General features: G+C 43.1%; 1 protein-coding gene across 4 annotated transcripts; it reads left to right on the top strand.

The window, feature by feature from the left end:
• The first annotated feature begins 15,268 nt into the window (after positions 1 to 15,268).
• On the top strand, positions 15,269 to 65,953 carry LOC116957998 (E3 ubiquitin/ISG15 ligase TRIM25-like). 4 transcript variants are annotated; one of them, XM_076058179.1, is made up of 15 exons: positions 15,269 to 15,554; positions 25,639 to 25,732; positions 26,722 to 26,853; positions 29,564 to 29,659; positions 32,133 to 32,225; positions 44,674 to 44,697; positions 47,085 to 47,105; positions 51,289 to 51,309; positions 53,319 to 53,339; positions 55,333 to 55,359; positions 55,951 to 55,977; positions 56,286 to 56,312; positions 58,638 to 58,664; positions 62,638 to 62,802; positions 64,480 to 65,953. In XM_076058179.1, the coding sequence occupies exons 1-15, from the start codon at positions 15,507 to 15,509 to the stop codon at positions 64,581 to 64,583; spliced, it is 927 nt and encodes a 308-aa protein (XP_075914294.1). In that variant the 5' UTR covers positions 15,269 to 15,506; the 3' UTR covers positions 64,584 to 65,953. The 4 variants fall into 4 exon arrangements, with proteins under 4 accessions (XP_075914294.1, XP_032836352.2, XP_075914293.1 ...); XM_076058180.1 differs by having other exon boundaries at positions 15,270 to 15,554; positions 62,638 to 62,733; XM_032980461.2 differs by lacking the exon at positions 64,480 to 65,953 and having other exon boundaries at positions 62,638 to 64,325.
• Positions 65,954 to 72,089: the final 6,136 nt, after the last annotated feature.

The raw sequence follows: 72,089 nt of genomic DNA, 5'->3' as shown, positions 1-72,089 counted from the left end.
ACTGAGATGTGTTTAGGGGTGATGTGCGAAAATTCAACCCTCTATGACCGATTTTAGGCCGTCGAAAATTGGACTCTTACTCAGAGTAATAACAACCTTGTCAATCTAAATCATAACCTTGCCATACATAGCAGGGGTCACCAAAAATACTTCCAAAATCATGAGCAAACACAAGATCCATGTTCGATTTAACACAGTGCATAAAATTCGTGATCTGATCTAATCTGTGAAATATAATATCCCTGATATGCAATACCCTGACGTCTACAAGCTAAGCTGTGTCTGTGGCAGTAGTTACATTGGGGAAACTAAACGACATGTCTCGGACCGTGTTCGTGAGGATGAGACAGATTTTAAACATGGGAGAACCAACACTTCAGCCCTGGCTGATCATTGTCTTAATGAAATTTGCTCACCCGAAATTGATTTTTCTAAGACGAAGGTACTTTTCAAGCCCACTGGCTATCAACAAAGGTTCGTTCATGAAGCCATCCATATATACAAACACACAGACACAATTTCAACCGAGAAGATGGGTACAAACCCAGCAACCATTGAAAGGATGTCATCAATCAGTTTAAGTCATAACTGTCTTTGATGTTTCCATCTTTTCACCTTCCGATGTTAGTTTTATTTTACCAAAGATGGGACGAGTAATTCCAGTTCCTGCTGTGTCGCCCCTGCATTGAGCGTACCACAAGTTGTTAATTTCTCCACGTCTCATGCGGATCCCCCACTTCTAATTCCGATTTCATATCAACATAATCATCTCCACTTGCATAGGCTCCAAGGCACTTGTGCCCCGTCAACTTCATTTTGATACCAGGACGCCTGGGCTAGGCCCATTTTAAACATTTAAAACAGCTATCCTTTGGTGGCTTTACCCCCTTTTATTAGATTTTTTTAACCTTTCTACGTGACTTTACTGAAAGACCCAAATAATTTGAATTCCTGCAGTCACTAAAGCTATAAATCAAGATTCTAGTTTTTATATTAATATTTTAATAACACATCGAATGTGTTCACCAATCAAATGGTGGAGAGGAGATGCATGTCTGTGTGCATGTTGAACTTCTTTGGCACAGTACGTGACCAACCATGCTAATTGAAGTTGTGGGGGAGGACAACAAACTAAACAAAAAAGCAGTTCAAGAAATGAGTTTTCAATCGAGATTATTTAAAGTAAATAGCTTTATTTGCTTTCTAATTTTCGGAAGTAAGAGCGTTCCAGACGGCCGCAGAAGCACATCTTAGAGCGCGCGATGCGGTGACCATCTGCTGCTGATCACACTGATGATGTATTACTGAGGATGTGTGTTGGTCTACCCCACGCAGGAGGAGCTCAGACTCGAGAAGACGAGGAGGAGAACAAGAAAACGGCAGCGTCACAGACTCCGTCACTCAGGGACATCTACCGGCGCGTGCAGGTACAGAGAGAGACGACAGCTTCACGACTCCCCCTAGTATTTCGCCTGTGAATTGTATTCAATTGAATCCCGTTATTATATTTGATGTGTTTCATTCCCCTCATGCTGCTATAATGTAAGTATGCTGCCTCCTTGTACCGAGTATGGAGATATAGTGGTGTTGAGAAGATGTATGATGTCACATTGAACTGCGTGAAACGATGAACGATCATTATATCTCTGTTTAGGAGTCTCTGCGTGGGACCAAGGAGCAGAACGGCTGAGAGTTTGAGCGCCGGAGGGAGCAGCTGATGGAGGAGGAGAGAGGGGCGCTGGAGCACGTGGACGAGGAGGGTCTTTTTGTGCTGTCCCACATCTAGGTGGACATCGCTCGCTACGAGAGCAGAGCACGCGGCCTGGAACGGGAGATCAATCAGCTGCTCGCCGCCCTCACTGTGCATGACCCACTTTCCTTCCTGCAGGTGGCCCCACCTCCATTCACTCACAGCCTTGGTTTATGAGAGGGTTTATCTGCAACCAGGAAAGGGTCGCCACTCTATTAAACGTTGACATGGTAGGCAATTTTATTTCAGTGTTTTTCGATCTGAGAGAAAAGTGTGTTGTCCAAATAATTGTGGGTTTGACCCCGAACCTAATGTCTGATGTCTACATTTATCTCTTTCCCCATGGTGGTAGCAAATATTTTTCTCTGGGTCCTATAGTTGTTCATCTGACATTTATTATCAACATCACACATTTAGAGTATTTGTCTGCTACTCTAAATGTCCACATGATAAGCTTCGTCGTTAAGCTATAATTTGTGGCCAGTTTGCTTCGGAAAAGAGCAACATAGCTCAGTGGACCTTACCTGGTGAAATACAAAGTTGAGTTTATTCAGAGCTATAAAATATGAGCTGTTGAACGTTATTTAGCCATTTGTTTAGGTGTTGGACTAGACCTGTAAAACAGTGGTTTTGTAATTTGTAGAGTTCTGTTCGTGTCCACCGAAAATAACCCTCTTTTGATGAAAAAAAATAAGAGTAGGCTTAACACTTTCTGGCAATAAAACAGGTGTTAAGATGTTCAAATACCTAATTGCTACCTATTGCAAGGAATCAAGTCTGCACCAACCATACATACTTGTGGCAAAAAATATGAACAAACATGCTCTGATAATATATGCATTACATCTTGACTTAAAGCTTTCGTGACTGCAGGAATTCATATTCTTTAGGTCTTTCGGTAAAGTAACGTAAATAGGTTCAAATTAATAAAAATTAAATAAACAAAAACCACGACATCATGAGACCTCCTTTGCAGTAGCAAAATATGAGAATAGGTTTTCACCCTTTATCTGGCAACAAAACTGACACCTTTTTCTAGGGATCATGTTTGCATTAACCACAATTCTTGCGATTAAAATGCAAACAAATAAAACAGCACTCTGATAATGTATGCATTGTCCTTGAAGTTGATTGGTCCACACGAGAGGCAGCTTTTGTTAGAGCCCAGTCTCATAGTGTTGGACCAGATGACGCCAAAAGGTCGCAGATGAGGAGGAGTGGGGTGCAGAGAAGGGTGACGGTGCTGGTTGCTAAGTTGGACTCAGGATTAGTGAGAGCCAAACCCGTCGCAAAAGCAGGTGTTCAGAACAAGTAAAAGTTATTATTGTCGGGGCACAACTCTCACCGCGAAGGCTGTGTGTGGTGTTAGAGCAGGCTGCGATTAAACTACTGAAATATAAATAAGAGTGGGGTGGAGACTGAATGTGATAGAAGCATCATCATCACTAAGGCAGCCGTCAGAACGAGCACTCATTATCATCTTGCCGACATCAAGACACGCATTAATTATCTGTTACAACTTTAATTGGGCTATTTGTTTCGATTTAAAGCTTTCGTGACTGCAATTATTCATCTTCTTTGGTTCTTTCGGTAAAGTCACGTAGAATGAGAATAAAATAATAAATTGATAAAATAAAATGACACAATAATATTCTCACGACGTTTCGGCCACAACACAAGCGGCCTTCATCAGGTGAAGGGACGAGACTGTCTGGTAGGACAGCGCTGGAGTGAAAGAGCTACGTTCAGATCACGGCCTTTTAAGCTGTGTGAGAGGAACAAAGCGCCTTGACAAAGGAATTAGCATATAATTTAACATTGAAATGGCTGAATGATTAGCTTGTGACTGGTCACAGAAATAGTTATGTTAAAAGTTAAAGCATACACATCCGCAGAGGCACCCCTTGACAATGGAATTAGCATAGAAAGTGTATGCGTTAACTTAGCTATTTCAATGCTAAATTCTATGCTAATTCCATTGTCAAGGGGTGCCTCTGCGGATGTGTATGCTTTAACTTTTAACATAACTATTTCTGTGACCAGTCACAAGCTAATCATTCAGCCATTTCAATGTTAAATTATATGCTAATTCCTTTGTCAAGGCGCTTTGTTCCTCTCACACAGCTTAAAAGGCCGTGATCTGAACGTGGCTCTTTCACTCCAGCGCTGTCCTACCAGACAGTCTCGTCCCTTCACCTGATGAAGGCCGCTTGTGTTGTGGCCGAAACGTCGTGAGAATATTATTGTGTTATTTTATTTTATCAATTTATTATTTTATTCTCATTCTACGTGACTTTACCGAAAGAACCAAATAAGATGGGCTATTTGTTGGCTGGATGCTGGACTTTAATTGGGGGCACCACGGTGGCTATCTGCCTCGCCTGGTATAAAGGAGATCGTGGTTTTAATCTCAACCGCGACGCCTGCTGTACATTTGTAGGCTACGTGTCTCTCTCTCTCTCCTGGTCCTAAGGGGTTTTCCCTTTAGATTTAGAATTGACATCACTTGTGTAGAGTATTTGGCTGCTATAAATGTCCACATTAAATATACACATGATAAGCCACTTCGTCGAGCTATAATTTGTGGGCAGGTCGGTTCTGAAAAGAGATACATTCCTCAGTGAGCCTTATGTCGTAAGAAAAAAAGTTATTTTTATTTAATTAAACAAAAAATATATATTCTTGTTTCTTATTGTTTCCCTTCTACGTGACTTTACCGAAAGAACCAAGAATATGAATCCTTGCAGTCACGAAAGCTTAAAATAAAAAAATAAAAAATGTCTAAATCTCAGAGAGCTGCACTGAAGGAGTTAAGAGCTGTGTGACTATGCATGCAATTATATTTATGTACTCATACACCCAGATGGTAATATACACGCTCCAGTGAACTAACTTTTGTTTACTCACTGATGGAGCGGTGACACAGTGGTTGATGCACTGCACATTGTGGGGTTGATTCCTGGCTATGCCGCGTTGAGCCTGGCGAGTACAGGGATAGGTGACCACCATGCATAGTAGGTGCTATAGGCTGCGGGGCTACAGGGTGGGCAGCAGAGGACAGTACACCGTAAACCATTGTTGTACTGTACCTCTATGCTTCTACGTTTGTGATCCCAACCTTCACCAACGTGCACTCACAAGCATGGTGAAGTATGGTCAAATAACCCTTATTACCCGCAAGGCCTGGGGAGACCCTCATCCAGCAGTGGATTGTCAAAATATATGTGCGTGGATGTGACTGTGCGAGGCTGTGGTGACTATTGTACACGCGTCGTGTTGAAAGAGAGATGCTACAAGTGGCATTAACATCGTGGTGGCATCACCAATGTTCATTACCACTGCACACACATTCGTGGTGCTGTTATTATTATTATTCATTAGTACACACACTAGTATTCGTTAGCTTTTGTGTACACATACTAGTATGCATTAGTATTTGAGTACACAGACTCCGAGTATGCATTTGTCATACATGTAATAATCATTGTGCATGTGTTACGTATTAATGCATTATTTATTGCAGTGTTACAATAACATCAAATAAAATCAAATAATAATAGAATACGACGTTTCGATTGCAACACAAGCAACCATCAACAGGTAAGACTGAATGAAAAAACACAGACACGGAAATAACATAGGCAGACACACATTCAGAGAGAAACACACACAAAGACACACCGAGCGAGACACACACCAAGACAAACAGAAGGACAACGACTCTGTGGTGAGGCCTTAAATAGAGAGGGGGGAGGGGCCGGGGAAGAGAGATTACTGCGGAGTCGGACCAACGAGGGGACCAGCAGACAAACGAAGGGAGCATTGTGGAATTCCGGACCACAGTGGCCGGAGGAGCGAAACGCACGAAAATCGAAAGTTTGAGAAAGCAAATTTAGCAAAATTAAGAAGTGTAATGCAATGCAACACATAGGGTATGTTAACACACAGCTAACTCATAACCTGGTCAATTAATGTTTTTCCAAAGATTGCTAAATTAGAATTTAAGTGTAGAACAGACAAGCAAGGAGAAATTTAGAGAGAAAAAGTACGAATACATACTCTTTGTTTCTTTCGGTAAAGTCACGTAGGTAGAAAAATAATAGATCACGACGTTTTGATCGCAACTTTACTGAAAGAACCAAAACGTATGGATTCCTGCAGTACCGAAAGCTTCATATCAATATAGAAATAGGAAGTTCGACAACAAATTTAGTAAAATTAGAGAGGGTAATGTAATGCAACGCAGAGAGTCAGATAACACACATTTAACGCATTGCCTGGTTGATTAACGTTCTCCCAAAGATTGCTAAATTAGAAGTAAAGTGTGAGTTGTGAGTAAAAAGTGAGTTGTGAGTAAAAGTGAGTTGTGAGTAAACCCTCCCCGTAGAGGTGGTTCAAACTAGATTTGAAGCTATTGTGACTGCAGGAATTTGTCCAGGACGTAGCCCTGGACAAAGGCCTCAGTGATGGCTGCTGCCGACTGGTAGGGGAGTGGCCAGGCCATGTGCCAGCTTGTAAAATACTCCACCCCAACCAGCAGGTACTTGTTACCCCTCGGTGTGGTAGGGAAGGGCCCCAAAATGTCCAGAGCCACCAGCTCGTTTACACGGTACACCGTGATAGATTGCAATGGTAGGCACGATAGCTTAGCTGGCAGTTTCCGCCAAGCGCACTGGGTGCAGCCCTTCAGGAGATCGGTTACATCTTGCAGCATGCCCGGCAAGAAGAAATAGAGTTGGATCAAGCCGAGGGTTTTGTGTGCCCCCAAATGCAAAAGGCGCCCATGCGCCCGCCAAGAGGCTTTACCCCGCAGGGCAGAGGGCACCACAATTTTGTGCCGACAGGAGTCACCATCCCAATTCATGAGGAGATTGTCGCGCAAGACAAGGGATGTAAAACGACCCCGAATATTAGCTGATTTCCTGTGCGATGGTGTAAGGTAAGCAGGGACGCATCCTCCATCTGTTGACGAACTCATTCAGCCAGGGTCAGGCTCAGCAATTCGTCCCAACCTGCTGGGTCGATGGGATTCTCCGAGGGACCCTGCTCAGAGGGGAGCACGTCGGCCACTGCTGCGAGGGGTGGAACCGGACCAACCCCTAGTGGCTTGCAACGACCCAAACCAAGAAAACACGCGCACCCTTTGGGAAGATGGGAGACGTGACAGTGCATCGGCGTTGGTATGTCGGTTGCCCTTGCTGTAGCTAACGGTGAAATCATAGTCCTGGAGGATCTGAAGCCACCTAGAATGCTGACCAGATGGTTGGTCAACAAGCAAGTTGTATTGCAACGCAGAGTGGTCTGATCTAACGGTAAAGTGCCTGCCGTACAAGTATGGCCGATACTGTTGAATGAAGAACATGATGGCCAATAACTCGTTGCGAGTCACGCAGCAGCGTTGTTCCGCTGGGGACAACACTCTGCTGGCATAAGCAATAACCCGCTCGACACCGACGATAACCTGAGAGAGCACCCCACCATTACCAGTATTGTTGGCTTCTGTATCAAGTACCGAAAAGTTGGTGTAACTCAAGGGCGGCGCTTTCACCAGGGCATCGCGTAGGGAATTGAATGCGGTCTGTTACACTTCCCCCCAGTGGAATTTCACTCCCTTGGCCGTCAGGGCATGGAGTGGTTTTGCAATCGACGCAAAGTAAGCGACAAAGCAGCGATAGAAAAAGCAAAATGAATGAATCTGTGGACATCCCCCACCGAGGTAGGAGTCGGCCACAAGCTCACACACTTGTTTTTTTCCGGGGTCGGTGGAAATACCTCAACGGCTGAGAATATACCCCAGATAATGCTCAGACTCGCGCAAAAGGTGGCACTTTTGCGGCTTGAATTTTAGGTTTGCAGTGCGCGTCTTCAATAAGAAAACCCGCAACTGTTCGAGGTGTTCTTCGAACGTGTGACTGAAGACAATGATGTCATATAAGTAAATCAAACACGAGTCCCACTGGAACCCAGCGAGGACAAGCTCCATGAGCCGCTAGAATGTCGCAGGGGCCGAGTGGAGGCCCATGGGCAACCTATTCAACTCGAAAAGGCCCTGTGGCATTCGAAAGCAGTTTTGGGTTTGGACGCGTCATCAAGGGGAAGTTTTCAGAACCCCGATAAAAGGTCCAGCGTTGAGAAGTAACAAATCCCGGCCATGACGTCCAACGATTCATCCATGCGTGGGAGCGGGTAAGCGTCGGCCACCAAAATTTTGCTCAGACGACAAAAATCAACGCAGAATCTCAAACTGCCATCGTGTTTTTTTTTTTCACGAGCACTATAGGAGCTCCCCAATGGCTGGTCAAAGGAGAGATTACGTCTGCGGCCAGCATGTCATTGACAGCCAATTTAAGATGCTTTTTATCAGCTGGGCTAAGCCGAAATGGATTTTGTCAGATGGGAGCAGCATCACCAGTGTCAATATTTTGACGTTATAATTTAGTGCAGCCAATATCAAATTTACTTTTAGTGAAAAGGTCGGTAAATTCACGTAAAAGCGTGCGCAATTTGGCCTGCTGCGACCCTGACAGGTCACCAGCCCCCGCGCATAGCGATTCCAACCATCCGTCATCCAGGTCTGAGCGCGGCCGTGACCGAGGACCGGCACCGACATGACCAATGACCGTGCTTCCCAGGGGCGCCAGCGTCGCATAAGTGAGCACGGTCCCCTGGGGAACAACGGTTGGTCGCAACCCAGCATTCAGGACCTAGATGAATGGGTCCCTGTCACCTGCCACGAGAGTCTGTGCAGCTACGAGTTCCAGGCCCCTAATCATGGTATTCGACAGTCCCAACAAAACGCCTTTCACCGACGCTCCAGAGTCGAGCGGTTTCCTTAAGCGAAGGGGCACCAACATCTGCGCACCTGGCGGAATGCGCAATCTGTGGGCAAGCAGTGCCTGCACGTTGGTACAGGCAGTGTGCATCTGTGTGGGGGAGGGCAGGAATGCCACGCGTCGGCCGGAGGGAAGTCCCTGATCAACGAGGATCCCCCAAATAGGGACAGCCGATTTGATGTCGCCAATCGAAATTTGCAAGCGAATTTGTCCGAATATGCCTAGCGAGTCCCCCATGTGTAGTGAGTCCAACTGAGTCGCAGATGTTATCTTGGGAGCAACACTACGTAACATAACACAATCTACACTCGGGTCTCGAATGCCCATCTAACCACGCTACAGCAGAACTAGACGTGGTTCGCTATCCCGGTCCGGACCACCAGCTGGGTCCCGGATCGCGTGGCTAGAGGCATCTTCTCCCCGCAGTGGATCTTCGTAACACCAGCACATGAAGAACCTCCAGCTCCTCACGGGGCCCCTGTAATATTCCCCTGAGCAGGGGCTGGCTCCGCCTTTCACCCCGCCAACCTTCCAGGTCTCTCGAGCTCCTTCTCAAAGGTTCCCGAGAGCCTTTTGGACCACGTGACCACCCCCGTCCACCGGTGGCCCTACTCCAATATCATCCAGTCACGTGTCAGCAGGTCAACCAGTGTATCATGTCCCAAAGTAACCCTGGCTGGCTGATGCTCCCTCTTGCTCCCGTCACTGGGAGCCTGCACCACACACTGCTCGTGGAGCCTCCGCGCTAACCAGCGCTCACCCAAGCTCCGCGAGGGCTGCTCCTAATGACAACACATTACCTGCCATGGCTTTGTAAGCCCCGGCACTATACAGTAACAAGCACAGTCACGACACATGCGTGGGAAGGCAGCCCTTGCTATGGCCAGCAAAGCGCTGTGAAAGGCGAGGGGGGATTCCATCTGACCCCTTCGGCGTGCAGCGAATCGGTGACGAATGTCCGAGGGTGACCCATAGATCTCTGACATGCCGCGGAGCGCCAGGTGCAGAGTCGCCCAGTCTGCTTTCGGGATAGTGATGAGAGCGTCGAGGGCGTCATCATCCAAGGAGGCCGGGAGCACATGCAGAGCCTCTGCCTCGGACCAGCCCACCATCTCCTGGTGGGCGAGGAAGCGGCGTTCGAACGCAGCCCAGTCACCCCCAGCCATCACGAATTCCTTCAGGATGGGCAGGCGTTGCAGGAAAGATGGCATGCGCACCGTGATCAGTCGCTCGGCGTCCAATTTTGCGATGTCGATAGCCGGCAGGATTGCGGCCCCAGTAGCGGGTCACGTCGCTGATAACGTAGTGCCCTCTGGTTCGTCTGACCCGCATACATCCACCGCTGATGATGCGGCGCTCGCTGGTTGGTCCAGGCCGCTCCCGTGATACACCTGACTTCCTCTTCCCGCGGAAGTTCCTTCACCATTGGCGGGATTTTCAAAATGTTCGGACGGCCCAGTGGCGGGAGCAGCCGTTGGTGGCGGGCCTGCTCCGTCCACTACCTTTCCCATCGGCACTCCGCAATTTATTTCCTCCAGGATGGAGGCCGCAGCATGGAGCAGCTCGGCAAGACAGGAGTGCGCATATTGGAGCGCACCGACTGCTGTCGGCAATCCTCCCGATGGCTGTGGCGGCTGTTGAGCAGCCGGCAGCACCTCGCCGTCCTCCGCAGGGCTCGCCGTCCCTGCAGGTGAATCCTCGTTGTCTTCACCCGTGCACCTGGTACAGTGTCTCCTTATAGTTTCCATTCTTGGCCACTGCTGACGCCAGTTGAAATGGGGCAATAACTAGAGGAGAGTCTCTCTGAGGCAACACGTATTTTATTAACAATACATCCCTAACACAAAGGGGTAACGGCGATACATTGAGGTAGTCTCTCCATACTAATACGCCTATCACTGTCTTTTCTAAGCCTTCTTGAGTGAAGCTTGTTCTTCACTGGTATATAAGCTGGAGCCGACTCTTGCCAGGGGTATGGCTCAGCCCATTGGGCTCTTCTCTTCAGTCTTCACTGGTATAGCTTAGAGCCGACCCTTGCCAGGGTTCGGCTCAGACCATTGGGCTCTTCTCTTCAGTACGCTCTTGACCTTCGGGTGGACGAGTGCCGGGACCGTTCAGAGGTCCAGCTATTATACAGGTCCGTGGCTCGCTCCGCCCCGGCCACACCTTTCTTCCAGAACCTTCCACCAGGTCCTGGGAGGGTGATGTCATACCCAGCCCCCTCCAGTGGTCTGGGGTTACCATTGGTCCCTTAGGCCATAGTCCTTGGATACTGGACTCAGTTACTCTTCCATCCCCTATTGACACGTGTGGGATACTACCAGCTGAGAGCATCATGGGGAGTGCAATTAAATTACGACCAATTCTTACTTGTGTTGTGTCTGTAACTAACCACACAAAGGCGTCAGTTGGAGGCAACGCATTTATTGAAACAACTCTTAACAACTCTATTAAACACTACTGTAACACGAAAGGGTACGGCCCCTTCCACCCGATAGCCTAAGGGAGAGACAGCCTAACTTCTAGCGTGTCCTACGCACTTTGGTCTACACTACACGCTGGTCCCTTGCGACGGAGGATAGGCGAAGACTGGACCGACCGACCCACCCAGGGTCCAGGACTTGCTCTGGTCCATTGCAACCCTGGCTCTAGCAAGAGCTTTGGGGAGGGTTCAGGGTGTCCGAGCTACCTTGGGTCCGCTTACAATGGGCTCTAACGAGAGCCTCGGTTGAGGGTTCCCGAGTGCTGGTACAGTCTTCAAGTCTTCAGATGTCTTCCAGCTTGAGATGGCGAACACTGCCCAGCCCATTCAGAGGGCCGGCCTTTTATATCCAGGTCAGGGTCACACCTCCCCTCATGACCCCCCCCTCCCCCTCCATAACCTTCTGGAAGGTCTTAGATAATCTTAATTCTTAAGGGGTCTTAGGAAGTGGTTGGTGGCCCCATCCCCCTCAGCCCCTAGCCCCTGGGAGGGTCTGGGGTGTCAACCTCCGGTCACGGAGGGGCGGGGGTTTGACCTTCGGTCAACCCCTACCCACCTCGCTCTCTCTCGGCTGCCCCCTGTTGGCCCTTGAGCGTGGTGGCAGGTCAGCTGCCTACAGCGCCTTATTATAGCGCAATATTTGCACCAACTACCAAGAAAATATTATATCAATGTTAATGAACAATTAAAGAAAATGCACCACCGATGATAATCTAACAATGTCCGAGTTTTTCAAATTATCTGCTACTGGGCTATCCGTCCCTGGCATGGTGACGTCACCATGCATGCTCCCCAGCACGGTGACGTCACCCCTCAACTGCTCAGTCGAGGCATTCTCAAACGCTTCTCCCAGACCCCACCCCTCTCCCTCCCCCCTCCTTTGCCACCCGCTCCCAGCCTGCCCCACACTCCTGGACATCTGTAAATAAGAGCTTTATAACTCATAGTATTTCTCCTGCAGTATATATACATATTCTGAAAAAAATAGTCTGATATTCTGGCTTCCCACCACTGGGGAATTTATTAATTGTAAACAAGCCCTCGAGTAGAGGCCATTCATGAACAAGACATCGCTGATGAGCCGTTCTGCGCTCTCTGGCATCATCAAGAACGAGATTGGGCGGAGTGAATGTAGGGAATTTTGTTCTGCGTCTCCACAACACGTGGTACAACCCACGCACACATTGGAGAGATGTTATTTGATCATACTTCACCACGTCTAGAAGTAGATATTGGGGAAGGAGAGATGCAGAGACAATGCAGCCCCATGAGAGTCGACCGCATTCTGTGTGCATGGTAGCCCATCCAAGCACTATTCAGACTCGCGCTCATTAGCTAATATCAGATGAGATCGGCGAATTCTGGGCTGCTGCTGTTGCTGTGTGGGTGGGGCAGCTCTGAGGAAGTGGAGAGGGGGTCAGGAGTGGGTGGGTGGCTATGGGGGCAGGCGGGCACTGATCACACGGCGGGGATTCCCCTCAGCATGTACGTGCACCTGTGTACGACTTCGTGTGGGGAGCAGTGGCACAGTGGATAGCGCACTACGTTACGAAGCTCAGCGATCCGAGTTCACTGCCTGCTCATGGCCAAATAGAGATCATTAAAGTCGGGTGTTTCTGCTATGGACGGAGCTATTCATCTGCGAGCCACACATTTGGACGTGTGCAGTTGTTCAGCAATATATATTTATTAATACATTAATAACTATAGTAATACGTTTTTACCTTTTTATCTGGCACAAAAACTGACACCTTTATACAAGGGATCATGTTGCAATAACCACAACACAAGTAGTCAAAATGCAAACAAAAAAGACAACTCTGATAATATGCACTGTCCTTGAATTTGATTGGTCCACACCCGAGACGGCTTTTCTTAGAGTCCAGTCTCCATTGGTGTTGGACCAGAAGACGCCAAAAAGCGTACAACTCAAAAACAGCGCACCACCAGAGTTTTGAGAGCTCGGGTAAGCACTTACATTATGAGACCTCCTTTGCCAGTAACAAGATATAGTAATAGGTTTTTACCCTTTTATCTGGCCCAAAAACTGAGACCTTTATACAAGGGATCATGTTTGCAATAACCACAACACAAGTAGTCAAAATGCAAACAACATCCACAGGCCGTGCGTCTCGTGGTGTTGTTTGGCCTTCACGACGCTGGCCAACACGGGTTGGTGGTAAAGGGGGGATCTCTAGACAGAGATGCATATTGCAGTTACATGTTTTTTCTGCTCTACCTTGTTCTACCCATCACAATGTCCAGCGTAGCAACTGGAAAAGAACTGACAGATGTATAATATCTGGCTACTTTGCAGCTTCAGATATTATTGAGTTTCACAAATATTCGTGATCCACCACCCCCCCACCGCTCCCAAAAGGCTTCCACACAGGTGGGTTCCGCTGAGTGATGCTAATTAGGATGGTGGTGAAGTTTTTGCAGTTTCATATTCTTGGTTCTTTCGGTAAAGTCACGTAGAAGGGAAATAATACATTAATCAAAATAAAACAATACAAATTATGCTTTCGTGACTGCAGGGATTCATATTATTGGTTCTTTCGGTAAAGTCACGTAGAAGGGAAAAAAATAATGAAAATAAAACATAATCTTTGCAGTTTGTGCACGTGTTCCCCTGCCAATGCTATGTTTTACGAATTGTAATCATCTTCATCATCATGTTTCAAACAACTCAACATATTCATAAATCACACTGTCATAAAAGAAAATGCATCTATACATATGTTACGGTACAAATTATGGCACGGAGGCAGATCTTCAGAAGGGCTGACACCAAGGTTTATTTGGAGGCTTACGTCTAACTGTTCCTGCTCACTCCTACACTCCTGGGCTATTCTATTCTCCCCTCAGGGAAGGGTACTGGGAATCCCTAACACCCCCCCCCCCCCCCGACTATCTGGGCTCTTCCCACTGCACTGGCCGAGGGATGATCCAACTTCTGTCAGTCGGGAACGGAGCCACGCTTGATCCCGTGTTATATTTCCCCTACCCTGGGTCCCAACTCCCAACCTTCACCTTCCCCGGACTCCCACGACGAACCCCTTTACGTCACGGGTCCCCCCTTAAATACCCCAGGTGGACATCCCGTCACCGTACCGGAGGCGAGCGTGACATGACGTCACTCACTACTCCTCAACACATACAACGCATGACGTTTATATCAATTGACATTCTTAAACCATTTTGTGTATGCTCTGAAGAAGAACCATGGCCTGAAATTTTCACCAGTTATGATTTTTCTATTTCTGACTGTTATTGAGGAATGTGTTTAGAGTTTGCTATATTTGATTGTGCATGACTGCCAACGCTTTATCATCACATAATAATTCTATATCTAAAAGTAATGTTAGTGCTTTGTTTATGTTGAGGACTTACAGCCAGCTAAAAGGTTAAGAAACATGCGACCAACTAGAAGTGGTATGATTCAGCAGACACTGGCACAAGGGTCACTTCCAAATTTGAGCGTCTTATCTCTTGAACAGCTACAGTGCAAATAGGTGTAGCACGAGTTAGCATTCCATTGTACACTCTGAACGAAAGCAAATGAATCACATTACATGTTTCAGGCTCTTTGGGGCCAAATTTAGGGTACAGTATATCATCTCCAAAGTAATCGAGACTGCCTAGACCTCAAATAGTTAAACAAAATAAGTTCAACATACATACATATGTATTGTTAGTACGCCGACTGGCAGCCATGAGGGCTAATCGCGGGTGGGAAAACAGCATATTCATAAGAGGTTTTTTGGGTTAGATCACGTAAATATATAAATGTGTTGTTAAAACCAGCCACCACCTGACACAGCCAACTCGTAAGGGTTGGTACGTAAACGGAACATGCCAAGTCGTCACGAGTACAGCACACCAGTGTGTTGGAGAGCCAAGCCACAACATTTACAATCTGAGTGTGAAGTTTCGCCAGTAATTACAACTAGCTTCATCAGGCGACAGCCAGATCTTAAACATAGGTAATTGCCTATTACACGTGACAGTTCACCAGCATTGATTCAAGCAATATTTATTCTGATGATGAGACTGTTACATCAAAACCTATCTGGAATTTGCTTGCACTGTATCAATGCTTCTGAAATGATGCACTCCCAAGAGTCTGTCGGACATTTGGGTGTTACAGAAAAATAATGAAGGACACATTGGTCTGCTTGTCTCTTTTCTTTCAGGCAATGTTTTTTGGTCATGCGCTGCTAAATGAAAACCCCTCCGACCGGTTTGGCTTCAAATTCTTTAACTTATACTGTATGTGCAGCTCACGTGATGGGCTGGCAGTCTTGAAGAACACGCGATAATATTTTCTCTCTAAACTGCTGAGGAGTAGCGCTGCTCAGGGGTAGTGATCGGACTCCCGAGTCTCCACGGGAATAAAGTCCCGGCGTCTCAGATCAACTCAAGCTGTCTCAGAGACCGGATGGGACCTCAGCTGCTCTTTATCGTCGTTATCGGTTGCGTTATGCTGGTGAGTGCTTTAATCATGCATACATACACTTTATGAAACAAGTAACAAGTTTGATTTGAAGCTTTCGTGACTGCAAGAATCCACACTCTTTGGTTCTTTCATTGAAATCACGTAGGTAGAAAAAATAATAGATCACGACGTTTCGATCGATTGTGTTGCCATCGGTTGCTTGTGTTGCGATCGGTTGCTTGTGTTGCGATCGAAACGTTGTGATATATTATTTGTCATTTTATTTGTATTTTTTCTACCTATGCGACTTTACTGAAAGAACCAAAGAGGAAGTAACAAGTTATTGTTTCAATAAAGAAGAAATATGCAGGACTCCATTCTACGTTTCCACATAGTAACACATTTACTCTGGCTTTCTAAGCAAATATCAAAAGTCACCAGGCAATTTTTTTTTATAAAACTCTGGATTATTTATTTGCGCTGTTTTAAATGTGTGCAGTGCATGTGTCATGCGAGATGTATTCATGGCCGTTGGAAGGTTCTTTTTAGGTCCTGTAGGGAAAAATAACCTGAGGCTGCTGGAGCTCATGAACACTGTCTTACCCACAGTATGTACACTTACAAGCACTATGAGGACCGCTCCACGCCAAGCATGCCGTAGGGGTTATCTGACCATACTTCAATGTGATCAGTGCAAGTTGGTGACTGCGATATATTGGAGCAGAGCACAGTTCAATAATTGACTTTGGTGAACTGCCCTCAGCTGGCAATGTAGCCCGCAGAAGCCTACGGGTCATTGTTGATGCAGATCCAAGCACTATCCAGGCTCAATCCTGGTTGCCTCAAAGACCTTGGCGCATTCCGGGTGATTTTCTATACATGTGTATCGTTATCTTTGTACGTATAGTCATATGTAGCTATGTATATTATAGCTGTATTTATGGGGTGAGAGGTGTATAGTGGAGTGAATTGTAGGGTAGCGGAGAGGAAGTCAGAATGGGAGTATAAACACACACTTACTGGTATTTATCAAATATCTCAATACCCCCCAAAATACCTGCAAATTACTCGATTGTTATTCCTAAGAGCAACATCAGCACGACTGTAAAACCACTGCAATGTCTGTGAAACATTGCGCCTTTGTGATAACCTTGAGCAATCAGAATGGTACCAACATCAAGTGTTCTGAATTAATGTATTGTTGTGATGGGGGGAGTGGCAAGCTAAGCACATTCCCGTCCGCCTCTACTCAATGTATGCAGCATGCCTGTGTTTGCATGGGTCACTTTAGAGCAGAGGGAAGGTATAGTGGTTGGCGCAGTGCACTCGTAACTGGTCACCTGAGTACAGTACCTACCTGCATCCAACATCAGCGATTAATGTCTAAAGCGATTCTGCACCTTCCCCAGGTCAACTTAGCCGTTAATGAGTACATTGACGTCGGCATAACGAATAGCTATGCTTGCATACAGAGCACATCCCTTTGGTCAATTCACTGCTGAATGACAGCCTCCCCCAGGTTCGGTGGGTCATGTGACCATACTTCACGCTGGCCATTACTGGTTGGTAAAGGCACCATACTTCTGTAATGACAGAAATTAGGAAGCAATCACCACAAGCAAATGCGCAGCCAAACAGACTTACAGGAAGTAGACCAAGGCCTACTATTGGTGCAGAGAGGTCACTATGATGGTTGGTCAGAAGGCAAGGTTTGAAGGGATTGGAGGAGAGGTTCAAACTGACAAGCAGAGGTTTAGAGTTGAGGCGACGGTTGAGATCGTTAAGGGAGAAGGATGGGGATAGGATGGAAAATCGACAGTGAGGGAAATTTCGAGAGGAGGGGCATGATAGGGATGAAAGGGGAGAGCACAAGGGGAGGGGAGGTTTCGGCAGAGCGTATGAGCTTAAAGCTACAGGAAGAAGCCAGGGCTAGAGTTGGTGCTGTGTCACGAATTAAAGAGGCTCCAAGCACATGTGTGTTGGCGTCATTACAACTGGTGTCATAAGTGGTCTACCTCAAGAATGTCACACTCAAGCCGATGAAGAAACCCACCGACGACGTACGATAATGAGGGGGTCAGCCTTCAGAACGTCCCAGGAGACGAGCACCCAGAGACCAACCTCGAGACCACAGGAGAGGCGATGAACGCGCTGGTCGAGCGAGAGATGCAGCAGCAGCGGCCAGAGAGTCTGCTCGCTCTGATGCCGCTGGTGACCAGCAGCTGGGAGAGGCTGGAGGGGTGGATCAATTGACTTGCAGGTACGTTCTCCCAGCTGGTGACAAAGCTCGCCGGGATGGAGAGGCCGGGAGTGGTGGAAATGGTGGCAGAAACTATGGAATTGGTGGTTGAAACCACGGAACCGGCGGTTATAACTGTCTCGCCATCGGTGGTCGAAACTGAGGAACTGGCAACACTCAGTGCAGCCGTGGTTCAAGAAACAGCCGTGGCAGCATGGGAGAGAGTGGCCAACTGACCTCGCCGGCTGGGGCCGGTGAAAAAGTTTGTGGTGGCGGGCGTCGAATGGGGGCCTTCGTCCGCCAATTTTAAGCCACGTATCAGACCTTGAACTGGTCGGAGGCCAAAGCACTGAAGGCCTTGCCAACGAGGCCCTCACGATCTTCAAGGCGATACTGATGGAATGGAGAATCACGCATAAATCAGCCGGTCTTGAGGTGGCAGAGGTCTTTAACTCACCATCAAGTGGAAATTTCATCGGCGCAGGCAGGAGGAAGCCGAGTCACTCCTCATGTACCAGATTGCTCGAGCAATCAGCTTACCCTCAGCTGGACGTAGCGGCACTGGACTCCCTGGTGATGGAGAAAATGCTGGCATTGGTCCAAGAGATGGCCATGGTGCTCCCTATATTGGACTCGGAGGCACAGACTTTATTGTGGGTGGCCTGGTGACTTAAGGCTTAGGAGGACATCAGCCGGAAGACCCAGGTGATGGCTCGAGTGGACGAGAGCCCGGACATCATCAGAAACCACCTGTACATAGGTCACAGCCACCCTTACAGCCGATTGTTGTCTCTAGAGTCAACGAATTGGTCGCCCTCTATCATCCGGTCAATCTCATGCTCATCAAGGGGGAATATCTCTTCTGATGGGGATGGAATATCTCACAAGGTGGCCAATGGCATGGCCGCTGCCTGACCAAACCACAGCATCAATTGCTGATGAATTCCTTCACAGATATGTGATGGACAACGGTCCTCTTGAGCAGATCCTCAATGACCAGGGACAATTTTTTCGTCAAAACTTCTAAAGGGGGTATGTCGGGCACCATGGAAATAAAAAGGCGCGCACTTCCCCATACCACCCTTAAACAGTATGGTGGAATGGCTGAACAGGACCTTAATGCTAATGCTCTGCCAAGTCATAGATTAGACACACATTGACTGGGATCTCCACATCCCGGGGGTTTTGGCAGCATATAGACTGGTGCCACGTACCTCCACGGGGTTTTCTCTTTTTACATAATGTATGGCAGGGAGCATGAACCTCCCATAGAAACACAGCTGGGAAAGACTCCCAAAAACGTGTCAGGTTAGCCGGTGTCCTTGCAGGTCACACTGGACCAACTACACGAGGCGCGCTGATTGCATTGGGGTTGGTGGCCTACCCGCAGTTGTATCAAGCAGCGCTCGACCCCCTTATAATGGAGAAAATGTTTTAAGTGGCTTCTGAAATGGGAGTCATGCTACCGGTGATCGACGAAGACACTTAGACATCCTTGTGGGCCGCCAGGTGTCTGCAAGTGCAAGAAACCTGCGAAAACGGACTTGGGTGGCTGCATGGACTGGGAAGCCGTGGACTGGAGATGGATCGAACAGCGGACCATCACGGGGCATAGAGGAGCTGACGGAGGATGGCGCCGAATCTACGGGGGAGGTGACGGCAGCGGTTCATTGATGGGAGCGGCGGCAAGGAGAGATGCCGCGACGGAACCGGGAGTGGCGATCCCGGTCGAGGCAGCGCCATTGCTGCGAGCGCCCAGGACTGCATGCTTCCGTTGTGGCCAGCTTGGACACTTTGTGTGGGGATGCCAAATCATCACTCAGACATCGACAGAGTCCCGCACATCCAACGCCTCGTCGACCACCACATCCCAGCCCCCCCCAGGCAAGTCACGATGCACCTAACAACCGGCCGCTGGAAGAATATCACGCATCGGGGCTACGTGGTCTCGCAGGGACCATTTCCATCCCCCATTCTCTGGTCAGGGTGGACTGCCAGCTAGCATGGCCGACAAAGGGGTTGCCAAACTCGAGAACGCAGTGGCGAAAGCTGGCACGCCGAGTAGTAGCAGCGACGGCTGGCTCATTGGTAATAGTAAGGTTTGTACAAGGAGTGAAAGTTCATGTGTTGGTTGACACAGGTGCCTCGGCTACTATCATATCTGAGGTTATTTTTTAAAGGTTACCCTTTAAAAATCGTCGTGTGATGCTGGTGGTGAATGCGTGTTGCAAATGGGGGAAGTATGGGAATTGTAGCACAAATAGAAGCACGCATCAGATTGGAGGAGATTGAGATGTCAGGGCCGGTGTTGCTTTCAAAAACACTGGCTGTGCCCTACCTCTTGTGCACAGTTTTTTTGAGCAGGATGCCCTTACAATTTTTTTTACTAACCAGGGTTGTATTCAGATGCTGTCGAGCAGCTCCTTATGGACCCAGGCAAGAACTTCTCATTGAAGTTGTTACGTGAAGTGTGTGACGTGCTAGGCACAAAGAAGATTCGGACGTCGCCTTACTATCCTCAGATAGACTGCATGGTAGAATGCCTTCACAAAACCCTAACATCAATGCTTTGCCAAGCAGTCGATGCAGGGCAGGCAAATTGGGACCAACACATCCCTGAGGTCCAGGCAGCATATGGGATGGCCCCTCGTACCTCCACGGGATTTCCCCTGTTTTTACTGATGTATGACCGCTATAGTGAACCCACAATTGATGTCCAATTGTGTCTGTCCTCTGGAAGGAAGAGTCATTCTCTGCCAGCAACCTTGCAGGTCACGCTGGATCGGATATCTGAATCACGTGAGGTAGCTAACAAAAACAATGCCAGGGGGCAGGCCACTAAAGAAAATAACGTGAGGGGAAGCACGGGACCCAACGGGCGTAAATGGTAATAAGGGCAGAGATTGACAGGGCCAGGTGTGGTGAGCGAGAGTTTGGGGATAGGGGCGTGGCCAGGTCATGAGAGGAATAAGAGCCGGTGCGAACTTGACCTCGCGGCTGTTGTTGTGGGGAATCGTCGCCGCCGCCGTCACCTTGGAGCAGGTCGTCCGCATCATCCTGGAGTGGGCACCATGTAGTCTTGAAGGGCTGGTGTTACTTTGTCTCAGAATATAGTATTTAAATTACCCAAGTGTATATATTCACTCGCGGTTACTCGTTAAGTTGTAAGCGGACTTTATTCATAATAAATATATATATATCAAACAACAAGATGGTGTCTCTGAGAGCAACATTAAAATTGTACCAGAGGAGTTTCCATCTAGAACAGATTCAATGAGATGCTGATCGGTGACCTTATTGGTTAATAATAAGGGTGTGCTGATTATTTGGTTACTGCTACTGAATCTGGGAAGGAATTGAAGGCTCTCTTGCTCAACCTGGAGCATGCCACTAAGAGGTCGGGCTGACTATGAGACTGACCAAAAAAAAAGCACCTGCCTGGGTATTTTGTGTCATCAAACACTTCACCCCTCAACTCGCCATAAGGTTTGTGGCAGTTCTGGAGAGAGTAGAGAAGTTTGTTACTGTGGAGTGTGCTTACAACCGCTCAGTTTTGGCAGCAGAGATATCACTCCGAATCATTCCAGCAGAATTATATTTCCAACCACTGCGTAATGCTGCGTGGCAGCTACCTGTCTGCCACTCCTTGCAAAGCTTTCAGGTTTTCTTGGTCACAGGTATGCACTTCCTTCTCTAAACTTGTGGAGTGCAGACCCCTCTGAAGGAACATCTGTGCCATTTGAAATGGTCTGGCTGGCCTGCCTACAATTCATCCTGTTTTTAACCAGGCTGGATTTTGTGAGGAGTTCACACATAATTGAAAGGTCTGGACAGACATTATGAGACCTCCTTTGCCAGTTGCAAGATATAGTGATAGGTTTTTACCCTTTTATCTGGCACCAAAACTGACACCTTTAAACAAGGGATCATGTTTGCAATAACCACAACACAAAAGAGACACCTCTTATAAATGATATGCACTGTCCTTGAAATTTATTGGTCCACACCCGAGACGGCTTTTCTTAGAGCCTAGTTTCCACTGGTGTTGGATTAGATGACGCCAAAAGGCGTACAACTCAAAAACAGCACACTATCAGAGTATCGAGAGCAGAGAAGCAACGCTCACAACAACGAGTGGAGCGCCAGGTGGATACAACTCAGCGAGGTGGCCCAGTGGGGAGCACAGGTGGTACATCTGCCGGTTATCTCAGTCAGTTAACTCATGGCACCTGGGTCTGTACCGTGATTTCTCCTTCGCGTTCAGAATGCACAAAAAATACACGAAAACATGCCGGTAAATTCATCCAAGTGTCATGTCCTCTTCTCTCCCCCCTCCACCCCAATGTGTGCACTTACTACTCTAGGGTCGGTACATACTAATATTAGAGCGCTTACATAGTTTCTTGTAGGATTATTGTAGCTCGGGCGGGGGGATGGTGGGGTGGGGGTACTCTATTTTCTACACTGCTAATTTCCCTATTTACCATTATAAGTGTATGCCAGTCTATAATCTGTTGCCTGTCTCTTTACTTCACTCAGTGTACTGCCAGCCTTTCATGTCGAATGTATCCTGCTTTTTAAGCTGCTGCCTGTATTGCCAGCTTTTTGTGTCCACTGTAGCAATGGTTTTGTCATTGAGTCGGCATACTGGGAGTCTATCATCTAGACTGTAGTCTGCTTCTCATTTTACCTGTACGTACTGCTGCTATTTTATGTACACTTATATCAGCTTATTTCTTCTATGCATTTCTATTGTTTCGATTGCTCATGTCCCGCTATTTACTGATACGTAGTACCGCAATGCTGATAGCTGTGCCATCATCGGGGATTGCTGTGCATGTCCATGTGTGTGTGAGTCGATGTGTGTGTGTTTGAGTACATATGTGTGTGCGTGTAGGTCCATGTGTCTGTGTGTAAGTCCATGTGTGTGTCTGTCTTATTCGAACCGAGAACGCCCAATGTGTGTGTACGTCGATGTGTTTGTGTGTGTCAGTCCAAGTGTGTGTGTCAGTCCATGTGTGTGTATCAGTCACTGTGTGTGTTAGTCGATGTGTGTGCATGGCTCCATGTCAGTGTGTAAGTCAATGTGTGTTTGCGTGTCTGTGTGTCTGTCAATCTGTGTGTGTGTGTGTTCTAGTCCACATGTGTGTGTAAGTCTGTACATGTGTGCGTGTCACTCGATGTGTGTGTGTCTAAGTGAATGTGTGTGTGTGAGTGGATATGTGCGTGTAACTCCATGTGTGTGTATCTAAAGTATATGTCTGTGTGTGAGAGTCAATATGTCTATGTGTGTGTACGGCAATGTGTGTCAGTCTATGTATGTGTTTGTGTGAGTCTATGTATGTGTGTGTGTGTCAGTCCATGTGTGTGTGTGTTAGTCGCTGTGTGTACATGGCTCCATGTTAGTCAGTGTTTGTCCATTTCTTTAAGTGACTGTAGGTCCATGTGTGCGTGTTAGTCCATGTGTGTGCTTTATTCACCTGCTCAAGGCCTATGATACCATCAGTAGGCCTGGGCTCAGTGGGTTGCTCTTCGTGCTTTTGGAGTCCCTGGCCCTCTACTCACGATCCTTCAGGACCTTCATGATGTTGAGCGGCCCCACGTCAAACTACGTGGCCATGAGTCAGAGCCATTCCCTCTACACCTTGCGGTGCGACAGGGATGTCCTCTAGCTCCCACAATCTTTTACATATATTTGGACCACGTAGTTCGTTAAGCCTTCAATGCCTATACCGGAAGAATTCCCATCTGGTACAGATACAATGGAAGGCTGATCGATGCCCGGGTGCGGTCAAGGGATGGCTCCCTATTGGTCAACCACATTATGTATGCCGATGATCTGATAATTGCTGCTCACTCTGAGGAGGAGTTCGAGGTGCTGCTGCTGGACCTGGAGCTTGCCACCTAGAGGTGGGGCCTTACCATCAGCCCCAGCAAAACTAAGCACCTGCCTGGGTATTTTGTACCATCTGACACTCCACTCCCACAACTCCCAATTGGTGATGGGGCAGTTGTGGAGAGAGTGCAGAGTTTCCCATACCTGGGTAGGGTGCTCATGACCAGCTCCGGTTTATCAGCAGAGGTCTCACTCCGAATCAGTCGAGCCACATTATCTTTTCATCGGTTGCGTGATACTGTGTGGAAGCTACCTGGTCTCTCGCTCCGCATGTAGCTCCTGGTCTTCTCGGACACGGTCATTGCCTCCCTTCTCTACGCTTGCGAAACTTGAACCCCCCTAATGGAATATCTTCGCCGGTTACAAACATTTAGGCTGGCCTGCCTACGATCCATCCTGGGTTTAACCACGCTGCATTGTGTGAGGAGCTCACAAATCCTTGAAAGATCTGAACAAAGTCCATTCGATGACCTCCTATGGCAGGCAAGGCTGCGTTGGCTGGGCCATGTAGTCCGCATGCCCAGCCAACGCATGCCTAAACAGCTTTTGTTCCGCCGGATCGAGGGGGCTAAACGGGCGCATCACGGGCTAGAGAAGAGATGGAGTGATTTGGTACAGGATGATGTAGAGCTGAGTGGACTTGTCGATGACTGGTACCAGCGGTGTCAAGATCGGCCTCTGTGGCAGAGCCTCATGAAGGACGCTACTGGCCAGTTGGAGGCAGTCGCCTTCCAGCAAAGGAGGGTGGAAAAGCCACGCTCAGAACAACGAGTGGAGCACCAGGTGGCTAAAGCACAGAAAGTTAGCACAGTAGAGGGCACAGATGATGCATCAGTCAGTCATCTCAGTCAGTCGACCTGTGGCACCTGGGTCTGCCCCGTGACCTCATGCCAGCGGGCGTTCGACACTTCACGTGGCCTCAAGGTGCACATAGCCTGCCACAAGCATCGTGGTGACGTCAATGCCACTTAATGGCAAATAACGGTGGTTGTTGTTGTTGAGTCTATGTCTGTATGTGTGAGTCGATATGTGTTTGTAAGTCTGTGTGCGTGTGAGTCGATGTGTGTGTAACTCTATGTGTGTGTGTCTAAAGTCGACGTCTGTCTGTGTGAGTCCATATGTGTGTGTGTGCGTCTAGGTACATGTGTTTCTATGTATGTGGGTCGATGTGTGTCTATCTTTTTCACCCGGGCAACGCCGGGTACTTACCGCTAGTTCATATAAACCCGTTTCATGGATATCTACAGTGGAAAGACAATAGCATTTGCATTTCAATAACATTAAATAGTAGCTATTTCTGTAAAATTCCAGACTACAGATCATGCATTCTCAGCGTGGTATAACGGAAATTGGATTGAAGTTGTTGGCCACCATTACACGTGATTAATTAATATGGGATATCCATAAAGGTGCATAAAAAAAACATGTACAAATACAATTTAGTAATTAGTGACATATACACTAATGTTTTCTTGAATTTTATTAACTGCTCGATTTGGGGGAGCTGCAGTAATTGTCTAATTTAACTCTCAATCTGAGGTGTTTTTCAATAGAATATGAATGTCTACATCATTAGACCTCTTTTACCAGTACCAAATTAAAATAATAGGGTTTTCCCCTTTTTTCTGGCAACAAAACGTGTATAGGTGTACGCCAAAAAGCGTCATCTGGTCGAGCACCAATTGGGTCGAGGCTCAAAAGAAAGCCGTCCCTTGGTGTGGACCAATCAGTTTCAAGGCAAATGCATATATTATCATAGTATGTTTTTTGTTTGCATTTTGACTGCAGGTATTGTGGTTAATGCAGACATGAATCCTCGTAAAAAGGTTTCAGTTTTGTTGCCAGAAAAAAGGGGAGAAACCCTATTATTAGAATATGAATGCTTAAGTCATATTCCTGCGAAATGAAATACCATTAAAATAGTCTCCATCCATGTCCTCCAGGCACAGATTTGTTGTGTCAATGCTTCACTAAATATGACTCCTTGTCTGTGTTCTCAGGGTGTTCGGCATGCAGAAGGATCTGAAGCTAAACAATGTCCCAAGGACAGCTACAAAACCGAAGATGACGTGTGTTGCGATCTCTGCCCTGCAGGTACAACTCGATGCAAATGTTCTACAAAAACAGACACCAGCTCTGCACGTTCTGATTGCAGGGACTCGATTGGCATTTTGTTCCACTGTTAGAGCGTATGATTGGTCAGTCCTATTGGTCCTATTATCAGAAGCTGTTTTAAAATCCATATTTAACTCACAGCACAAACTACTCAATACAAGCCAAGAGTATAACAATACAGGCAGAACTTGATTAGCACTAGAGATGCCTTCCTGGAGAAGCAAGCACGAGTCGAATTGGCGATAAATGTGGTTATTATACCATTGCATATATATGAGCAATATTTTATGACTCTATTGATTTATCGGTAACAGCTCTTATAATAAAACATATAGTAAACAATAAATATAGATTTAAAATCATCAGTTTGATGTACTGTACTCACTAGTGCATGCCCCTGACGCTCATGACACACATCGACCTGACGCTCACCACCTCGACTCGCCACATCACTTGCATTGTAACATCCAAAGTTATACTTTCCTTTGACACTTTGGTCACGTTTCCCTCACTAACATTTGCAGGCCTTTTTCCAGACATCATGGATCGACAATGCAAAAAAGAAGCAAAAATAAGGCAGATAGAGACCAAGGACGAGTAAACACGTAAAGCTTAATTATTAAAAGCATAACTACGTGGTAAGCACCACGTCAGATGTGGTAGTTTACTTTACCATACTTCACCACACTGATCAATGCGGGTTATGCAGCAGAGAACAGTGTACTTCTATGCCCCACATCCAAGCTCGTTCTCCAGCCCACACTGACCGGCGTGGTTAAGTATGGTCAAATACATATTTATGGTGTGGGGAGACCATCATCGACCAGTGGATTAACAAAATGCCTGTCAGTGTGCATGCCACATGTTTATATAGATATTGCTTCACTGTAAGTCTGCAGTATTGTAGTGATAACTCTGACATTTTGCTTTGAACTCTTGTAATCGTTTAATTGTATTGCATCCCCTAGGAACATTCAAGGCAGGAGACTGTTTGACTGATGGAGGAATCCGTAAATGTATTCAATGTATTGAAGGGATTTTTTACACTGACAAGCCAAATAATGAATCTGCTTGCTTCGACTGCACACCCTGTTCAGAGGGTGAGTATGATCCCGATATTATCAGTTTGTACTGTTTGACCATGGTTAGTCACCAACGTTTTCTTCATTATAGCAGTTGCCATGAGGATGTGGGACTGTGGAGGGGGTCGTGGACGTTGTGTTTACAACCACAAACACCAAACTGCTAGAGCACTCATCCACTCCAGTCCTATAATGTCATATCCGCTTACCTGGAACACGGTTAGCAGTATTACCCACACACGTATACATACATAATTAGTCACGTGCAAGTTACAAAGTGACTGCTTCAAAAATAGTTAATGTTCAATAAGATATTAAATTTTGAAAAATTGATAACATGCTCTTCCACAGTTACTTATTGGGAAAAAAAACCTCGACATTTTCCCTGAATATGCTTCTTTAGTATACACGGTAGACATACGTCTGGGATTTACTCTACATATGATTGTGTTGATATATTCGCGTGCGTCAAACGAGATGTCTACTGACCAATAAAATATGTAACAAATGAGAAAACCCCATGATAGCAGAATACTTTAAACCAGAAAACTATGAGCTTCAAACACACGAGAATGTGTAAAGAGAAAATCACCTCTGAGCATGTGGAAAACCACCAGCAATTCCTGGCGTGAATTGTAGGTCTCTCAGGTTGACATCAAAATTAATTTGAGCAAAAGCACTTCTTCAAATGTAGTTTCATGGTCTTCTAAAATTGGAGAGGCATTTGTTTCTTAGCTGATCAACAGGTTGTGCTGCTCAGCAGGTTGTTCCCACTCCTGTGCAAACGTCACACGGCCACATAAGTCCATATTCAATGCTAGTTGTCCAACGATGAATGCTGTGCTCACTGTCAGTCTGCTGACCCAACCTTACCGAGAACGTGACCACCCGCTCGATGTGGAATACATCTACGGAAAAAAGTTCAACATACATACATCGACCTGCAGTCCCCGTTTAGTTCAGTGAACAGAAAACCACTGTCGTTGACGCTGAAGGGCGTCCCAGGACCACCCATGAACTTGCTTTGGGACCTCCACACTAACTCGGGAGCAAGGGTTCGACTTAGGAGATGCTTGTCTCCAAGATTTGTATAACTACATCTGGAGTACGGCACTGATTCAACCTCACTCCAGCCTTAATTTATGTAATTATTGACTGGATTATAGATTTAGCCTTTACATTGATGGCAGGAGGAAGACCAGTACTTAAAGACAGAAGGAGAACAGTGCACTTCTTTAAACAAATTCTAATAGTTTCTGCATATGAAGTGTCGGCGTTTACTTTCAATGTCCACTACAGATCTATCCCACTTTACACCACAGGGGGAGCAGATGGTTTGGTTTGTTTGTGAGCGAGTGTGATTTTTCGCTCATGTTTAAGACATGTACCCTAATTGAGAGTCGGAGAACTGAAAGATTGACTATCTTATACTTAGATAATTCACTTTGTATGTTGATACGAAATATTTGAAGAACGTTTACATGTGTTATGTTGGATGTACAATTAAGATATTGTTCAGTACACAATCCCTTAATAACATCTGGATATACACACGGACATAATTTTAAATTAGAATGAATTTAGAAATGGAGATGTTTCTAAATGACTACAAAGACAAAACATGTGACATGAGTGAAGTCCATTGCTGTGGCAGCCAGCAATCACCCGCCAGGTAGTGAAACGATCCACACTGAATATTTTTTAGTCGCTTACATCTTAGCAATTATGGTTGTAAAATCAATTGTGATTCACGCACATCAAAGCAAAGTTGTCAACTGTATTTCAGACATCGTGCTGCTCGCAGTAGACATCACGGCTATCGCGATTTTCACCTGTAGACGAAAGCTTGTGTTGCGATCGAAATGTTGTGATTTTAATTAGATTTTACTGTAATATTGACATTTTTATTTCACCTTAATTGTGCAAGCAAATAAGGTTCGCAGCATTGCCACCCAGCAACTAAGACACGTGAATCAAGTGTAGTGAGTTCAACTGAGTCACAGACGTACTCTTTGGACGCAACACATTTGTTGATACTAACACAAAGGGGTAATTGCCCCTTAACCAGATAACAACCAATGGTGGTGGACCACCAGGCTAACTACAATAATTACACCAGGAGTAGCTACGACGGACCGGACCACAGCTTGGGTCCTGGTCCATGTATTGGTGACTCTGTAGGACGTAGAACGTAGCACGTAGGTTTCTTCAGGATAACAACATCGCTGGTCCCTCTTGAGGACCCGGATTATATGCTCTGTGGTGTGGCTGGCTCCGCCCAGAGCCACGACCACCTTTTGAGAACCCTCGAGCAGGATCTCGAACCTGACATGTGACCACCCCTAGCCCCCACCTAGGGGCCCTGTGTAGACTTTACCAGTCACGTGTCCTTTGAGGTTAACTAGAGTGCCATTGCCCTTAGTAACCCCATTCCCATGGCCGGCACTCCCACACCCTATCCTGTAGGGGTTGGCACTGCACGCAGAGCGTGGTGCCATCCAGCACTGCCAGTCAGTGATCACCGAGCACCTCTAGGGCCAGTACTGCACCCACATATACCTGGTGCCCGCGATGTCAATAGATCGCACGCCATGCCTCTCTAGGGCCTGAATTACACAGTGACACCAGCGATGCCACTACACATGTGAATGCTTTGCTTCAATCTCAAAAAATAACGTGCACTTTTTAACTTCTTGTGTGGATTTTTAAATGTTAATTTGTTTTTTAGGAGAGGAGATTGTACAAGAATGTAGGAAAGAACATAACACAATTTGCCAATGTAAAGAAGGATACTACAGATCGAATGGACAGTGTGTAAGCCTTGGTAAGACCAATACAGTCCACATTCGTCAATAGCACTGATTTATAGGTCAAACTACATGTTACATACATCCCGTGCTGTTAGAGTAATCGAAGCTGGAGTATCATTCTCATTCAGACAATTAAATATAATCTAATACTGGCAAAGGAGGTCTCATGATGTTCCTGCTCACCCGAGCTCTCATTGTCCTGATAGTGAATTGTCTTTGTGCTGTTCATCTTTTGGCGTCCTCTGGTCTAACACTGTTTGAGACTAGGCTCTAAAGAAAGCTGTCTCTGGTGTGGACCAATCAGTTTCAAAGATAATGCACATACTGTCAGATCATGTTTTTGTTTGCATGTTCACGACAGGTATATTTTGTTAATGCGGACATGATTCCTTGCAAAGGTTTCAGTTTGGTGTTTTAACATCTTAACACCTGTGTCATTGCCAGAAAGGGGAAAATCCTATTATCATAATTTAATACTGGCAAAGGAGGTCTCATGAAATGGACGTCGTGTTCATCAAAATATCCTGATGATCCATCCCACCAATAGGGCATCGTAAACTCTGCACGTGATGTAGGTTTTGCAATGGTTTTGACTTTTACAAAAAAAATGAATTTCTTCAGAAACCCTCGAAGGAGAAGTGAGCAGACAATTTTTTTATTAATTTAATTAAATTCCTTGTAAATCAGCGGATGCTTTAAAATCAATTTGTTAGCAGTACTATTACTAACAATACTATCACGAACATTACAACTCACATTACATATAATAGTAGAATACAATAGGATCAAGAGTTTGAAAGACATATATTACTATAAACTGCAAAAAAAAACAATAATATAAGCATCAATGACATGAACAATAAGATGATAAACAAGAGTTGTACTAAATGGGAACTTTCTTACCAGCATCAAAGTATAAAAAAAGAATAGTTTTTACCAATTTTGGCAATGAAAGAAGGGTTTAAGATGTTCAAACACCAAAGATAAACCTTTTGCAAGCAATCACGTCTGCATTAACCACAACTACTCGTGGTGAACATGCAAACAAAGACAACGCAAAATTAGAGCATTTATATTCATGATCATATCATGACTATACATGCTTGCAAATTGTTTATATTTGGTGTTTGAACATCTTAACACCTGCTTTATTGGCACAAATGTTAAAACCTATTCTTATGTTTTCATAAGAGCAGTACTATCAATGGCCTCACTAATAAAATAATCGGTAATTTTACCAGTCGCTAGATGTTTAAGGAGAATGAAGCACCAACTCAAGTGCACGACCACAGTCACTGTCTTGGAGCATTAAAGTTGTGGCTAGGGCCACCGTGCTCGAGTGCAGGAGCACAATGTGCCTGTCTGTGTGTGATGCTAGCCCAACCGAAGACGCTTCCGCATTGATTAAATCAGTTCTAGGCTGAATTAAAGTGTCACCTGGGGATTTACCCCTCTGGTAAGATGATAATTTGGGGAGAGGCCAATATTATCTACAACTCCTCTATCCTCGCTTACTTTATTGGCAGCGGGTGGGGTGTGAAACATGCAGGGAAACGGTGGAGGACATTGGAAAACGACGATTCTGAACTCTCCAACTTTGTTCCCTTCAAGGACTCGACACCTCCCTGTCCCTGTCAATTGCAGATAGTCGGGTCGATGTAGCGACGGTGACATAATTTCACCAACATTTACATCAGATAATGTCACTTTACAACATAAAAAATTACAAAAATGTTTTTCATAAAAAGTGGGAAACGTTTGTTTAAAATCTGATGATTATTGCCTTTAATCAAGATGAACACATTTCTACAAACACTAACCTTCTTGAGAATGGAATAAGAAGACAATGTCTTAATATTTTAGGATTGTGATTTAGGACACACTTCCTACCAATTAGATCAGTTTTCGGAAAATATCAGTCGACTAGATAAAATAACTGACAAGAGCAGTCAGATAGACATTCAATGTTCATATACTGCTGTGGGTAATTGGCATATATTGTGTTTTTTTGTGAGAGAACATTACTGTAGAAGAGAAGTGACCCAAGTATAGAACCTTGATGAACATTATAGCATAAGGGTTCCCAAGAGGAGGAACACCATTGCTGGGAAACAGAGTAGAATTGCGAATCAATGGGTTTACCAGGTGCAATGTGGTTAACTTTAAGCAGGATACAGAGAAGTATGGGGGTAGGGGGTGATAGAAAAGTGATTTAAGAGAATTGTACCAATGATCTAGCATCTATATCCTCACAAAACGGTTAGAAAAGGAGCAAAATGTTATATCAAAGTATAATTATTTAAATGTTGTTTTATTCTGACTAGCAAGCTTAATTATAAAATTAAACAAAGGTTATTTCGTTTGATCATGTACTTCCGAATACAATTAGATTAGTATGTTTTAAATTGTACTTGTGCTGTATAACCACTAAAAATGGCTCTCCTTTAACACGTTTCTTATTGTCTTTTCTGTGGCGATGCTTCAAAGTTGCATTGCGCGGGGGATTGTTTATAATGGTGGTGATCGCCTGCATCAGCATCATCATCATCATCATCTCTCTTTGGAGGTTTAAAGCAACAGGTAAGAATTGCTAATATTACACATTTACTAATTAATGGGAAATGCATTCCCGAAACATTGTACCAAAACATTTTAGCGATAACACAACAATGGTATCACAACTTAAAAAAAAACAATGGCCCAGCATTTACTGGTGTTCTTTTGCTTTTCCTGCTTTTAAAAATAAAAAAATAAGATATATTTAAAATGCAAAATTGCAGTTAATGGCAGATGACCTGTTTGGTAGCATTTAGCTGATTCATAGACGAATTATCTATGTGCATCCAGACGCAGTAATATCGCACGCACGCGCCATATTGGGCCTCGAGCTGGCTTCAACAAACTCGGTGGCTGTCGTTTCCCCAGTTTAGGCTTCTCTAAGTACTTACTGTTATTTTACCCGCTCAGAGTTGTTAAAATTACTTGTCTTTTTCATATATATACACTTATACATGCACAGACAGCAGCTTCATTTTAAATCACTGGCCTAAGTAGTGTTCCAAGTAAGATTAAACGTTACCCTGCTTACACAAATGGGGGTTGCTTCCAACATTTATCGGCAATAAACCTTGAATGGAAATGGCACATTCCTTTGAGATCTCTCATAGACCACTACAGTTGACGTTCTGAGTTGTACTCATTGTATTTACCTTGAAGGACGACAGGCCCGTGGTTGATAATTTGAACAGGAAGCCCTCGAATTGAAACGTTATCACTCTTCAACAGTGTCGTAGGCTGTAATAGTGAAATTTGTAATAGAAGTAAAGATACAACTAATATGATTAAAGTTATATGATTACATCAAAGCAATTAACATCATTAAGTAAACATTAAATTATAATGATTCTACATGTGTAACGTCTCCAACACGTTGGTTAAAGAAAAGGTGTGAGAAGATGTAATTATCTTTTGCAGCCTGCGTTCACGTCAACTTCCACCATCAAAAGCGCCCTGGGCCTCTCCGTTCCTCTTCTCCTCTCTCTTTCCCTTTCTTTCTCTTGAGTTTTTCTCCATCAAATCACTTTTCTCTTCCCATCCCTCGTCACGCCTCTTCACATCTCAAATTTTCTGAGCGCACCTTCCGAACCTCCCTCACCTTCCGTGTCGGTAGGTACGTCTGACGTCATTCATCTCTTTCCACCAATGGCAAGTGAGCTTATTCCTAGATGCGCTCTCTTAGCCAATAGGGAGCAATGTTGCACGACGGCTCCGCAGTCCACATAATGCTCACACGTCAAAACTACCTCTCCGTTTGTGCAGGTAATTAATCTATACTTGTGGAGAGGAGCCGGAGACTGGTTAAGCACTTCTTTATTCTTCAAACCACAGCCACACTCGCTCCTCAAACCAACCTCGAACATGCGTTTCACAGCCCCTTTTAAACCCTCCATCTCCGCCCTCCTTCCCAATCCACATCTCTATCTCGCGCGCCGAGTTCGTGTGACGTCAGTGTCCCTTAACCCTTGACCCCCGTCTACTGCATTCCCGTGCGTGTGATTGGTGTGTGCAATTCTAGATTTGAAGCTTTCGTGACTGCAAGGATCCATACTCTTTGGTTCTATTCGGTAAAGTCACGTAGGTAAAAATAAAATAACAAAAATCACGACGTTTCGGCCACAATACAAGTGGCCTTCATCAGGTGAAGGGACCAAACTGTCCAGAGGACGGTGTTAGATTGAAGACAGCCAAGCCCAGGTCGCGTCCTTTAAGCTGTGTGGGAGGAAACAAAAAACGCCTTGACAAGGGAATAAGCATAAAATGATGTACTGGACCGGCATGGTGGGGGGGGGGGGGGGGGGGTGGGGGTGGGGGGGGTTCAATACAGTACACAAAATATCCGTGACCTGATCCCATCTGTGAAGGATGGCTGCACCTGTGGTGACTGCTATATCGGGGAGACGAAAAGAACATGTCTCTGACCGAATTCGCGAGCACAAATCAGATTTGAAACACGGCAGAACGAATTATTCTGCCATAGCTGATCACTGTTACAATGCTGTGGATGATCACGATATAGTTTTCTCTGATACCAAGGTTCTCTGCAAACCGACGGGTTTTTATCAGAGATTTGTCCACGAGGCAATTCAGATTTACAAACACAGACACAATTTCAACCGAGAGGATGGTTTCAAATTAAGCAATCATTGGAAAGATATTGTAAATCAAACCAAACATTAAAATAATAAAGTATTAAAGCTTTCGTGACTGCAAAAAAATACTCATTAGTTTTTTCGGTAAAGTCACGTATGTAGAAATACAATAAAATGATATTATGACAAAAACAATCACGATGTTCGATCACAACGCAAGCGATCTTCATCAGGTGTCAAGAACAAATCACGGAGGTAAATGCAACAAAAGATGAGAGACGAGAATTCAACAAACCTGAAAAAATATTATGTGAAGCACATCCAGTCAGGTCAACAACACAGTTAGACACTTCCTGGTGGACCACGAATTTCAGAAGAGTGTTAAATTTCGTGTTCAACTTCTGGATTGCACAAACCAGCATAGACAGTGAAAATACGAGGTACATGATCAGTAGGAAAGACGGACAGAGAGGCAAGGAGAGAGAGAGGGATGAACAGAAGCTTAAATAGGAAATAAGGTTTGGAGTTTGGGAGGGGCCAGAGAGAGAGTGGCAGCTCAAAACAAAAACATATTGCAGCAGCTTAAAAGGCACATCTTGCACATACACAGAAGTGGGGGGGGGGGGGAGGGGTGGGAACAGGCTTGGGGTGTGCATTTAGGACAGAAATGCAACGGTAACTTCCCCGTAGAAGTTCCCACCATCCATCCCAGAAGAATTCCCTCATCAAGAGTCTATGCCATAGAGCCCAGTGGATTTCCGACCAGGAACACATTGCTAGTGAACTCAAGCACGTACACCAAGCTCTCAAGGCTAATGGTTACTCCGACTACACAATCCGCAAAGCCATCACTCCAACCATGAAGGAGGATCCTCTTGAGGAGCCATTCAAAACCATCACCTTACCCTACATTGCGGGGGTCACAAAAAAGATCTCCAAAATCCTGAATAAACACAAGATCCAGTTCCGATTTAACACAGTACATAAAATCCGTGATCTGGTTCCGTCTGTAAAAGATGTGGTTCCAGACATACAGTACCCAGGCGTATACAAACTATGTTGCCTCTGTGGTGGCAGCTACATTGGAGAAACCAAACGACATATCTCGGACCGCATCCGTGAACATAAAGCAGACTTGAAACACGGTAGGACGAACACCTCAGCAGTGGCAGATCACTGTTATAATTCAGTGGGCCAACATGACATTGACTTCTCCAAGACGGAGGTCCTCTGCAATCCATCCGGCTACCATGAGAGATTCGTTCATGAGGCTATCCACATATACAAACACAGAGACAATTTCAACAGGGAAGATGGATTCTCGCTTAGTAATGATTGGAAAGACGTTATAAACCATTTCGGTTCTTGATTGATAGTATATTACGGTGACTTTCCGCCTGCAGTCCATTCGCTGGCACTGCCTATTAGTACCTATCACACGACGGTCAATATTATAGTTTATAGCATTTGTATAATAATAAATAGTATAACAGTGTACTGTTTAACATAATTAATAATGCAATATATAGTACCATAATTGTATAGTGAATATACAGCAGTGTGGTATACAGTAGGGTTAATAATAGAACAATGCATAGTGTAATACTACAAGTATAATATTTTATAGTCTAAAATATAGGGTAGTGTATAGTAATGCATTATATAATTCAAGGGTGGGATTTGTCTATGGATACGATATTATACAATGTAGTTTAGATTGGAAGGTATAATATTGTATTGTATAGTAGTCAAGTTTATAGCATAGTTATAACGCAACACAGGACACAGCAGTGCACCGTGTGCTGCTTCCTCCTCTCCCCCCCCCCCCCCCTCCTCCGTTCAGAGCATAGATGGACTCGTCCGTCTGAACACAAACTCTATAATTTACTGTTGATATGTAAACTGCTGCTAATCCCTCACACCAACATTATGCTAGTCCCCCAGTTACATGCTAATTTATATGTAAACTCCTCTCCCCCCTCCCCTCGTCCGTCTGAACATAGCTCGTCGTTCTCCATGGTGCTAATCACATGCTAATTTTATGTCAACTCTTTTGTCAAGGCGCTCTGTTCCTCCCACACAGCTTAAAAGACGCTGTCCATGCTTGGCAGTGTTCACTCAAGCGCTGTCTTCCGGACAGTCCTGTTTCTTAACCTGAGGAAGGCTACTTGTGTTGTGGCCAAAACGTCGTGAGAATTTTATTCTGTTATTATTTTTATTATTTTATTCCCATTCTACGTGATTTTACTGAAAGAACCCAGAATATGAATCCCTGCAGTCACGAAAGCTTTAAATCGAAATGGTTTTACCTGGTTAATAACATCCTTCCAATGATTGCTCAATTTGTATCCATTTTCTCGGTTGAAGTTATGTCTATGTTTATATATCTGGATGGCTTCATGAACAAATCTTTGATAGTAGCCCGACTGTTTGCAGAGCACCTTGGTCTCGGAAAAAACTGTATCATGAGAGCCCACAGCATTATAGCAATGGTCAGCTACGGTGGAGGTATTAATTCTGCCGTGTTTCAGATCTGCCTTGTGCGCGCGAACACGGTCCGAGACATGTCGTTTCATTTCCCAAATGTAACAATTAGCACAGGTGCAAATTAGTTTGCAGACTCCAGGATATTGCATGTCAGGAATGACATCCTTCACAGAAGGGATTAGATCACGGATTTTGTGTACTGTACTGAATCGGACCTGGATCTTGTGTTTTTTTTAACATTTTGGAAATATTTTTGGTAACGCCTGCTATGTATGGTAACGTAATGGTTTTGATCGGCATCACAGGGGAATGTTTCTCCATGGTTGGAGACACAGTTTTGCGGATAATACAGTCCGAATATCCATTCATCTTAAGGGCCTGGTGTACGTGTTCCAGTTCACTGGCTAGGTGGTGTTGGTCAGAAATGCAGTGGGCCCTATGGTGTAGTGTTTTGATGAGGGAACCAGGGTGAGGATGGGAGTCAAGGGCTTAGCTATATTGGGCTGGATGTCATCGGCAGAAAGATTTATTGTCTTTGATCTCACCCCCCTTGCATATTCGGGTAATGCCATGACAAGATTGATGCTTTTAGCTAGGTGCTCAATTTCCAGCTCAAAGAGTATGGGGAGAGAGGGAAACCCTGTCTCGTGCCCCTACTCATTGGGATATTCGGGGAGATCTGACCATGTATTATGACTGTCAAGGAGGATTTGGAGTATAACAGGCTGCATTTGTCTATGAAGGGGGTGGGGAATTCGAATTTGTTCATGGTTTGAAATAGGAATCCTATTTGACCCTGTTGCTTACCTTTTCACCATGAACAGTTAAGGTGTATACACTCATATTCTCCTTGGTGGCTATGTGAATTATGGTTATTAATGTTCTGATAGTCTACTGAGCCTCTGTTTCTGATTAATCCTGTATGGGTTTCGACAACTATTGGGGGATTGAAGAGAGGGATTTTTCTGGCCTTTTGATTAGAATTTTGGTGAGCAGTTTGCAGTCAGAATTTAGGAGGGAATTCGGCCTGAGTTTTCTACATGTTCGGGGGGGGGGGGGGTGTTTCTTATAGACCACTAGAGCTTTCTAATTCATCTGCAGCCATTGTACAGTTACAGTCTTTGTGAAGGAGTTCAAACCAAATCAACTCATCAAACAGACCTTACACAACATTTCAGGAACAATGCTCTGTATTGAATGTACTGTTCACTATTGCTCCAGATACATGTTCTGAAGTCCACGTACTTGGATAGCACCTCAAAGGCCATTCCATAATAGTTGGCATTAGGCACTTGAAAAGACAGCAAGTCCCAGACAAGTTAATATCCAAATGAAGAGGCCTTCAAGACCTCCACAATAAGATTGAGCAGCTAAAACAGCATACCGTAAAAATTGGGTTCTGAACAGAGAAATACACCGCCTTACACAGGTGCTTAACAATAAGTTGGGAGTGGTCAGTGAAAGGGTGGGAAAGCAGGAGTCGATCCCGGTGACCCTCCAATCAGAAATTGAGCAACAAGTTGACATAAATCTGAAGCACAAGGAAAAACTCAGGGAGCTAGAGGAAGGCTACTAGAAGTCAAGCGTGGGGAAGCCAGTTAAAGGCCTATGGGCTTCCGGAGGGTGTGGTGGGGGCTACTTTGTAGGAGGCCTTCTTCTGCATTCAAAAATATCTCCCTCTAAAACCCAGAGACCCCAGACCAACAGCCATACTTTGCAAGTTGTATCCTCTAGGCTTTTCGGGTTGGGAATAGAGAAGTCGTGGGTCTCTGGAGACCAACAACACAAGACTTCACCCGTTGCTCATCTTCTTCTCGAGCCACCAAGGGGATGTGGAGGTACTCAAGATGGCAAGGCTGGTCAGGGGGTAAGGCACTAAGATACAGGGGAGCTGAGTGTTCATTACCCCACCCTTACTCTGGCAGACTTGAATACGAGAGAGAAACCTACTTTTCCTACTGCACACAGACTTCGTGAGCAAGGAGGGGGTGCGTTCTCAACTACTCTACCTGGCCAAGCTGAGGGTCCATATTGGAGGGGAGAGATGGGACTTCCTGACCCCACGTGAGGTGAAGTAGTACAAGGAAGCGCAGCAGGTGCTACAGGGACAGATGGTGCATGGGGAGCAATGTAGCGAGAAACCTGTGCACTGTTAGGATATTAATTCGAGACTTGGTGACATAGCATCACACATTGGCTGCTAAACAGGGTGGACTGTGGGCATGTGGTTCAAGCTCATCGAATATATTCGATTTGTATCCCTTTTCTTGCCAAGCGGCATATGGACTGCCCATTTTCCCCCATGTGTCTCTATCCCCCACCATCATTACCCTTCCCCCCCTCATCTTGAGGCCCCCTTTGACCCACCCACACATCCCCTATCCTGCTCCCCCACACTCACTTCTCTCTCCACACACAATGACACGTCTCTCCACTTTGCCTCCCTAAATTTCTCCACTTGAGCCTCTGCATCGGTTAGTAGACCCATGCAGGACTTTAAACCCTGCAGAAAGAGACTACACTCATATCTCGACAGCACATAGGACACTCACCAGAATAGACATATTCCTGGTTTCCAAACCCCTCTTCTCTCAATTCACCAAGACCAAAATCCGAGACCTGCAACTCTTTGACCATGCCCCAGTACTAGCCCAACTTATCGTAAACATAACTTATGGTCCCTGGATGAGAGCCTCTTAAATGAAAAAGCAGACAATGGAACAGGTGAGAAAGGAGATCGAAACATTAATCACCGTCAACAAAAAGAAAGATCCTCCAACATCCACCGTAGTGATATGGGACGAGCCTCAAAGCCTTCCGAAGTGGCTTGTTGATTGAAAAAAAGTGCACTCAGACTCACGAATATTAAAGCCAAACAGCTCACTTTGGAAAAAAAAAAACCTCAACTCCCTGCACAATAACTATAAGATCACACAATCCCAAACGTTTAGGGAAATTAGCACACACAACTAAAACTGGAAAATACCCATAATAACCAAACTACTGCGCTATGCATTAACACTACACTTCCTTTACACGACTCGGATGGATTCCCTGTTAAAATATATACGGCGATTGAGGCCCCAATCATCTCCCAATTACTGGCAGCTACATGTATGAATGCGGCTTTCATTCTGGGTGGCTTCCCAGGCTCTGTGAATGCCAGGATCTAAGTACTCCTTAACCTAGTACTTGGCTAGAGGCAATGCGAAAGTACAAACGATATCCTTACTAAACTCGTACTACAAGTTACTTGCCTAAAATATAACATGTAAACTAGAAAGAGTCCTCCCATCAATAATCGGAGAAGCACAGATGGACTTTGTAAGAAAATAATTACTCAGCTGAAAATAAGAGGCATCTGGTAAATACAATTGATAAATGCAACCATGGACAATCTCACGGCATATGCTCTCACACTCGATGAATAAAATGCATTTGACAGGGTCGAATGGGCATTTACCAGGGTCGAGCGCCAATCCTTCTGCCACAGTAGTAACGAATGGACTCGTCTCTCCTAGTTTGCCCTTGGGAAGAGGCAGTAGGCAGGGATGCCCCTCTTTCACCTCTTCTGCTCACAATAGCAATAGAACCCCTTCCAAAAAACACTATAAGTAACCGACAGGTGACCATAATATGCAAGGGGGGAGTAGAAGGCTAAATTAACCTTCATGCCCACGATGTAATAGCAACTGTTACCAAACCATCCACCTCTATGAGTACCCTACTCTCTTTGATCACAGAGTACAGAGAAGCCTTAGGATACAAGCTACATTTAGCAAAATCAGAACTGATGCCCTCTCCCCTAAGGCTTCGGAGGGCCTTTTACCAATTAAAGTACCTTGGGGTAATAATACCATCCACACTCCCATCATCCTTCTATAGGAAGTTCTTAACTCTGTTCCAGGAGACCACTACATCGCTGGAGGCCTGGAAGGTCATTCCTCTATCACTTTCTAACATAGCCCACCTAGAGAAAATTAGAATTCTAATGAAACTCGTATACCACCTAGGAATACCCCCCACCGGGGTACCAAAAGTATGTTTTAAAACACTCCACTCACGCATCACGTCATTCGCATGGAACTACAAAATATCAAGAATCGACCATCACTCTCTTACACTCACCAAGAAGCAGGAGAAATTGGCCCTCCCCGGTTTTCTTCAATATCAAAGATCAATCACGCTCTAAAATATAAAAAAACTGGATAAACCCAAAAAAAGGGGGATTTGGGAAAAGTGGGAGGAAGGTTATTTTGGTCCCTGGTAGCTCGCTGGGATGGCTTTCGTTTCCACCAAAGATAGAACTTGTAAATTCGATTCTTAACAACGCATCCATAGTTAAAATTTAACACGACATTTTATTGAGGCTTGATGTGGTCTGGGACTGTTTTTGCTGTTGTTTTGATTCCTTTCCCAATCTTGGGAATTGATTATGCAATTTTAACTTATGAACTGTATTTATTTAAGGGATGCCACGGTGGTGTGAGGTTTTGTTCCTTGCCTGTAAATTTGGAGTTTGCATGTTCTCCATGTGGATTTTTTTCTCCGGGTTCTCCCGTTGTTCTCTCCATATTTCGAAGCATGCATTGAGATTATTGGGATAATTTTGCTGCTGTAAATTTTCACATGATAAGCCAGTTTGTGGAGCTATCATTTGTGGCCAGGTCGCTTCTGAAAATCAAGTTAATACCTCAGTGGGCCTTACCTGATCAGATTTTTAAAAATGTTTAATTTGTATTTTTGCAAGTGACTTGTTTACATGTCTTTTACTTTGCACTCCTATTTTGTTGTTGTGACATTCTTATCTGCCCCTGGTGGACATATATGAAAAAGAGCAATGTAGATAATCGGATTACTTGAGTATAAATAAATATTCTGATTCTAAGGTTCCCACAGGGCACTGTACAGCATACCTGCATGCGTTTTGGCAATGCTCAGACATAATCGATTTCTACCAAGACATAGCCAACTACTTAAACTCAATCTGTGGCACAGAAGTCAGCCCTTCAGTGGATTCATCATTGTGAGGTTTGAAACCCATGGCGGGTATCCAAGTACCAACAAACATTATGCCAAGCTTTTTAAAACCATGGCAAGGAAAACAAGACCATGTATCCACAAGTAGGGACGTTGGCATAGATCGCAGCGATGGAGCACCTCAGTTACAAGCTGAAGGGAAAAGCACGAGAATATGAGGCGATGTGAATTCCTTTTCCTGAGAATCCAGCGTAACACAAAACACCTGTACGTAATAAGGGGATGGGGAGGAGGCTTTGGCCGTATAAACCACATCACTCTATTACATGTTGAATGACAATTGTCCCTTCGGGGGAGAAAAATTACCTAGGGGGCGTGGCTCCCATTCACACGTTACCTATCCTCGAGTTTGCCCTCTGTTATGTTTGCGGTTGCGGGTTCAATAAACATATAAAAAATGCCAATTGCAAAGCTATCACCACTAACCAAATTCGTTGAAAGAATGTCCAGACCAAAAGTATCAATTACACCTCTACAATATGGGCTGCTTCACCCTAAACAATCAGGCTGCTGTAAACATTCGTGCACAACTTCTGCGGTACTCAACTCCTTTAATGTCCTATTTATGAAACTAGACAACAAATACTCTTCGTATTCTTAGCTCTTTCGGTAAAGTCACGTTGAAGGGAAACAATAAAATAATAAAATATATATCAAACAATTAAATTCTCACGACGTTTCGACCATAACACAAACGGTCATCATCAGGTGTGATGATGATCAACGTGACTCTACCGAAAGAGCTAAGAATATGAATTACTGCAGTCACGAAAGCTTTAAATCAAAAATACTCTCTTCGGTTCATTCGGAAAAGTCACGTAGGCAAAATTAATAATAGATCACGACGTTTCGATCACAACGAAAGCAATGGTCTTCAGGCAGAAAAAAGAGGAGGCAAGCTGCTGATGCAGGCTGCTTTTAAAGGTAAGAAATGGGCGTAGCGAAAGAGTCATAAACGACTGAGAATCAAACGACTGCATAAACAATAATCGGCGGCAGGGGCAGAGAGAAGGGGTGGGGCAGAGATAATAAAAGGGGATGCCCCACCCCCTCTCTCTCCCCTTACCGCCGGTTATCGTTTATGCAGTCGTTTGTTTCTCAGTCGATTATGACTCTTTCGCTACGCCCATTTCTACCCTTTAAAATCAGCCTGCATCCAGCAGCTTGACTCATTTTCTGCATGAAGACGCCTGCTTGCATTGCGATCGAAACGACGTGATCTATTGTTTTTTTTATGCCTACGTGACTTTACCAAAAGAACCAAAGAGTATGGATTCCTGCAGTTACGAAAGCTTCAAATCAAGATTAGACAAGCAATATTGTGCCTACTACTTCTTAATTTGACCAAAGCCTTCGATACAGTGGACCACGTCACTTTACAAAATGAACTCAAAATCTTTCATTTCTGCAGGCAGTGAAATAAAGTTGACTCAGACCAAAATTTGGTATCCGGAAATTTCAGTTTACAAATGGAGTTCCAAAAGGCTTCATACTTGGACAAATCTTATTCTCAACGTCAATAATCAAGAAAAACAACTTACAGACTCTGATATCAACATCATCAGTGCGCTTTCTCAGGTTGCATTGAATAAGCTAAATTTATATTATTTCGGTCTTGCGGTAAATCTCGTAGATAGGTTCAAATTAATACAAATAAAATAAACAAAAAAACACGACGTTTCGATCGCAACACAAGCAGTCGTCATCAGGCGGAGAGAACACATTCCTGCGGAGGGAGCTGGTAGGAATGTTGGGTTGCTCGGTCAATGGCTAGGGTCAACGGCGGCGTGGTGTATTCCGCAAATATGCCCGACTGAGGGTGGGCACAAGCCGGCGTGAAGGGTGGGGACCGAGTGGGGACCTGGGATGGTGGAGAAAAACAAAAGCTGTTCCTCAAAAAAAAAGAGTACAATACCCATCGGGGGGTTGTTGCACAAGTTGTCATACAATACTTACTCTGTCTGGATGTGCATGTACCACCTAAAGCAGCCTCTCCCCCGCCTGAATAGAATGCAATTCCACCAGAAAAAATGTCGTGAAGATGGCCGGACGTGTTTGGTAGCCACCCACCCCCTCGTGTGTGCCGTGGCCGCCTTCCCCACCCAGCGCCTCCCTACCCACCCTCCCCTCTCCACCCAGCCCCACCCCTCCCATTTTTGGATGCACGACGGACGGACGTACACAATAATCCCCTGTGGGCTGGTGGAACCAGGAGGTTCCTACCAGTAAAATGGGGGTAAGCCTCTACAATAACCGCAATTGTGACTTCTATATTGGTTCAAACTTTAACTCCCATTCTGCCTCTATAAATATCCAATGGGCTTTGTTTGTTTTTAGGTTCCATTGGATACATCCGCGAAATACTTTATGGCTCTGTTGACCCCAAAATAACAAAACAAAGCCTTTAACGCTTTACACTCAGTGGCTACTCCCTCATTGTAGAATCGCTATCGCATTAGATTTTGTAGTTCAACATTTGACAAGATACCTCAGTTTACTCCAGAAACTCAAGGTCCTTCATAGAGGTAGCGGTCATAAAAATTAATCAGCGAAGCATGAACCCCAAAACATTGTGAAAAACTTGAGTCTCAAGGGTAATGTTCCTTGAGAATCGACATAGATTGGGTAGTGATGGGGGTTGTGGATGGGTGGGCAGATGTTGCATGCACGCAGTAGCGAGCGATCGGTGAGGAGAGGAGATAGGGGTAGAGTGGATTCATAACAATCAGATTTTTCCATTGCATGCATTTTTTTATTCCCGAAGTACTTCAATGTGTTTATGTTTAAATGAACTTTGCATAAAATTGTACAACTGTGACAGTGTTGTTTGTTTCGGTTGATTTTGTTGTCAGCTCGAGCATGGATAAATATTCAAGGTACGTTTTGTAAACAAATATTTGATACATTTGAATTAAATTGGCATCGTCTATTCAGAGATATTTGAATGCGGGGCAGAAACTATTTTTGAAATTTAAAAAGGAAGCTCATTTCACAATGATTGTTGTGCTAGTAACTTTGAAATGCGAAACTTCTATTTTTATATTTTAACAAGAAAATAATGTGTATACAGGATCTGTGTGGTAACATGATATATTTGTACATTTGATAACATTCCAATGACGAATTAAATCAACACTGAAATCAAACTGTTCTCTCATAACAATGAAAAACGCTGAATGTATTCCTATTTTATTTTACTCATAGGTTTTTTTTATTGTGTCGATCATTGTTACATTGTTACAGTACCGGATGAAAGATTAGTGTCCTTATTCAGTCACGCCTGCTGGCTATTGTGCTCCATTGTGATGGATTTGCAGTGAATTACGGGAAAAATGGAAAGCAACATCGTGCACACGAATGAAATCCATAACAATTTGTAACACGTATCTGTGCTCGGAAGTATGTTATTATCCAAATAAATGTGTGTACCTGGCTGCAGCATCGATCATAAATGCAGACGAATTTAAACAAATTGGAACAAAAACGAGAACGCTAATGAATCATTGCTGTGTGCGTGCTTGGAGTTACATTAAACCACATAGAAACGTGTAGATTAGAGAGAATACGCAGGTGAAAGACGCCTCCTTGATTTAAACGTTAGGCAGGACTAGTCACGAGAAGAGATGACTACCAATTAACAAACGTTTGATGTAATGGCAACCAGAGCAGACAAGGCAACCAGAGCAGAGAAGGCACCCAAGAAGACGACCTCTGTGGAGAATGAGTGGTAAAATCAGACTGTGTGCAGGACACGAGACAGATGGCAGTGGCTGCAGGATGATTTGCCCGTAAACAGCAGCGCGTGGGTTTGATCCAGATGCCGACCCTGACGCCTGTATATTTGTAGTTTACATGTTCTCCTCGTGGTCGCGTGGATTTTTATCTGGGTCCTCCAATTTCTCCCTCCACATTTATAATAAACATTCGTTTACAGTATTTGGCTGCTATAATTGTCTGCGTGACAAAATATATCGATGAGCTAACATGTGGCAAGGTCACTTGTGAAAAAAAGCTTGACAGCTCAGTAGGCTTTAACTGGTAAAATGTAGTTTACATGTTCTCCTCAGGATTGATCAATTATGTAGTTTACATGTTCTCCTCAGGATTGATCAAGTCTGGTGGTGATTAATAACCTCAGCTTGTGAATTGCGCAAGAAGAGATGTAAATGTAGGATTCTGAAAGACTTATAAGAAGTAGTGGTCCTTTCAGAGGTGAAAACATGTTGCGTTAATTTATTTACCATTTAAAATAATTAAAACCATTCTAAACTTGTATCTGAAAAACAGGAATATTATATTCTTAGTTATTTCGGTAAAGTCACGTTGAAGGGAAACAACAAAATAATAAAACATATATAAAACAATAAAAATTCTCACGACGTTTCGACCATAACAGAAACGGTAGTCTTCAGGTGTGTTGGTTTGCATAAATTTTAACTAAGAACAGGAATATTGTTTAAAAGTACTGTTCGGACTCTGATGTATATAATCTGAGCGCATCCATTTAGACTGTGAACCTTGGCTCATAAATCCAGTGGAAACGTAGGGCCATCATCCGGTATTCTACACATTTATTGGGCGCGATCTTTACCACAGTGGAGTTGTGAAGGATCTATCACAGGGTAAAATGTATAATACTAACAAAATACAGCAGTCATTAGCTGAATGGACAAAAAACAAAACTGCTATAATAAGCAGCTACACTTATCTTAAGCACGCTCCAGCCAAACTTCACCACGGTACCTAGTGTACAGTAAAGACTGAGCTAATTATCACTGCCCATGCGTTATAAAAAAGGGCTTATGATAGAGGCAGACTTCATCGTCCTCGCTTCAGAGAGCCTTGGACTGATCCTCAAAGATAATGAAAGGGAATGATTTCACACACGTTTGCCATCAGTCTTCAATTTTAAATTAGCTGGTCATTACATGGAATTAACAAGTACACTTATGTCATCTACACCAGTAATAGCAATTACCCACAACTATTGTGTCTCCAGGGCTACAAGTTGACTGGATAAATACTTCTCTTCGTTCATAGCTTAAAAAACGTGTCGACTACCTCATCAAAAAGCAGGGCCCCTCACTCTTCCTATTCATGTTACTGGGGACACTCAACCTGAATAGAAATTTCAAACCCGCTTGACTGTGCAAACTCTTGTAAATGACCGTGTCTGTAATACCTGTGATTTTTAATCAGCAGAATTATTACTTTTATGTTTGGTAATTTACTAATATTCTATTTCTCTTGTTTTTCGATCAAGAAAAGAGGGCTCTAATTGAAGGTAAGTTCTGTACAAAACTATTTTCTTCAAGAGCATTGAAATGTCATCATTCAATTATAAATCTTAGAACTGGGAGGGTGAAACTTTTTTCGTGACTCAATCAGAGGCTCCTTTAGCAATGCTTGCAGTACATGCACAGTGCTTTAACTTTGAAATGCGACATTTCCATTTTTACATATTTTAAAAGGTTAAATATTTATACAGTAGCTGTTCAGTAACTTGAATATTTCAATATATGATTAAATTTCAATGACACATTAAATCAACACTGAAATTAAACTACTCTCTGCTAACAATTTAAAACGCTCAATGTTTAAATCCATAACAATTTGTAACACGTATCTGTGCTCGGAAGTATGTTATTCTCCAAATAAGTGTGTGTCCCTGGCTGCAGCATCGATCAGAAATGCAGACGATATTAAATGAATTGGAATAAAAACTAGAACGCTAATGAATCATCGCTATGTGCGTGCTTGCAGTTACATTAAAATACATAGAAATGTGTAGATTAGAGAGCAAACGCAGGTGAAAGACGCCTCCTTGATTTAAACGTTAGGCAGGACTAGTCACGAGAAGAGATGACTACCAATTAAGAAAAGTTTGATGTAATGGCAGCCAGAGCAGAGAAGGCACCCAAGAGGACGACATCTGTGGAGGATGAGTGGTAAAATCAACCTGTGTGCAGGACACGAGACAGATGGCAGTGGGTGTAGGATGATTTGCCCGTAAACAGCAGCGCGTGGGTTTGATCCAGATGCCGACCCTGATGCCTGTATACAGTGAGGGAAAAAAGTATTAGATCCCCTGCTGATTTTGTACGTTTGCCCACTGACAAAGAAATGATCAGTCTATAATTTTAATGGTAGGTTTATTTGAACAGTGAGAGACAGAATAACAACAAAAAAATCCAGAAAAAAACGCATGATAAAAATGTTATAAATTTATTTGCATTTTAATGAGGGAAGAAAGTGTTTGACTTCCTCTCACTCAGAAAGATTTCTGGCTCCCAGGTGTCTTTTATACAGGTAATGAGCTGAGATTAGAAGCACACTCTCATCAGGAGTGCTCCTAATCTCAGCTTGTTAACTGTACTCAAAGACACCTGTCCACAGAAGCAATCAATCAATCAGATTCCAAACTCTCCACCATGGCCAAGACCAAAGAGCTCTCCAAGGATGTCAGGGACAATATTGTAGACCTACACATGGCTGGAAAGTGCTACAAGATCATTGCCAAGCAGCTTGGTGAGAAGGTAAGAAAAGTCGTCTCGGGTGTGGACCAATCAAATTCAAGGACAGAACATATCATTATCATTATCAGAGTTGCCTCTTTTTTGTTTGCATTTTGACTGCTTGTGTTGTGGTTATTGCAAACATGCCTTGTATATAGGTGTCAGTTTTTGTGCCAGATGAAAGGGGAAAACCTATTACTATTATTATAATATGACAACAATTGGTGCGATTATTCGCAAATGGAAAAAAAAATAACACAAAAGAACTGTCAATCTCCCTCGGACTGGGGCTCCATGCAAGATCTCACCTCGTGGAGTTGCAATGATCATGAGAACGGTGAGGAATCAGCCCAGAACTACACGGGAGGATATTGTCAATTATCTCAAGGCAGCTCGGACCATAATCACCAATAAATCAATTGGTAACACACTACGCCGTGAAGGACTGAAATCCTGCAGTGCCCGCAAGGTCCCCCTGCTTAAAAAAGCACATAGACATGCCCGTCTGAAGTTTGCCAATGAACATCTGAATGATTCGGAGGACAACTGGGTGAAAGTGTTGTGGTCAGATGAGACCAAAATGGAGCTCTTTGGCATCAACTCAACTCTCCGTGTTTGGAGGAGGAATGCTGGCTATGACCCCAATAACACCATCCCCACCGTCACACATGGGGGTGGAAACATTATGCTTTGGGGGTGTTTTTCTGCTAAGGGGACAGGACAACTTCACCGCATCAAAGGGACGATGGACGGGGCCATGTACCGTCAAATCTTGGTTGAGAACCTCCTTCCCACAGCCAGGGCATTGAAAATGGGTCGTGGATGGGTAGTCCAGCATGACAACGACCCAAAGCACACGGCCATTGCAACAAAGGAGTGGCTCAAAAAAAGCAGTTTAAGGTCCTGGAGTGGTCTAGCCAGTCTCCAGACCTTAATCCCATGGAAAATCTATGGAGGGAGCTGAAGGTTCGAGTTGCCAAACGTCAGCCTCGAAACCTTAATGACTTGGAGAAGATCTCCAAAGAGGAGTGGGACAAAATTCCTCCTGAGATGTGTGCAAACCTGGTGGCCAACTCCAAGAAACGTCTGACCTCTGTGATTGCCAACAAGTGTTTTGCCACCAAGTACTAAGTCATCTATTGCAGAGGGGTCAAATACTTATTTCCCTCATTAAAATGCAAATCAATTCATGACACCTTTGACATGCGTTTTTCCGGATTTTTTTGTTGTTATTCTGTCTCTCACTGTTCAAATAAACCTACCATTAAAATTATAGACTGATCATTTCTTCGTCAGTGGGCAAACGTACAAAATCAGCAGGGGATCAAATACTTTTTTCCCTCACTGTATTTGTATATTACATGTTCTCCTCGTGGTCGCGTGGATTTTTAACTGAGTCCTCCAATTTCTCCTTCTACATTTAGAATAAACATTCGTTTACAGTATTTGGCTGCTATAAATGTCCACGTGATAATATACTTCGGTGAACTATCATGTGCCCAGGTCACTTCTGAAAAAAAGCTTGACAGCTCAGTAGGCTTTAACTGGTAAAATGTAATTTACATGTTCTCTTCAGGATTGATCAAGTCTGGTGGTGATTAATAACCTCAGCTTGTAAATTCCACAAGAAGAGATGTAAATGTAGGATACTGAAAAACTATAAGAAGAAGTGGTCCTATCAGAGGTGGAAAGATGTTGCGTTAATTTATTTACCATTTAAAACAATTAAAACCATTCTAAACTTGTATCTGAAAAACAGGAATATTGTTTAAAAGTACTGTTCTGACTCTGATCTGAGCGTATCCATTTAGACTGTGAACCTTGGCTCATAAATTAAGTCGAAACGTAGGGCCATCATCCGGTATTCTACACATTTATTGGGCGCGATCTTCACCACAGTGGAGTTGTGAAGGATCTATCACAGGGTAAAATGTAAAATACTAACAAAATACAACAGTCATTAGCTGACTGGACAAAAACAAAACTGCTATATTAAACAGGTACACATATTCTTGGCTCTTTCGGTAAAGTCACGAAGGGAAACAATAAAATAATAAAAATATAAAACAATAAAATTCTCACAACGTTTCGACTGCAACACAAGCAATCATCATCAGGTGTGAAAACCACAGCAAAAAAATTTGAAAAAAGTTACTTTTTTACGTTAGCACCACGTAGAGCGATTTCACAGTTTGTTCAGATGGACGAGTCCATCTATGTTCGGAAAAAAGGAAAACCGCCACTTCAATTTTTTTTGCTGTGGTTTTCACACCTGATGATGATTTCTTGTGTTGCAGTCGAAACGTCGTGAAAATTGTATTGTTTTATATTTTTTATTATTTTATTGTTTCCCTTCTACGTGACTTTACCGAAAGAACCAAGAATATTAATCCCTGCAGTCGCGAAAGCTTTAAATCAAAAAGTGCATTTATCTTAAGCACGCTTCAGCCAAACTTCACCACTGTACATAGTGCGTTATAACAAAGGGCTTATGATAGAGGCAGACTTCATCGTCCTCGCTCCAGAGAGCCTTGGACTCATCCTCAAAGATACTGTAAGGGAATTGTTTCACACACGATTGCCATCAGTCTTCAATTTTAAATTAGCTGGTCATTACATGGAATTTACAAGTACACTTATGTCATCTACACCAGTAATAGCAATTACTCGCAACTATTGTGTCTTCAGGGCTATAAGTTGACTGAATAAATAATTGAGTTCGTTCATAGCTTCAAAAACGTTTCGACTACCTCATCAAAAAGGTGGGCCCCACACTCTGCCTAGTTATGATATTGTGGACACTCAACCTGAATATAAAATGCAATCCCACTTGACTGTGCAAACTCTTGTAAATGACCATGTCTGTAATACCTGTAAATTTTAATAAGCAGAACTGTGACTTTTATGTTTGGTAATTTACTAATATTCAATTTATCTTGCTTTTGGATCAAGCAAAGAGGGGATTTACTGAAGGTAAGTTCTGTACAAAACTATTTTCTTCAAGAGCATTAAAATGTCATCACTCGTTTATAAATTTTGGAACTGGGAGGGTGAAACTTTTTTCCTGACTCAATCAGAGGCTCCTTTAGCAATGCTTGCTGTGCATGGACAGTGCTTTAACTTTGAAATGCGACATTTCCATTTTTACATATATTTTAAGTATAAATAGTTATATAGTAGCTGTTCGGTAACTTGAATATGTCAATATATGATTACATTTCAATGACACATTAAATCAACACTAAAATTAAACTACTCTCTGCTAACAATAAAAAATGCTCAATGTTTAAATTAATAACTATTTGTAAAACGTATCTGTGTTCGGAAGTATGTTATTCTCCAAATGAGTGTGTGTACCTGGCTGCAGCATCGATCAGAAATGCAGACGATATTAAAAAAAATTGGAATAAAATCTAGAACGCTAATGAATAATTGCGATGTGCGTGCTGGGAGTTACATTAAAACACATAGAAACGTGTAGATTAGAGAGCATACTCAGGTGAAAGACGCCTCCTTGATTAAAACGTCAGGCAGGACTCGTCACGAGAAAAGATGACTACCAATTAACAAAAGTTTGATGTAATGGCAACCAGAGCAGACAAGGCAACCAGAGCAGAGAAGGCACCCAAGAAGATGACCTCTGTGGAGAATGAGTGGTAAAATCAGACTGTGTGCAGGACACGAGACAGATGGCATTGGCTGCAGGATGATTTGCCCGTAAACAGCAGCGCGTGGGTTTGATCCAGATGCCGACCCTGACGCCTGTATATTTGTAGTTTACATGTTCTCCTCGTGGTCGCGTGGATTTTTATCTGGGTCCTCCAATTTCTTCCTCCATGTTTAGAATAACATTCGTTTACAGTATTTTGCTGCTATAAATGTCCGCATGATAATATTCTTCGATGAGCTATCATGTGGCCAGGTCACTTGTGAAAAAAAGCTTGACAGCTCAGTAGGCTTTAAATGGTAAAATGTAGTTTACATGTTCTCCTCAGGATTGATCAAATCTGGTGGTGATTAATAACCTCAGTTTGTAAATTGCGCAAGAAGAGATGTAAATGTAGGATTCTGAAAGACTATAAGAAGAAGTGGTCCTATCAGAGGTGGAAACATGTTGCGTTAATTTATTTACCATTTAAAATAATTAAAACCATTCTAAACTTGTATCTGAAAAACATGAATATTGTTTAAAAGTACTGTTCTGACTCTGATCTGAGCGTATCCATTTAGACTGTGAACCTTGGCTCATAAATCCAGTCGTTACGTAGGGCCATCATCCGGTATTCTACACATTTATTGGGCGCGATCTTCACCACAGTGGAGTTGTGAAGGATCTATCACAGGGTAAAATGTATAATACTTACAAAAAACAAGTCATTAGCTGACTGACAAAAAACAAAACTGCTATAATAAACAGGTACACTTATCTTAAGCACGCTTCAGCCAAACTTCACCACTGTACCTAGTCTACAGTAAAGACTGAGCTAATTATCACTGCCGATACGTTATAACAAAGGGCTTATGATAGAGGCAGACTTCATCGTCCTCGCTCCAGAGAGCCTTGGACTCATCCTCAAAGATAATGAAAGGGAATTATTTCACACCCGTTTGCCATCAGTCTTCAATTTTAAATTAGCTGGTCATTACATGGAATTTACAAGTACACTTATGTCATCTACACCAGTAATAGCAATTACCCACAACTATTGTGTCTCCAGGGCTACAAGTTGACTGGATAAATACTTCTCTTCGTTCATAGCTTAAAAAACGTTTCGACTACCTCATCAAAAAGCAGGGCCCCTCACTCTGCCTAGTTATGTTACTGGGGACACTCAACCTGAATAGAAAATTCAAACCCGCTTGACTGTGCAAACTCTTGCAAATGACCGTGTCTGTAATACCTGTGATTATTAAACAGCAGAACTGTGACTTTTATGTTTGGTAATTTACTAATATTCAATTTCTCTTGTTTGTGGATGAAGAAAAGAGGGCTCTTAATGAAGGTAAGTTCTATACAAAAGATTTTCCTCAAGAGCATTAAAATGTCATCACTCATTTATAAATCTTGGAACTGGGAGGGTGAAACTTTTTCCGTGACTCAATCAGAGGCTCCTTAGCAATGCTTGCTGTGCATGCACAGTGCTTTAACTTTGAAATGCGACATTACAATTTTTACATATTTTAAAAGTATCAATATTTATACAGTAGCTGTTCGGTAACTTGAATATTTCAATATATGATTACATTTCAATGGCACATTAAATCAACACTGAAATTAAACTACTCTCTGCTAATAATTAAAAACGCTCAATGTTTAAATTCATAACAATTTGTAACACGTATCTGTGCTCAGAAGTATATTATTCTCCAAATGAGTGTGTGTACCTGGCTGCAGCATCGATCAGAAATGCAGACCATATTAAATAATTTGGAATAAAAACTAGAACGCTAATGAATCATCGCTATGTCTATGCTTGGAGTTACATTAAAACACAGAGAAACGTTTAGATTAGAGAGCATACGCAGGTGAAAGACGCCTCCTTGATTAAAACGTTAGGCAGGACTCGTCACGAGAAGAGATGACTACCAATTAACAAACGTTTGATGTAATGGCAGCCAGAGCAGAGAAGGCACCCAAGAAGACGACCTCTGTGGAGAATGAGTGGTAAAATCAGCCTGTGTGCAGGACACGAGACAATTGGCAGTGGCTGCAGGATGATTTGCCCGTAAACAGCAGCCCGTGGGTTTTATCCAGATGCCGACCCTTACGCCTGTATATTTGTAGTTTACATGTTCTCCGTATGGTCGCGTGGACTTGTATCTGGGTCCTCCAATTTCTCCCTCCACATTTATAAGAAACATTAGTTTACAGTATTTGGCTGCTATAAATGTCCGCGTGATAACATACTTCGATGAGCTCTCATGTGGCCAGGTCACTTCTGAAAAAAAGCTTGACAGCTCAGTAGTCTTTAACTGGTAAAATGTAGTTTACATGTTCTCCTCAGGATTGATCAAGTCTGGTGGTGATTAATAACCTCAGCTTGTAAATTGCGCAAGAAGAGATATAAATGTAGGATACTGAAAAACTATAAGAAGAAGTGGTCCTATCAGAGGGGGAAACATGTTTCGTTAATTTATTTAACATTTAAAACAATTTAAACCATTCTAAGCTTGTATTTGAAAAACAGGAATATTGTTTAGAAGTACTGTTCTGACACTGATGTACATGATCTGAGCGTATCCATTTAGACTGTGAACCTTGGCTCATAAATCCAGTCGAAACGTACTGCCATCATCCGGTATTCTACACATTTATTGGGCGCGATCTTCACCACAGTGGAGTTGTGAAGGATCTATCACAGGGTAAAATGAATAATACTAACAAAATACAACAGTCATTAGCTGACTGGACAAAAAACAAAACTGCTATAATAAACAGTTACACTTATCTTAAGCACACACTAGCAATACCTCAACACTGTAGCTAGTGTACAGTTAAGACTGAGCTGAAATATCACTGCCCATGCGTTATAATGAAGGGCTTTGGCGAGAGGCAGACTTCATCGTCCTCGCTCCAGAGAGCCCTGGACTCATCCTCAAAGATGATGAAAAGGGAACTATTTTACGCACGTTTCCGATCAGTCTTCAACTTTAAATTAGCTGGTCATTCAATGGAATTTACAACTACACTTATGTCACCTACACCAGTAACAGTAATTTCTCACAACTATTGTGTCTCCAGGGCTACAAGTTGACTGGATTAATACATAAGTTAAGAGATTAAAAACGTGCCGACTCCCTCATTAGAAAGATGGGCCCGTCAATCTGCCTGGTTATGTTACCAGGGACCCGTCAATCTGAATAGACCATTCAAACCTGCTTGACTGTGCAAACTATTGTTAATGACCGTGTCTGATATACTTGTTATTTAGAATCAGCCGAACTATTACTTTTATGTTTGTTAATTAACAAATATTTAATTTCTTTTGTTTTTAGATTTAACCAAAATGGCTCTTTTACGAGGTACGTTCTGTCCACAATTTTTTTTTTCATTTGCATTAAAATGTCATCGCTCATTTACAAATCTTTGAATGTGGGGCTGAAACTGTTTTTGAAATTCAATCACATGGGCACGATATAAAATAATAACAATCATGAGCGGATTTGCTGCCTTGGATGAAGACATCCTGTGCATTATATTTTCTGCTGTTTTTTACTCAAGAATTACCTAAACTATAACATAGATGACTTTACTATTTCTACAACCACTAGGCAATAACCACACGGGGTCCAAACGGATCGATTTGATAATATAGACGAATCATTATTCACGTATTTAAATCACAGTCGACAAATCATGATATACCTTGATTTGCAAGACAAATAGACACAGACGTCCGATTGAAGCTGGAAGAGCCTGACGCGCTTTTAAGTTCTTTGCTGCTGGTGGGCAGCCCAAGATGGGATCTGCAATAGCGGTAAATAAAAGAGGACAATACTCAGATAAATTAACCACTGCAGTGTATAACCATATGTTCTCCATGATTCACTGCATGTAGCATGCCCTGTGCTAAACTGTTTGCTAATTGTGTTGATGTGTTTGTTTTATGTCAGAGCAAGACAGCGCCTTACTATCTGCTGGTAAGTTTTCCATGTACGCTGTGGCTGAGAAGTTAATAACAGAGAATCTATTTTTCTCTCCAGAGCATGGTTTATTACATAACGAGCTTCGCTATGCTCTGGGCAGTAAATTCTGAATTTTCATTCGTCGTATTTAAAATACAGAGTAATGTGAAAGTATATATACATTACAAATTGTGTGCTATCAATTGCTACAACATTCATAATTTCGTTAATCTTGTAGATTTTATTCATTTTTATTAGAAGTAATCACTGTATTGCTTTATTGTAAGCACTTCGTGGTCACTAAATGTTAATGTTGTTATTAGAACAAGCGCGACTCAAGAATTATACAGGTAAGTTATCTATGCGCATGATCCCACAAAGCACATTCCAAATTGTGTCTGTCACACATTGAGATAGGTCACCTAGTGAGACATCTCCACGGCTACGGCCTCTCTTGCTGAGCAACACACTGTACAGTATTTTTCTCAACCCTCACGTTGTTGACAAAAGTGCGGTATTTCCTACATCCGCATGGTGTCATAGCAGCTACAATGCACTGCTTCTTTATTCTTCGTCTCTCGCGACATTCGGGTGTCGCTTTGCACGATCCAATTTCAGCAATTACCACCACTCTCGTCCACGACCTGTATTTTGTCAATTTGGTACAGATCCACAATCAATAGCTCTGCTAAGTGTACATATTATGTTGTGTTTTATTTGTCTACACATTGTTTACTTTCATGTTTAAGACGTCGGCTTTCGCTACCAATATCATCCATAATAGAGGTTTTTGGGTTAGATCGCGTTAATATATAAATGTGTCGTTAAAACCCGCCAACACCCGACACAGCCAACTAGTAAGGGTTGTCACGTAAACAGAACGTGCCAATTCGTCACTAGTACAGCACACCGGTGTGTTGGAGAGCTAAGCCGCAACATTTACAAACTGAGTACGACGTTTCACCAGTAATTAGAATGATGATGAGGCTAGCAACCAGAGAGGATTTTTCGATTTAAAGCTTTCGTGACTGCAATGATTCATCTTCTTTGGTTCTTTCGGTAAAGTCACGTAGAATGAGAATAAAATAATAAATTGATAAAATAAAATAACACAATAATATTCTCACGACGTTTCGGCCACAACACAAGCGGCCTTCATCAGGTGAAGGGACGAGACTGTCTGGTAGGACAGCGCTGGAGTGAAAGAGCCACGTTCAGATCACGACTTTTAAGCTGTGTGCGAGGAAACAAAGCGCCTTGACAAAGGAATTAGCATATAATTTAGCATTGAAATGGCTGAGTGATTAGCTTGTGACTGGTCACAGAAATAGCTATGTTAAAAGTTAAAGCATACACATCTGCAGAGGCACCCCTTGACAAAGGAATTAGCATAGAATTTTGCATTGAAATAGCTAAGTTAAAGCATACACATCCGCAGAGGCACCCCTTGACAAAGGAATTAGCATAGAATTTAACATTGAAATAGCTGAGTGATTAGCTTGTAACTGGTCACAGAAATAGCTACGTTAAAGTCAGAGCATACACATTCACCGAGGCACTTAGTACAAATCAAACAGGAGAATTTAGCATTGAAATAACTAGGCGAATTTAGCATTGAAATAACTGAGTGATTAGCTAGTGACTGGTCACAGAAATGACTATGTTGAAGTCAAGGCCTACACATCTGAGCTATTCACAGTACTATATAGTGAACCAATAAAAAACTAAAATATAAATTACCTTAATGTTATCAATGAACTCTATATTCTCCAATCATTTTTCGCCATATAGCATTGTGATATATAACGACTTATTGTTGGTAGCTTAGCTATTTCTGTGACCAATTACAAGCTAATCACTCAGCTATTTCAATGCTAAATTCTATGCTAATTCCTTTGTCAAGGGGTGCCTTTGCGAATGTGTATGCTTTAACTTAGCTATTTGAATGCTAAATTCTATGCTAATTCCATTGTCAAGGGGTGCCTCTGCGGATGTGTATGCTTTAACTTTTAACATAGCTATTTCTGTGACCAGTCACAAGCTAATCACTCAGCCATTTCAATGCTAAATTATATGCTAATTCCTTTGTCAAGGCGCTTTGTTTCCTCTCACACAGCTTAAAAGTCGTGATCTGAACGTGGCTCTTTCACTCCAGCGCTGTCCTACCAGACAGTCTCGTCCCTTCACCTGATGAAGGCCGCTTGTGTTGTGGCCGAAACGTCGTGAGAATATTATTGTGTTATTTTATTTTATCAATGTATTATTTTATTCTCATTCTACGTGACTATACCGAAAGAACCAAAGAAGATGAACCAGAGAAGAGTTGTGTTTAAGCGAGAAGACAGAGCATTGTGTAACAGCGTGGGGTGTGTATTGCATATAGTGTACAAAGTGTGCTCGTTAAATTAAATAATTGCCTCCAAGAGATACATCTCCAAGTCAGTCACTGCACATGTGTAGATTATTACCTAATTTGTGTATTCATGAAAATAGTATTAATTCAATGATGTACATTTCCAAGCTCTTTTTGTCAAGGTCTAAATAAAAAAATGTGTGTGCTGTTGAATATATATTGATTGTATCTTTCCTTACATAATAACTTCAATGTTTTTTTTGTTTGCGTATGTGTTCTTGTCTGATTGCACAAGTAACTTAATGTAATTTTTTTTCACCAGATGAAGAACGGTTAAGACTACTCAAATGTATGTATTCTGCGTGTGCACTGTCTTGAATGGGTTCCAGCTAAAATGTTTATTATGTTCCTCAGAAGAGTTCTTTTTGCTTAATGATCTATTTTTCTTAACTATTTACAGCTTGAAGTAAGAATATTTCTAATGGCATTCGAGTTAATAGGAAGAAAAATATTTGAGCTGAACACAGCCCCAATTGCACGTGTGATTTGTAACTTTTATCCTTACCCATGGAGTGATAGTTCAATTTGAATGTGTTAGCTTGGGTATTAATGTACTAATGCAATTTGAACAGATACACAGCTTTCTCTGGTGTGGACCAATCAGTTTCAAGGACATTGCATATATTATTAGTGTTTTTTTTTGCATTCTGACAACAAGTATTGTGGTTAATGCAGACATGATTCCTTGTTAAAGGTTTAAGTTTGGTGTTTTAAGATCTTAATACCTGTTTTGTTGCCAGAAAAAAAAGGGAAAACCTATTCTCATATTTTGGTACTGGCAAAGGAGGTCCCATGGTGTGTATAGATTATTTGGCTACTATAAATGTTCACGTGATAAGCTACTTCGTTGAGTTCTCATTTGTGGCCAGTTCGCTTCTGAAAAATAATATAATAGCTCAATGGGCTTTACCCGGCAAAATACAAAAAAACTGCTTAGTTTTTTTTTCTGATTTGCTTACCTTTCTTATACTTTGCAATACTATAATATGTTTGTATCGCTTGTTGTTTTAACGTTCTGACCCGCCCTACTGGACATCTTTGAAAAATAGCTTTTTATATCCTAGTATTCCTCCAGTATAAATGAATATTATGATTCTAATAAATCTAAAGGGCCAAATTAATGCGGCTATTTGATATATGTGTCAACCCCTTATAAGTGCCGACCTTATTCCAGACTGACTCAGCCCTTGTTGGTCACCCGTGCCTTTATAAATCTCAACATTCATCCTACAAAGTTCCAACACATGGGAGAAACAAAAAAATAGACAAAACATGTTTTGCCCATATTGAAACGGCTGTACGCCGTATGGACCCGACGACTTAATTTTCCTTTACGAGAACACAGGTAAACCGTATGGGTTGACAGGTATGCTATTTTGGCTATCGTTCCATCACTTCAGGTTTACACAAGTAGAGTGTACGGGTAAATACCCTCCCACCCCCTTTCTGTCACGTGGCATTGATTCAACCTATAATAGGGTAACGTTGAGGGAATTGACCTTCCTCAGAGTAAACAGAGCAGAGAGACACACTTATATTAAATTATTATTTGACTTTTGTCATTTGAGTTTCAGCTTTATGTATTTAACACTTATATTATTACTTATATATTTCTATTATGAGGCCTCAATTATGGACGTCATGAAATATTTTGAGAAATACACTTCATATTTCTTTACCAAACTAGTTGCAGCTGTGCTAACTTAATTGTCAACATTATAAAACTAAAGTATTATGATGGACATAATACGCCAACAGCATCACGCGTCCCGTAATAACCATGAGTCTAAGATAGCTTAGTGGTAATCTCATATCATAAATTAGTTATACATATAGTGGGTGCTGTTCACATTTATACCACATTTTTTTGTCAAAGAAAAACATTTCCGGTGAATTGTGCATTTGTTGAAAATTTCTTCCCTGATCCAAAATCACATTGTCAGCAGATACGTATATTTCGACAAAGATTGGCAGTTGTGATAGCCCAAGCAAACACGTCTAACATGCACATGCTACAGTGAGGGAAAAAAGTATTTGATCCCCTGCTGATTTTGTACGTTTGCCAACTGACAAAGAAATTATCAGTCTATAATTCTAATGGTAGGTTTATTTGAACAGTGAAAGACAGAATAACAACAAAAATCCAGAAAAACGCATGTCAAAAATGTTATAAATTGATTTGCATTTTAATAAAGGAAATACGAATTTGACCCCTCTGCAAAACATGACTTAGTACTTGGTGGTAAAATCCTTGTTGGCAATCACAGAGGTCAGACGTTTCTTGTAGTTGGCCACCAGGTTTGCACACATCTCAGGAGGGATTTTGTCCCACTCCTCTTTGCAGATCTTCTCCAAGTCATTAAGGTTTCGAGGCTGACGTTTGGCAACTCGAACCTTCAGCTCCCTCCACAGATTTTGTATGGGATTAAGGTCTGGAGACTGGATAGGCCACTCCAGGACCTTAATGTGCTTCTTCTTGAGCCACTCCTTTGTTGCCTTGGCCGTGTGTTGTCCTGATGGAATACCCATCCACGACCCATTTTCAATGCCCTGGCTGAGGGAAGGAGGTTCTCACCCAAGGTTTGATGGTACATGGTCCCGTCCATCGTCCCTTTGATGCGGTGAAGTTGTCCTGTCCCCTTAGCAGAAAAACACCCCCAAAGCATAATGTTTCCACCTCCATGTTTGACGGTGGGGATGGTGTTCTTGGGGTCATAGGCAGCATTCCTCCTCCAAACACGGCGAGTTGAGTTGATGCCAAAGAGCTCCATTTTGGTCTCATCTGACCACAACCCTTTCACCCAGTTGTCCTCTGAATCATTTAGATGTTCATTGGCAAACTTCAGATGGGCATGTATATGTGCTTTCTTGAGCAGTGGGACCTTGCGGGCGCTGCAGGATTTCAGTCCTTCATGGCATAGTGTGTTACCAATTGTTTTCTTGGTGACTATGGTCCCAGCTGCCTTGAGTTCATTGGCAAGATCCTCCCGTGCAGTTCTGGGCTGATTCCTCACCGTTCTCATGATCATTGCAACTCCACGAGTTGAGATCTTGCATGGAGCCCCAGGCCGAGGGAAATTGACAGTTCTTTTGTGTTTCTTTCATTTGCAAATAATCGCACCAACTGTTGTCACCTTCTCACCAAGCTGCTTGGCAATGGTCTCCTAGCCCATTCCAGCCTTGTGTAGGTCTACAATCTTGTCCCTGACATCCTTGGAGAGCTCGTTGGTCTTGGCAATGGTGGAGAGTTTGGAATCTGATTCATTGATTGCTTCTGTGGACAGGTGCCTTTTATACAGGTAACAAGCTGAGATTAGGAGCACTCCCTTTAAGAGTGTGCTCCTAATCTCAGCTCGTTACCTGTATAAAAGTCACTTGGGAGCCAGAAATCTTTCTGATTGAGAGGGGGTCAAATACTTATTTCCCTCATTAAAATGCAAATCAATTTATAAAAATTTTGACATGCGTTTTTCTGGATTTCGTTTTTGTTATTCTCTCTCTCACTGTTCAAATAAACCTATAATTAAAATTATAGACTGATTATTTATTTGGCAGTCGGAAAACGTACAAAATCAGCATGGGGTCAAATACTTTTTTCCCTCACTGTATAGGAAGGCCAGTGATTGGGCCTATGATGGATTCCTATGCAAACTGCATTGGTTTGTGCAACCCAAGCCCCTAGAGGATCGTTGTGATTGAGGTCCATCCACATAATGCCCTCTATTGTCCCGTGCCTTGAGAGACTCGATCATTATTCGTATGGCGCGGCAGTGCTGTGATTATAATCTAATTATAATTTGCCCAATCACGTGGTATTGTTGGCAAACTCTGCATAAGCGTCTCATTGAAACTCATGAAGCAGGTTCATTATTTTGATTTAAAGCTTTCGTGACTGCAGGGATTCATATTCTTGGATTTAGATTTTTATTATTTTATTGTTTCCCTTCTACGTGACTTTACCAAAAGAGTATTGTTTTATGTTTTTATTATTTTATTGTTTCCCATCTACGTGACTTTACCGAAAGAACCAAGAATATAGGTTAATTATTATTCATGGACAACGAAATAATGATGTGCATCTCATGCAACACGCACCTGCTATTTTTCCACTTATTATAGTCTTCGTCTTTTATTATTACTATGCATAGAGTAATTTCAGTAATGAATGGTGAAAATATGCTTGTTTAACTTGATGATGACCATAATAATTTGTGATATTGTACTTGTAAAATACATGTAGTATTGCTTTTTTTTTTCTGCAGATGGATGCTCACCAACTCTGAAACCGAACATAGCCCATCATAGTCTAAACATTTCTTCAGATCTAAGAACGTTGACACGGACTCCCGTCTCTAAAGGTCACCATGTTCGTGAAAAGATGTTTGCCATCCATTACCAATCCCTGTGCTCTGAGAGCTTCTCATCGGGTCAGCACTACTGGGAGGTGGACATGAATAATTCAGGGTTATGTCGAGTTGGTGCTGCATACGGGAACATCCCACAGTCCATCTTAGGATTGACTGAGAAGTCATGGTGTTTAATTAAAAGTCACGACACATATTATGTACAGCATGGTTTTGTAGAGACTTCACTGTCTGTGAGAGAGTCTCCACAGAGAGTCGGTATTCACATTGACTGGGAGAATGGGATGATGTCGTTTTACAACACCGACTCCATGCTACTTTTACACAGATTTTCCCATCAGTTCTCTGAGCCTCTCTACCCAGCACTATATATTGGCAGTGTTGATGGATCATTGACAATTATTGATCTGAGCGTAGTGGATGAGCATAGTGATTGTGAAGTACTTGAATAACAGTCACTACACATAACACATTTACCATTATTTATAGTCAGTAGAAGTACAATGACAGGGTGCCACCTGTTGGCCAGGAGGGGTAATTTCGAGTATTGTTGCGTTATATTATAACCAATTAGAAGGGGGGCGTATCTGGGTTAAAGGTAAAAGGAAGGGTCAGTCGGGAAGCTCCGGGAACCTGCTCGAAGGTTCTAGAAGGGAGTGTGGCCGGAGGCGGGGCCTGGCCACACCTGGAACCATATAGGGGGGACGTGACCGAAGGTTCGGGGCTGTCGTGGGGTCCCGGGTCCTGGCTGTGTCGCTGCTCGCCATCCGGCCGCATGGCGGATCCTTTGCACGGCTCCCATCGCCGTCGTCGCTACATTAGTCAGCCAGCTATGTAGTTAGACTCCGACAATAGGGCTATGTAGAAAGGTCGGCTGTGTGTAGTTATGTAGATACGTTTCCATATGTCGCCTAGTGATTGTGCTCAAGTGTGAGAAATAAATAAGAAGCCCTCTCCACGTTGTGTATCAGCAGTCACTCACTACATAAGGATAATCATTCAGCAGAAATGGAAAAAAACACTGCTGAATGGTCTCTGCATGGTGTCACCATTTAATGGAAGTGCTTTTGCGGTTCTTTGGTGGATCTGCTGAGCCTGCACTAAATCTGTACCTAAGAATAAATGAAAGTGAACTTGGCAGGAATTTGTGATATTCCTGGGTTTTTTATAGAGCCACCGAAATAGAGAAATTATTCTCTCGACATTTAAACGAAAAATATGAATGATATTGTTTTAGAAATGAATGCTATATGGGACGCTTGTTTCAAACTAACGATATCAACATACATTAATATATTTTTCCATTTATTAAATTGAACTTCGTATATTTGGAAATACGAATATTCTCTTTCAGATAATATATTTAGGGCCTACATTATTGAATAATGCATTAATACAAGTGTCAGAATCACCACAGGCACTTACGATTAGCATGGTTGGTTATGTACGTTGCGAAAGAAGTTCAACATACATATTATTTACTTATTGATATTGTGTTACTTAACCAATGTGTAATTTACAGCAGCATTTTATCCAAGCAGGCAAACTCTGTACAAATTTTGAATAAAATAGTTGCATCAGTATAAGCACACGTTGCTATGTGGCCTTGTGTTATAGGCAGGATGCAAGAGTACTTAACATGAACTGTGGGGTATATATGGCACAAAACAGCAACAATGCGTAACACACATTATGCACTGGTTTGGTGTATTGTGGATCTGATATTTATTTGTTTTGTAGACATATTGGGTGTGCCGAGGTCACGTCTCTATACGATGGGCGACTCCGTGTGGTCCTCCAGGATGTGGCATTCATTTCCACGGAACGTTCATTCACTCTGCTGACTCCCCCCCTTGATTTATTGAAATCGCGCCTTAAAATACAACTTAATTTTAAGGACGTTTTCTACTTCTTGTGTCCTTTGTTTTGGGGTTGGATTGTATTTGTATAAGTCTGGGTGTGTGTTTGTACAACGCCTTGTGATCTGGGCGTGAAACATGCTTTAGTGGTGGAAATTATGAATATAATTGTCTGAACTTACGTGTATACATTGCATTGTAATTTGCCTTATCGTTTATTGTAAAAGATACGTTTTATGGGATTGGAAATATCGATGTTTTAAATACGGCAAAATATTATCCCGCCGAGTTAATTAGGATGAGATCCTTTCTGGTTATGGGAGGTGGTCGACAGACTGCACATAAACGTAACGTTGTAGAGCATTGGCACGTAAGTAACACCTAACACGAAAATAATTAACATATGATACATTACTATTCAAAATTACCAGATTAATACAACTTAAAAATGTCATCCTTAGAATCGAAACATAAACACCATAATTATAAAGCAGAAGATGAATTATGGGTTTTATTGGACGTGGAAGGCTGAATATATTTTATGACGAGCATAAGTAATAAATGTTGTCTATTGTTAAATATATTGTTATTAAAAAAAGAGCACGAACTGTACTAAAGGAGAGCACGTTGACGCGTCCCAGCCCACAGGTTCACCCATGTGTGTGCGACTCAACTCGTGTCCATAGCTTTAGCATTGGCAGTGCCCAGCAATTGTGTGACCATGCTACATTGGACGCGGATAGCGTTACACTTACAATATAGAATTCCCTACACGTGATCAGGATAGAACTTTACACTGTAGCTTCTGCAACTTCAGTGGCTTTTCCTTCAACCCAGGAGCACTGAGCTTGGGGTTTTGTCTGCGCAGTTTCTGTGACCCCTCCCTGCGTTACGGTTTTGTTCTTTGTACAGGGCTCATGTCGAGTTACAATAAAAACAAAAAAAGGAGATTTTCATATTTGCAATTGTTTTAGAGGTAATGTGTAAAAAGTTGTTGGTGAATACGTTGAGATAAGTAGGACTCGAAGAGAAGATCCACACAGAGGAGAGAACACCCACTGCACTCTACTGTGCCAATCAAGTCACTAACCGGAATCAACTCGGGGTAAATAGTGACTCCATAACTACAGATCCATGGACTATCATCACGGTTAAGATATAGTTATTAAATTTATTTATAATATTATGATGTTTATGATGATTGTCTGCTGCTGCTGTGTTCTGTACCCCGCTTTGAGATCATTGACGAAAAGCGCGATATGAATGGAACTAAATTTAAATTTAAAGCTTTCGTGACTGCAGGGATTCATTTTCTTGGTTCTTTCGGTAAAGTCACCACGTATAAGGGAAACAATAAAATAATATTGTTTTATATTTTTATTATTTTATTGTTTCCCTTCTACGTGACTTTACCGAAAGAACCCAGAATATGAATGGAACTATTATAATTATGTGCTGAGCTGTCACCTGACGGGACCAGAATACTTGGCAGTCGGTATGTATGAGAAGATCGCGTCTACACTTTGTCACCACTGATACCAGAAGCGTCGCTGTGCTGTGATTAACGGCCCGCGACTGCATCAGCACTCGTATGGGGCTGTCGTTCATCAGATGTCAGCTGCCACTGCTGGCGTGTGGCTGTTTCGCTGCGGCATGGCGCTGTGAACATCTATCTGCACTGCACTGACTCCGATGAAGGATACTGGACGGACTGTGTATTAAGTCCATGAATTACGAAGTACCACAACTACTTCGTGTCTGTGGTATCACTGACCAGAAGAGATGCGTTCTAGTGTCAATCGCTGTGGCAATACCCCAGTGTAGCTATCCAGAACAGCCTTGGTTGCCTAGCGGTAGCTGAGACAACATTGTTTCACAGTGCATGTGAGTTCGAGAATGCACAAGGGCATAAGTGAGAGACTATGGGTTTGGGTGTTCAGTACTTTCCTTGGAGTTTTTTTGATACATTCAACCTTCTCCCCTTGCTCCATAAAGCTGCATAAGCGAGTGGTGGCCTGTCTAAAAAATTAAGACAAACCGCCCTTAGCCTTGTAAGCCCTCTTAGTTTTAAGCCCCGCAGAATTTAGTCCACTGAGGGGCTCAGCACTGCCCCAGTTCCGATTAAAATAATCCATTATATTCTCGTAAAATTCTCAAATATCTGGGCACGTCCAGAAGGCATTCAGTTATGTCTGTTCCATGCCTTGTGGTATCTAGGGCAATTAGTAGAGGAATTTGTGAATTTGGCTCTCCTGTCATTCGTCATGTAGGACCCATGCCTGAATTTGAACAAAATCATGTTTATCAGAAGGGACCTGCGGCCTGCTGTCTGGGCTCAACCATATTTGAGTCTATTTCGGGTGAGGAATTTCCTGTCTGAACAGCCTTTTCCCTCAGCTTTCTATTTTTGTGTCTAAACCCGGTCTCAATCTCTTTAAAAATCACGTGCTATGCCTGCACAAACTTTTGATTTCCTTTTTGTCCACCAGACCATCCAAGATGGGGTGAGTGCTGCCGTCAAAGTTTTTGTTTGTAGCTTTGGAGATGGTGTCTCTGATAGTTTGGTATCCTTATTTGGAAGGTCCCCAACCCTTTCCAAGCCTGTCGCTCTCCTGCCAGCCCAGTTAGCCCTTGTGCATTCTATTAGTTATTGGTTGCCCCACAGAGGCGATTGTCTATGAAGGAGTGGAATGAGAGTTGTCTTTGGTTGCATTTCCCCAAGGTGTTATAAACCGTCAATAATGGTTTCAGGACCCCGGATCTATCTTTGATAGCGTAGGTAAACCCAGCAAATAACCAGCGGCTCACCGATCCTTCTCCCACTTGTTACATGCCCTTTCTAGTTGATCTATTGTCTGACGTTCTAAAAGTGCTTGCTCACGGCTGGGCTTATGGCGTGGTACCTGGCTATTTTAATCCCCCTCACTCCCACCGAAGCCATGCGACCAAAGGCGCGTGAGTTGGTATGGTCGTGCACGCGTCATAAATAAATAAATAACAGCGAAGCTCCCACAAAAAGCACTAAATCGTGAATTAAACTAATTTAAAGTTTCGATTTTAAGCTTTCGTGACTACAAGGATTCATCTTCTTTGGTTCTTTCGGTAAAGTCACGTAGAATGAGAATAAAAAAATACATTTATAAAATAAAATAACGCAATAATATTCTCACGACGTTTCGGCCACAACACAAGCGGCCTTCATCAGGTGAAGGGGACGAGACTGTCTGGAGGACAGCGCTGGAGTGAGAAAGCCACGCTGAGATCACGACCTTTAAGCTGTGTGAGAAGAAACAAAGCGCCTTGAAAAAGGAATTAGCATATAATTTAGCATTGAAATGGCTGAGTGATTAGCTTGTGACTGGTCACAGAAAAGGCTATGTTAAAGTTAAAGCATACACATCCGCAAAGGCACCCCTTGACAAAGGAATTAGCATAGAATTTAGCGTTGAAATAGCTAAGTTAAAGTATACACATCTGCAGAGGCACTCCTTGACAAAGGAATTAGCATAGAATTTAGCATTGAAATAGCTGAGTGAATAGCTTGTAACTGGTCACAGAAATAGCTATGTTAAAGTCAGAGCATATACATTCACCGAGGCACCTAGTACAAATCAAACAGGAGAATTTAGCATTGAAATAACTGAGTGATTAGCTTGTGACTGGTCACAGAAATGGCTATGTTGAAGTTAAGGCCTACACATCTGAGCTATTCACAGTAACAGGGAATACAATACAATATATAATGAATACTATATAGTGAACCAATAAAAATACTAAAATATAAATTACCTCAATGTTATCAATAAACTCTATATTCTCCAATCAGCTAAGCTACCAACAATAAGTCGTTATATATCACAATGCTATATGTTGAAAAATGGGTGGATTCTTACCATCAACTTTAGCAACACGGATAGCTACAGGTCCCGTTCAGACGGACGAGTTCATCTCTGTTCCGACCATTGATGAACTCGTCCGTCTGAACGGGACCCGTAGCTATCCGTGTTGCTAAAGTTGAGGGTAAGAATCCACCCATTTTTCGCCATATCACATTGTGATATATAACGACTTATTGTAGGTAGCTTAGCTGACTGGAGAATATAGAGTTTATTGATAACATTGAGGTAATTTATATTTTAGTATTTTTTATTGGTTCACTATATAGTATTCATTATATATTGTATTGTATACCCAGTTACTGTGAATAGCTCAGATGTGTAGGCCTTAACTTCAACATAGCCATTTCTGTGACCAGTCACAAGCTAATCACTCAGTTATTTCAATGCTAAATTCGCCTAGTTATTTCAATGCTAAATTCTCCCGTTTGATTTGTACTAGGTGCCTCGGTGAATGTATATGCTCTGACTTTAACATAGCTATTTCTGTGACCAGTTACAAGCTAATCACTCAGCTATTTCGATGCTAAATTCTATGCTAATTCCTTTGTCAAGGAGTGCTTCTGCGGATGTGTATACTTTAACTTAGCTATTTCAATGCTAAATTCTATGCTAATTCCTTTGTCAAGGGGTGCCTTTGCGGATGTGTATGCTTTAACTTTAACATAGCCTTTTCTGTGACCAGTCACAAGCTAATCACTCAGCCATTTCAATGCTAAATTATATGCTAGTTCCTTTGTCAAGGCGCTTTGTTTCTTCTCACACAGCTTAAAGGTCGTGATCTCAGCGTGGCTTTCTCACTCCAGCGCTGTCCTCCAGACAGTCTCGTCCCCTTCACCTGATGAAGGTCGCTTGTGTTGTGGCCGAAACGTCGTGAGAATATTATTGCGATATTTTATTTTATCAATTTATTATTTTATTCTCATTCTACGTGACTTTACCGAAAGAACCAAAGAAGATAATTTAAAGTTGACGGATGTGAAAAAGGAATAGCGCTTGCTGACCGTGGGGCTTACGACATGGTACATGGCTTTTTTATTTTCACGTAAATCCCACCATTGGAGAGCCAAGTGCGCGACCACACACAAACCCACACACAACTAAATCTTGATTTGAAGCTTTCGTGACTGCAGGAAATACCTCTGCCGTTGCTGATCATTGTTTTAACGCAGTTGGCTCACACTAAATTGACTTTTTCAAGACGAAGGTACTCTGCAAACCCACCAGCCATTATCAGATATTTTTTCATGAAGCCATCCAGATATATAAACACAGACACAACTTTAACCGAGAAGATGGGTACAAACTGAGCAATCATTGGAAGGACGTTACTAACCAGAAAAAGTCTTAACTGATTGTGATGTCTCCATCCTACCTGCCCATATCAGCTGTTATTTCCGACTTTCTGTGTCTTTCTATCTCTCTCTCTCTCTGTGTGCTTCCCTGCTTTCTCTCCCCCCCCCCCCTTCTCTTTCCCACCCTGCAGCCGACCTCTCCAGTGCTGCTGCGGTGGTCCACTTTACTCCAGTGACCCGGGTGCTGCTGCGGGGTCCACTTTCTGCCCCGCCTCCCCAACCCCCCTTTCTCTCTCACCCCCTACTACCGAGGCCTCTATAACCTCATGCCACGGCAGATCTCTCGCCTACTTCAGCAGTTTTTTTCTTGCTGTGGTTGTCCCACCTGATGACGATTGCTTGTGTTGCAATCGAAACGTCGTGATCTATTACTTTTATACCACACGCAACTTTTGATTTTTTTAAAAGATGTTGAGTAACCTCTTCCAATAGTAATTGACATTCATAATGTTAATGATTTACAACTCCTTGTCAGTCCACTGCTGGGTAAAGACCTCACTACACTGTTAATGTGGTTGTTTGACCAAACTTTACCATACCCAAAACATTAATCAATAGCCCTTCTCCAGAGCTTTCTCATGCAATGATGGGCAATTATTGTTAGGTGTATGTGAATAATCAGACTGTAGTCATCTTATTCTGTATTATGTGAGAGCGATTTTGGTCGCCGCAGCCCTACCTGTGTACCACCCACCACGAGATGCTGCTGCTGTGCACGGACACTCGCAGACCTTTTACAACCCTCGCCACTACACGAACAGACCCAATCTGTGTCTGAAGGACGAAACAGGATGGGGAGGGGCCCTAAGAGGAAGGGGACTGGGCCTAAGAAATTACGGGGTGGGGGTCAAATCAGGAAGGGTCAAAGAGACATAACAAATAAGTGACCTCCAATTAAAACAGGAAGCGCAAAAAACTGCAAACCCACGAATATCATAACATGACAACTTAAAAGAAAACAATTCCGCAAATAGAGGAGTGCTTCAACTGTTAACTTCCCTATTGACTTCTGGAGAAATGAAAGCAGAAAATGAAACCAGTGTAACTGGCAGCAAAAATGATATGGCGCAGTGTGGCCAAAGGCCAATTAGTTTATTTTATTTGTAGAATGAGCTTGTGATTGAGAGTGATGTTGCGATTTGTGCACTGCTTGATTCATTTTACAGTGTGAGTTTGATTCTCAGCCATGGCTGAAATGATTGGCCAATTAGGCATATCCTTCACCAACCTACACTGGCTAGTGTGGTTCGGTTCATTAAATCAACCAGCTGTCTGACACAGCATAGCACAGCCTTCATTTAGGAATGGATTGATGAAGGACTGTACATTTGCTTTTAAAACAATCTTTTTCACACGGTTGCAATGATACCTAGACAATCACTTCGTTTTATGTTGCACCCTGAGTCCTGCTTTCGAAGGTTGATGTGCTGTAATGCAATTGCATTCAGCATCCATCCCGCTGGCCTTTTTATTTAAATAGTTTAATCCCAATTCGCCCAAAGTGCTCAAGTTATGCAGTGTGAGAGTTACACCCCTTTACAATAAGCACGTTATTTTGTTTTGCATACCTGTGTAGTGGGTTCAATTGAGGCGCACACTCGATCTTGGAGGCAACACCTTCATTTACTCAACAGGTAACTCTTTACTTAACGGGAAAAAGACTAAGGGTGGTGACTACCACGAGCAACTATATACACTTGGAGGGGTCTATTTACATACTGGATGGAATAACTGCAAAGATCTCCACCGGAACTCGGCTATTGCTCGCTGCGGCGTGGCCAGGCTCCGCCCTTGGCCACGCCCCTTTTCCAGATCCTTCTCGATGGTTCAGGACCCACATCACGTGTTCCTCTCACCACCTCCTTGGTCTTCGTTGCCACCTCATCCGGTCACGTGCCCCCTCGGGTTCACCCAGACTGTCATGACCTCACCCGACCTCTTCCCTGGTCTGCTCACTCAGGTGCCAGGGAGAGGCTCCACACATACAGTACCACTCACTCAGTACTGTCGCTACACTATAGTGCCATCATCTATGACACTACATCTGCAACACGTGACATTTGTTGGCTTACGTTTATCTTAATTCCAACTCAGCAGCCGTGATCACCACAACATAACTATGTTCTCACTACCACAGGCGCCACAAGAGGGCTAATGAATGCGATACGAACGTTGTTGATTTACAGCTTACAAGTTACCATTTATATTCAAGCAACGAATGTCTACGTGCTTTTTGCACC

This window comes from Petromyzon marinus, assembly GCF_048934315.1.
Source record: "Petromyzon marinus isolate PM22_M1 ecotype Great Lakes invasive population chromosome 68 unlocalized genomic scaffold, UKy_Petmar_22M1.pri1.0 chr68_unloc.1, whole genome shotgun sequence".
Taxonomy (NCBI): domain Eukaryota; kingdom Metazoa; phylum Chordata; class Hyperoartia; order Petromyzontiformes; family Petromyzontidae; genus Petromyzon; species Petromyzon marinus.
Note: the sequence above shows the minus strand (reverse complement) of the source record. Positions and strands in the feature narration are given on the sequence as shown.

Coding starts and splice junctions, on each gene's coding strand:
- LOC116957998 (XM_032980461.2), top strand. CDS start 15,507: ATGGGACCTCAGCTGCTCTTTATCGTCGTTATCGGTTGCGTTATGCTG. Junction 55,360..55,950: donor CAAAATGGCTCTTTTACGAG/GTACGTTCTGTC, acceptor GTTTTATGTCAG/AGCAAGACAGCGCCTTACTA. Junction 58,665..62,637: donor ACGGTTAAGACTACTCAAAT/GTATGTATTCTG, acceptor TTTTTTCTGCAG/ATGGATGCTCACCAACTCTG.